The 72,089-nt window shown below is 40.9% G+C and overlaps 1 protein-coding gene across 1 annotated transcript; it reads right to left on the bottom strand.

The window, feature by feature from the left end:
• Window positions 1-26,169: 26,169 nt before the first annotated feature.
• Window positions 26,170-47,468, bottom strand: TXNRD3 (thioredoxin reductase 3). Its single transcript, XM_075714691.1, has 16 exons — window positions 47,346-47,468; window positions 40,502-40,562; window positions 38,814-38,923; window positions 38,527-38,640; window positions 36,578-36,650; window positions 35,569-35,688; window positions 34,437-34,579; window positions 32,911-33,026; window positions 32,577-32,802; window positions 32,256-32,348; window positions 31,743-31,819; window positions 30,700-30,856; window positions 30,390-30,497; window positions 29,387-29,482; window positions 27,746-27,880; window positions 26,170-27,455 (listed from the first exon to the last, which is right to left on the bottom strand). Exons 1-16 carry the CDS (start codon window positions 47,466-47,468, stop codon window positions 27,393-27,395), a joined length of 1,815 nt encoding a protein of 604 aa, XP_075570806.1. The 3' UTR covers window positions 26,170-27,392.
• Window positions 47,469-72,089: the final 24,621 nt, after the last annotated feature.

Raw genomic sequence — 72,089 nt, 5'->3', positions numbered from 1 at the left:
CAATTTTGTGTTTCCTGGCTTGGTGGCTGGATCATTTATAATGAAAGTAAAAACTAGGAATCATTAAGATTGGAAAGGATCTCTGAGATCATCAACATCAGTGATAATACTAGAGATTATTCAAATCCCACATTGACCGGCATTGGACCTAATTTGGCAAAAAAGACAAAATATCTGAACAATTCTTAAAACTGGAAACCATGCTCCACGGAGACTCCTTTGTAGCTTATTTCATGTAAGTTGTATCTAGATGGATGGAAAAAAATGCATTAGCGTACAAGGAATTACCACTGCCAATATTGGTGAGGAAATAATGAAAAGACGATTGGCATAAATCATTCAGAAATCTTATTACACAGTCTTGATCCATATATTAGATTGACTGGCATTCCAGAGCTGAGTACTAAGATCAGACTTACTCTGGAGCTCTGTATTTCTTTTCACATTGTATTGTAAACAGAAAGTGGAATTCTCATCCCACGGGAAATTCCAACACTTTGACATTTATTTTCAGTGCAAATAAAAAACATACTGAGTTGGAATCACTGAAACTCTTATATGCAATAGTATAGGAATAGCAAAATAATGTAAATATCATAGAAGTTGAAATGAAAGGAGTAAAATGCCAATATAAAATATTTCAACATTACCAGAAAGAAATAAGGTAAAATTATTCATTTTGATATTTTCCCATCAAATTTAATCTGAATCAATGTATTCGCTTAAGACGATTCATTTTTGATGAAATTGCATTGTCTGAATAGAAAATTGTATTTTTTTTTTTTTCAGCTGGCTCTCATTATTAAAGATTGATCAGATTGTAAAAGTGTTGGGGAAAAAAACATTAAGCATTCAGCTTTTGCGAACTTATCATATTGAGAGTAATTTTGATTAAAGTTTCACAGTCCACAAGAAGGAAAAGCAAATAGTCACAGTAATTGTCAATCATATTCAAAGGACTTACAGGTGGCTCTAAAGTGACTTCATAAAAAGACAACTAACTGAATTGCTAACATGAATATGACCATTTGAACACAAGATCTGTCTTATTCCTTTGCAGGTCCTGTGGTTATACACCCTTAGTAGCAGCCCTGGCTTTGGCTGCTTCCCCATTGTAATCCTGCATATGATGATTTAGTCCCTCTCTTTGATATCAGCTTGCCAGTGTCCAATTTACTGTCCTGTCAAGGAGCAGATATGTTTGTGTGCCCAACTTTCCATTTTCTACCATTTCAAATTTAGCTCCTGCACCTTGTTTCTATGGCCTTATGTATCAGCTTGCTTTTTCCCTTCTGTTCTCACTGTGATCCCTTCATTCACTTTTTTTCATTGCCACTCACCTCCTTCTCAAGCTTTTCTGCTTTCTTATGAAATACTCTACAGAATTTGTGTTGTCACAGGCCAAAAAAGTTATTCCCTCTCCCCAGGAATAATCTCTTAACTCATTGACCTGTCTCGCATCCTACATTAAGCTTAAACACTTCAAGACTCTTTGGGAAAAAGCCCCCCCTCATTTATATAAATGGTATAACTTCAACAGTATTCAGAAAACAAAGAAAAAACGAGCAGAAACTTTTTTTTCCGCAGGGAACGCAACTTAATTCTATGCCAAGCTAATTAAGGGAACTCATGAAGATAAGGAATGCCTTCTGTTCAGATGCTGCTGTATTTTTTTTCTACAGCCTCTACTGCTTCTGTACATACACTGTAAATGCACTCACCAGGTGCAAATGGAGATGAAACCTGAAGCGTTTCAATGTCCTTAGGTGATTTATTATAATGGTTCTATCACTAATCCAGCAAAACGATGGTAAAATCAGTTTGAAACAACAGATTATCCTGGAATTGCTAATAAAGCAATAAGGACAACAAAAGAAGAAATTAGTGTAATGTACTTGCTTGTTAACAAACTTTTGATACTGTTGTGCATGGAGAAAATCCAGCTTGGAAACACAGTTGGGCCTATTCATACATATTGAACCTTTCCCCATCTCATGCATTACTAAACTTCTTGCAGATGCTTAAGCGACTTACGCGAAGTACTACAAAGAGCAAAAACATCAATGAAAAGTGGCCTGCATTTCCAGTTAGAAGCACTAAATTTGGACCTTGGATGCAGTGGCTCTATGAATGACTTGGTATACTTTCCATAGTAGAATTAGTAAATTTAATCTGTCACAGGCTTATACAAAAGTATTTCTTCCTATATAGTCAGTATTCAAATGTGTCAGTTTCAAAAGTTCTCTCTCAAGCAAGTTTTCTCCTCTCCTTAAAGTCCATCTCATTACTCCTAGGCAGCCCTGCCTTGTTCCACCCTAAATAATTCCTGTTGGTATTTATATACTATAATTGTGGCCATTTATCACTGGCAGTTCTCTAGGCAGTCTTGTGACTTGGATAGCAGAATGTAAGTGGTGTTTAGCATTTGCTTGGCTTTGTACATTTCCAGAGTGTTAACAACCATTCATTACCTGCATTTGGCAGCTGCCCAAAAAACTTTAGCTTTTCAAGCCCTTGTGAGGATGGGAACACTATTGAAGTAGTATTCTCAGAATCCTGGATGTACATTTACTCCTGCTGCAGTTGAAGTATTTCTGAATATTTTCAAACAGCTAAGAGGTGTAATTCCTTCTTCTTCGTACCAGGTATGTTGCAGTGTTGCATGTCACCAGCCCTTTTGTGGACAAGTTGAAGGAGCCAGATAGCTAAGGTCAGCATGGATTTGAATCCAAATGAAGAAAGTGGGCTTAGAGGGTACAGGTATCAGCTTAGGCTCCTGGATGCCTTCACATGACTATGTGGTTCCAATTACAGCGACCTCAAATCTGCCTAGGAAATATTAAGCAGGAACATCCATTGCTTACTTCATCCAAACATGCAGTCATGAACTTAGGAACCCTTGCAGCACTGCTGCTGATCATCTGCTAAACCAGAAATGTTCAACAAAACCTTCAGAAGAATCCTTTAGGTAATTGGTCAGTTTTAGAGGACAAGGTTACCTAACAACTTAAGACTTCCCATTTTGCAGAAGCCATGTAATCCAAGTGTATTTTCCGTTGTTATTTTTGAGTGAAATAGTTGAATGCCTTCTCAGGGAAAAGCTATTCTCCTGTTTTAGTCATTAGAGAATGCTACAGTCTCTGTACATTTCCAGAGATGCAAGACAAATCACAAATGGAGGGAGTGCAATGATCTATTAGGTTAGGTATTTTTCCCCATAAAAATCACCACCCAGTCTACTGGGTCCTGTATTGGGGTAGGAATGGACTTGGCAGACAAACTGCAAGTCCTGGCACACTCAGTGCTTAAAACCAAACCAAGCAGGTAAACAAAAACAACACGATACACAAGAAAGCACAGAATAACAATAGAGGGCTGGGTAAATAAACGCTGAAACACTTCTTGGCTTGATGTGTTGTTCTGGTTTCACACTGCTGTCTTCTCATGCCTTAAGTGAAGCGTTGTTGTGTATTATTACCATTAATAACAGCATATAACAACATTGCCATGATCAGCACACCAGAGAGAGGAAAGAAAATTCTAACAGACAATCTTCTCACAAGAACAAATAAGTCTAATAAATTGGCCATGACTAAATTTAGCCTTAATTATAGATGATTTTTAGCCATCAAAGCATAGGTATTTTTCTCCTAGTACAAGCAGCATGGGCAATTCAACTCTTTCATTTATGTATTTAAAGGAGTGGAAGTTGTTTACAAAAAGGATCTGTGAAAAAGGGAGGATTTTACCCTATTAACCTAATGACTCCAAAGATATTTGTATGTCCCTTTAAAAAGCAAAGCTGATGAGGCCAGCGCTTGGAGACAGTGAAAAGCCAAGATTCCCAACTATTTGTGATGAGGGAAACTCAAGATTCAAGCACCCAGTCTGAATGAGGAAAAGCAAAAATGTTAACTTGCACTTCACACATCCTAGATGAAACCTTGACCACTGGAACAGATTCTTTCTGAGGACAAAGTAATAAGAAAAATCCATCTTGGACTTTAGGATTTTTCCTGACAAATTTCAACATAGCTGGTACACTCCTAGGAAACACTTAAGTTTTGTTAAGTCCACTTCTCTTACTGCTAATTTAGTTGAAAAAAAGTGCATCTTGCTTTAGTTAAAATCTCCTTAGTTCCACCTCAGTGTTTTAATTTTATGCTCCACCACAAACTTCAGTATGAATTTTGGGCAGGCACTTAATTTCCTGCATACCCATGCTCTTCCTATGATGCTGTGATTTTCTCTCCCCATAAACTTTTCAGGGAAATGAAGTGTCAATTGTGACTATAACTCATATCTTCACATCTTGGATTGCTACTACAATAAAGCTCAGGAGTACTCAGTACAAGAAAGCAAATATTTCCTGATGCCTGGAGAGATAGCCCTGTTCGGTCTGAGTTCTTGGTTTGAATATTATAAAGTTTTTCATATGCAACAATCATACAGATTGCACAATGTGACTCACAGTACCTTCAGGATCCCAGTAGGGTCACACCCATTCATCCAGAGCCATGTCAGCAGAGTAATAATGTTCCCAACATACATCTCATCATGAAGATGTAGTAAACTTACATGAACTTCACCTGTGCACATAGCCAAGCATGTGAGAAAAACACACAATGCGTGCATGTCTGTTCACCTACTGAATCATAACGAACTGTTGGTTTTCAATAGCTACACGGTGCTGCAAAATTACTGCATTATTCATTCAAAGCTATGGTGCAACTTCCTTTATTGATTCTGGATTTAATACTGACTCCAGCAGGGGGAAGGGTCAGATAATTATTTGGGGCTCCACAGAGACCCCACAAAGCTACGTTAGATAACGCAATGAGTCATTCAATACACTTGATCCTTAATCTCTGCCTGGGGCCACCGCTAGTCTCCCACTAGCCCTAGCAACTAAATAGGGATTATTAGACCTCTGAGTGTATGAGTGCACGTGTATATGAGTACATGTGTATAAGAAGGAAGAATGATTCTGTTTTTTTCCTATTGCTACATAGGTAGTTCTCTCACCATTTTCTGGGAGAAAATATTTAAATCAATGGTGTGTCTGAAGAAGAAATTCACAGGCAGAGGCTTGTGCAGTACATTTTAAAATAAACCACTACTAAAAAGAAATGACAAACAATGAAATATATCTGCCCTGTACTTGCAATCCACTTCTACACACTCATTTTAGTGAAAACAGATGACTTAATAAACTTTTCATATAAACAGCATTACAGCTCTTACAGAATCCAGTTTGTATTTTGTAATTTCTCACGTCCCATCAATACAATTTTTAAGCAGTTTTCAGATGCAGGGATAAACTCCATTGCCCTCTAATACACCTTTGCATACCCTCTGAGACTTCTGGTGCTACAGAGTTATTACTGAGGGCAGAGAATGAATTGCAGTGAGAACTACCGTGATAAGAGTACAGCATGGAATTTGTCTAGCAGGATTTTCACTTCATGCCCAATGCACTGTAACCTATACTGGCCAGATTTAACAATCCATGACTGAATCTGCGTGGCTGATTTTTTAATTAATAAATCTAGCACATATAGTAGTTACTGAGAACTAAACCCAGATCTCTCTAATTGTGCATCATAATAGAGCTACACTTTAGTAATACTTTGTTCTTAATTTACTGAAGTTAGAACAGCAAAGCAGCCTCTAAAATCCTACTCTAAAGCAGCTTTCACTTACTTTCTGCCACTTTACTCCTAAGGCAAAGCTACCAGTATTCACCTTGGATTTCTTCTGAGTGCTGCACTATTTCTCTCCTCCTTATCTTTCCCCAGATTCACATTAGATTTTAATTTCTTGACCACGAAAGAATAGTAGCATACTAAAATTCAGTAAAGACACATAGGCCATCAAAACTCTTTATGACTCACCTTTTCCTGCCTATCTTTCATTAAAATGTTAGTCAAGAACTCCATAGGATCTGGGGCAGCCACCTAAGCAGGCTTCAATACTGTATGTGACTTGAAACAAGACACTTGCATTTTGGGTTTTTTTTCAGCTTTTTAAATACAAGTGAAAAGACTAACATTACAAAGCTACATAAGAGAAGAATAATGGAGTCAGGCTTCCCAATTTCTAATGTCTAGCCTAAAACCTGTCTTATTCTCCCAGAGGACAATGTAAGTATTCTACAACAAAGCAGAAAATAGAAATAATTCTACCTGGAAAGACTTAGAGAAATCCACAGCCTACATTACTGTAAAATGCAGTGATGAGGGTTTTTTCTGCAAGTTCCTGATTCCAATCTCTGCTCTGAATCTGTGGAAAAGGGATTTGACTCTGATTCTACTGCCCACAGATCCATATCGGAACCATGAGAACAGAACTATCAGAACCAGAGAGAGCAGACCAACCTGCTCCGGTTTGCTTTGGCAACTTAGCCTCTGGGAAGGAGATAGAGGCTTCTTTACCTCTGATGGCTAATTAAAAGAAGTTTGTGCACCTGTGGTGCCTTTGCTTCTTTGGGAATGAAAGATGCAGTTGGACATGTCAGATACTCCATAACACATTAGCTGCTTCTCCACCTGCTCCATGGCACTCCTGAATGAGCCTTGCCAAAGGATCAGACTAACAGCTTTTTGAAATGAAAACTGGACTTTGAAAGACAGCCTGTTGCTCAGTGCTTCAGATCTTGATCTATAAGTTTGATACTGTAAACAAAGTGGAGGCACCATGCATAGATGCAGGCACAAGCAACAGAGTAGGTCACCTTACCATCCTCTGTGCAAGGCTTCTGATCACCAGAGACAAACACCAATGGAGTGCTAATCCAAAATAATTCTTGGTATTATAGAATAATGGCATCTATTAACTGTTTCACTGATGCTTCAACTGAAATTTTGCAACTCATTGAGCACACCAGTAGAAGTAATGTTTCCCTGGCCAGAATTACAGCAGTAAGGTAGTAAGCTTTTCTGTTGAAAAGGGAGATGAGAACTTATTAAGACAGAAGAGAGAGCAGAAATAGTAGTCCATACTGTGAGTGCTGTAATGATTTGGTCTACCTTTTGTGTCTTAAATGTGGCCCTTCTTTGTGTTTTTTCTCTCTGAGATACAAATGAGATAATGGAATTGCTGCTCTGTATCAGTTGGTGATTCCCTAGAAACACATTAGAATAGCCTTTGGTAATCGACTCCACTGCAAAGCAAATGAAAGTGTCCTAGAGTCACTATTATATTACACAGGAACCACAGTTTAAGAAGATTGGAATTATTTTATTAGACAGTAAAACATAGTGTATCTGGAAATGCTACCTGTTTTAAAATTCAGTCATTATCTGAAATGGTATTTGCTTTGTTACTTAGGAGAGACAATATTTTAAAGGGTCTGAAGAGAAATAAGTATTGCTTTTTCTTTTTTATAGTGAAACTCAAGCCATCTGATTTTCTTTCTTATGACTCGATTGTGGGAGAAATTACAAATTTAGTCCTGAAATAAAATGAAAATAGAACTAATAAGTGTTTGCTTGAGTACCTGCACCAGATAAGTCTACTGGATGCCCATGACTACAGCTCATGCAGATAGAGCTCTCTATGATTAGTAGTATTCCCACAGATATTTTTTGTTTTTCTTCATTTAATGCATCTTCACGTAACCTTAAACAAACTCTTTTTACAACACAGAGGGCCTCTGAACTTTCAGTGACACTTCTAAATCCCACAGCAATCTATGTAAATAAACAATTACACACTCAATCCTCTTTGCATACCCAAATCAGCTATCAGGGTGCTACCTGACAGATGGGGTACTTCAGGAGACAAACCACGTATGCTTCCACTGAAAATACAACTCTATTTGTAATATGAGCTTTGTAAGTGTTGGATTTAAACTTGAAGCATATTCAGAACACAACTAAAATCCCATTAAAATGGAAATGAATTTTCTGACTCCTATTCTTTTATCAAAACTTTCTTCTTTTCAGTTTCCCTCATCTTCAGCAAAGTTACAATTTAGTATTTGTAGCTTCTTCTTTAGTCCACCAGAATAAGCAGTATTAGCAAGGTGACAGCTTATATTAACACATAAAAGCCTGGGTATTTTTAATAGTATTAGGAAGGGAAACATAAGGCTACAACAGCACAGCTTCCTTTATAGCCAAGTCATGGCTTTTACAGAATAACTACTATAATGTGAGGTTCATAAAAAAGGGATGCTAAAATATTTGGTTAATTTGAGACTCTCAACACTCCATTTGCCATAAACCAGGTAAAAAGGGCTTACAGAGAAAGCAATCAGTAGCACCATAGAACCAGGAACTCTCACTTTCCTATTCAAGCACTCATTCACCCTCTTTGTCTTTATATTTATGCTTACCTGTCCCAGGCAAGGTGGAGACGTTCTTGCATGTCTACTCTATGCTTTACAGGCTATCACCAAATAGCCTGGAAATTCCAATGTTTTCTCCTATTCTGTCACATGCTGCTTCTATGCCTTCAAACTTCTCACTTAGAAACTTTTCCTAACCTCTTTCTCACAATACATGCATAAATAAAACCAATAACAGAAGCAGGGGCTTTTCAAGGCTAACAATAGACCAAGCAAAATCATTTTCAGGATAGTTGTGCCTACCTTAAATGAAGAAGATGCACTAAATGAACTTCAGAAGTCTCTTTCTGTTTTCTGTGGCTTCTCTAGGTTTGGGGTTTGGTTTTGTGGTTTTTGTTTTTGTTTGGGATGTGGTGTTGGTTTTTTTTTTCTATAGAAGGAAGAGGACCAATATTGACATTGCAACCAGAAGTCACTGAAATCTGTCAGGCACTAATACAGATATATCTTGTTATCTACATTCATATATGCACACACCCACACCATCATCTAATCTGGTTTCAGCTAGAAATCAATATTTCTAGTTTTTCCTCTGTCAAGAAAGTAACAAAAAGAGACAGGTGAACAGGACACATCAAAAACTAAGGGCAGAAGTTGGAACAAGCAGAGTTTTGAACAAGGTGCAGTGTGAAGGAGCAAAAGCAAAACTGGTACTTTGCTGTGTAGGTTCTGATGTCCCACAGTACCTGAAGTGAATTGTTCTACTAGGGTAACTGTACAGAAGGTTGCTGGTGGACTGGAGCAAGGACACAGACAGAGCTATCTCATCTTGTCTGGGTGCAGAGGGAATGCTTAATCTCAGCCATGAAAAAAGGGACTAAAAAAATAGCAAGGGAAAATTATAATGTAAAGCTGAATTTTCATTAAAGGAAAAGGATTACCTAAATCTATGCTAGCAAGCTTCCATTCAACTAGTCCTGTACTGAAGAATGGGCCTTGTTATTTTCAACTGAAGTCATACAGTTCCACTGCATGCTAAAAGCTTGCCCCAACTGACACATTTAATGGGTAGCAGCATACACTTTACACATTTTTAAGTACTGGAAAGTATTGGAAACTTTCAAACATTGATAAAAATGTTGCAGATGGTGCAAGACCAAGTCTAGTTGAAGGTGGCCAGTTCCAACTTTGTTGGAAGTCATGCTTCTTCCTATAAGCACTAAGAGTTTACTTTGTTGGTTGGGACCTTTCCCAGGCATTTCATTTCTTTGACAAATCTACTACTCATCCAAAGCTTCTGAGCTTTACCGAACCGCACCTGTGTTAGGCTCCTTTCTGGAACAGGATGTTTCAGTGTTTTGCAATTCCCATTAAGTCCACAAACCTGTTGTCAGCTCCCAGCGCTACTACTCTGCTGGATTTTCCACCTGCATTGTGTGGACTGGATTACTGACAAACCCAGAACTGGATAAAACCATTCAAACACTTGGATGCTGCAATGAGAACAACAGCACAGCAGTTTCTCCTTTGTCAGGCATCAGTATTCTTTTGCTGCATAGGGCTGGAACACAGACACAGCAAAGATCATGAAATAACTGTCAAAGGTAGCTAACATCAATTACAATAGACTGCAGGTTAAATTGCACATGACACTTTTTCAAAGCAAATCACCTTCTCCTATAAAGAAGTTCTTGTGTAATTTTTAAATTCTAATAATTTGCTGAGAACTCAAGATCAGGAAAAAAAAACCCAAACCCCAATTATTTGCCACAGTTGGCCATTGGAATCAGAGGCAGCTGTGGTATAGATGGGGCAATTACAGTGATACAGCTTTTTTCCCTCCTGTTAGTAGAGATTATACAGCATTAAATGATATTAAAAGGGTGGAGAGAACTAGAACACTCTTAAGACAGTGATGTATTGTAGAGCTGGATGAGCTAATTTTAGACCATTTAAGCTCAGAAACAGGCAGCAGTTTTTCTGAGAGCTCAGTTAAGACTAATTTACCTTGAATCGTGTACTGAACTCATCCTGCAGATCACAAAAACGTAAAGCTATCATACACTTAGAGGATAAAAAAAATACTGTGCTAGTTCCTGCAGGTTACATAAAAATGCTTTTAGAAGCAGTAATGCCAAGAGGACATGACTTGCATTTTTAGACTTATGAATGCTCTTCCACAGTAATTAAAAATGACATATCCTATTAAATCACTTAGTACATACCTTAAAGCATATGATGCAGAGGTTTCTTGAAAAAAAGCCAATTACACAGTATAGCTCTGTACAAGGCCAACACTTCAAAGCAATTTTCAGATTTTATGAGTTATACATGCTTCAGAAAGGGAGAAGCTTTTTTTTTCACTTTTTTTTTTTATTACACTGCAAATAAGACACAAGCCTCTCTACTTGATTTTTTTTTTGTTGCTGTAAATTGAAAGTCTGTTGCATATCTTAGCTTCAACACAAATACAAATTATTAGGGAGGTCTTTTAATGGGAGGAGGCCATCTCTATACTGCACTTTTGTGTAAGTAAAGCAGCAGTAATGATTAAATGACAGATAGGATGCAGTTTTGGTATTGCTTGCCTATTCTCACCAAAGAACATTACTGATAGAATTAATGGGTAGGAGAAGCCTCAAGTTTTTGCCATGTAGCTAGATACTGTATTAATCTTACAAGACTGCAGATTCTAACTGTATGTATCACATGAAACATTTAGGTTTCTTTCCATTATCTCTGTTTAGCCATACACTGTCTTGTTCTGCTGACACCTAAGAAAACCAGCCCTAGAATAAGTCTTTCTTCAATAAAGAAATGTTTTTTCTTTCCCAAATTTGAAAGAGTAGTAGTTTTAGAAAATTAGTACACTGAAAACTCCTGTTTTATCTGGACAAGGTAGGTTTTTTCCATCTGTTCCAGAAATGAAAGATACTAACTGTCAGACCAGAGGATACTGTCAACACAAGCCCTAAAAGTTAACCTTTACAGTGTTAGGAGAAATGATGAAGTATAGTAAGATTCTTCTTGAAAGGCAGTAGACCTTGCTGGCAGTATGATACCAAACACTTAGTGGGGTCAGAGTCTAGTAAAAACCCACATGCAAATTAAAAGCAGAAATAGCGCCAAGATGATCATCTTGTGAACTGCGGAGGATCGAGTAGAGGCATCAGACCTCTCTGATTGCCATAACTGAAACTTGGTGGGACGAATCCCACAACTGGATTGTGGCTATCAATGGCTACAGGCTGTTCAGAAGGGACAGGTGAGGAAGGAGGGGCAGAGGTGTTGCCCTCTACATAAAGAAATCAATACAGTGTGAAGAGCTGTCCCTGAAGAATAGCCATGAGCAGGTCGAAAGCTTATGGGTAAGAATCAGAGACAGAGGCGACAAAGGGAACCTTATGGCTGGTGTCTACTACAGGCTGCCTGAAGGGGAGCCTGCTGACGAAGCCTTCTTCCTCCAGCTCTGGGAGGCTTCACAGCTGCAGACTCTCGTCCTGCTGGGGGACTTCAACCACCCTGACATTTGCTGGAAAAGCAACACAGCAAGCTGTAGGCAATCCAGGAGATTCCTGGAATGCATTGAGGATAACTTCCTAAGCAAGGTAATAGACACCCCTACCCGAGGGGACGTGATACTGGACCTGATGGTCACCAATGCAAGTGAGCTCATCAGTGATGACAAGACTGGAGGCAGCCTGGGCTGCAGTGATCACGCATTGGTGGAGTTCACGCTCCTGAGGGACACGGGAAAAAGCAAGGAGTACAGTCAGGACCCTAAATTTTAGAAAAGCAAACTTCCAGCTCTTCAAGGAGTTAGTCAGAAGGACCCCCTGGGAGATGGTCCTCAGGGACAGGGGAACAGAACAGACCTGGCAGATCTTTAAGGACACCTTCCATAGAGCACAAGGGCTATCAGTTCCCAAGTGTAAGAAATCAGGCAAGGAAGGGGAGAGACCAGCATGGCTGAGTCGAGACCTGCTGGTCAAACTAAAGAGTAAGAGGGAACTGCACAGGCAGTGGAAGCAGGGACAGGTATCCTGGGAGGAGTACAGGGAAACTGCCCAGTTGTGTAGGGAGGGGGTCAGGAAGGCCAAGGCGCAGCTGGAGCTGAATTTGGCAAGGGATGTAAAGAATGACAAGAAGGGCTTTCTACAGGTATGTCAACCAGAAAAGGAAGGTTAAAGAAAGCATACCCAACCCCCCCCAATAAACAAGAATGGCGACCTTGTATCAATGGACGAGGAGAAGGCTGAGGTACTCAACAACTTCTTTGCCTCAGTCTTCACTGGCAACCTCGCTCCTCACCCCTCCTGAATCGATGAACCAAAAGATGGGGACCAGGGGGGTAAAGCCCCTCCCACTGTAAGGGAAGATCAGGTTCGAGACCACCTGAAGAACCTCAATGTACACAAGTCTACGGGACCTGATGAGATGCACCCCAGAGTCCTGAGGGAATTGGCTGATGTAGTTGCCAAGCCACTCTCCATGATACTTGAAAACTCATGGCAGTCAGGTGAAGTCCGTGCTGACTGGAAAAAGGGGAATGTTGTGCCCATTTTTAAAAAGGGAAGAAAGGAGGACCCTGGGAACTACCGACCTGTCAGCCTCACCTCTGTGCCTGGGAAGATCATGGAACAGATCCTCCTAGAAGATATGCTCAAGCACATGGAGGACAGGGAGGTGATTCGAGACAGCCAACATGGCTTCACCAAGGGCAAGTGCTGCCTGACCAACCTAGTGGCTTTCTATGAAGGAGTGACTGCATCAGAGGACAAGGGAAAAGCAATGGATGTCATCTACTTGGATTTCTGTAAAGCGATCGACACAGTCCCCCACAACATCCTTCTCTCTAAATTGGAGAGATATGGGTTTGATGGGTGGACTGTTTGGTGGATAAGGAATTAGCTGGATGGTCGCATCCAGAGGGTCGTGGTCAATAGCTCGATGTCCACACAGAGACCGGTGACAAGTGGAGTCCCTCAGGGGTCCGTACTGGGCCCGGTGCTATTTAACATCTTCATCAATGACATAGACAGTGGGATCAAGTGCACCCTCAGCAAGTTTGCAGACAACAACAAGCTGTGGAGCAGTTGGCATGCCGGGAGGATGAGATGTCATCCAAAGGGACCTGAACAAGCTGGAGAGGTGGGCCTATGTGAACCCCATGAGGTTCAACAAGGCCAAGTGCAAGGTCCTGCACCTGGGACAGGGCAACCCCTGATATCAATACAGGCTGGGGGATGAAGGGATTGAGAGCAGCCCTGCAGAAAAGGACTTGGGGGTACTGGTAGATGAAAAGCTGGACATGAGCCAACAATGTGCACTTGCAGCCCAGAAAGCCAACCGTATCCTGGGCTGCATCAAAAGAAGCATAGCCAGCAGGTCGAGGGAGGTGATTCTGCCTCTCTACTCTGGTGAGACCTCACCTGGAGTACTGCGTCCCACTCTGGAGCCCTCAGCACAAGGAGGACATGGACCTGTTGGAGCGGGTCCAGACGAGGGCCACAAAAATGATCTGAGGGCTGGAGCACCTCTCCTATGAGGCCAGGCTGAGAGAGTTGGGGTTGTTCAGCCTGGAGAAGAGAAGGCTGCAGGGAGACCTTATTGTGGCCTTCCAGTACTTAAAGGGGGCCTACAGGAAGGATGGGGAGAATCTTTTTAGCAAGGCCTGTTGTGACAGGAACAAGGAATAATGGATTTAAACTAAAGAAGAATAGATTTAGACTAGACATAAGAAAGAAATTTTTTACAATGAGGGTGGTCACTGGAACAGGTTGCCCAGAGAGGTAGTGGAGGCCCCATCCCTGGAAACATTCGAAGTCAGGTTGGACAGGGCTCTGAGCAACCTGATCTGGTTAAAGCTGTCCCTGCTCACTGCAGGGGGGTTGGGTCCCTTCCAACCCAAAGCATTCTATGATTTTATCTCCCAACTTCAGCACCAAATCTAACTGTAGGAGTTGAAAAGCAGACCTTGTGTAAGCATTTTTAAACTCTTACTGAGCAGGGAGTGCACAGCACCTCAGAAAAATCCTCCTTTAACACTGAAATTCACAAGTTCATTATATATTTTCCCTTAAAGAATTGCCTCCTGTCCCTTGAAATTCAACCAAATATTTCATCTCCTCACCAATACCTGTAAAACATCTGCATTGTGTCCTTTGATGTAATCTCACTGCCTCATCCAAGCATTCAAAGATAAACAAAAATGAAGTATTTTGGTGGAAAAGGAGATGTGTGACAGGCCTAGGTATATCCATGGCACATGCAAACAGCCCTTTTTATTTCAGGATTTTATTGTTTTTAATAAAAATAATATCAAATCACACAAGATTAAATCCCAAGGAAGATAAAGAATACTTCCATCCAATTATTTTCCTGAGAACACCATTAGAAAACAGACAAATCACAGGATAAAGGAAAAATTAATTTTTGTAATGACAAAAAAATTAGAAACTGAAGTCGGTTCTTAGCCAGAAGGCTTTTCAAAGCTCTAAAGAAGTTTTCAAAATGCACAAGACACTTTTCCTGCTAAAGATCACAACAAAACCACAGAATCTTGACATTTTTCTGATGTTTAGCATTGGTTTTGACAGTAACAACCAGATGTTCCTGCTTATTGGCAAATGTAAAGTCTGGGCCAGCTTAAGAGTAAGTTTATCAGGAACACTTCCCCTCAGACATCTAAGATGCAAGTTCATGGCAGAGATTCTCGGGAGATGACAAGCAATTAAGAACATTGACATCTTATAGTAAGTAGTTGAGAAGATAATTGAAAAATACAAACATATCTGAGTTAGGGCATACTAAGTTCAATTTGTTGAGCAGCCAAATGCCTTCACTGCCTAAGCTTAGTAACTTGCTGTTGTCCCAGAAGATGAATCCTGGATGTCCTTTTGTAACAGCACTTTTGCAAAGTCAAATGTTAACATACAAAGGAGAAGAATCTGACTTGCTTAGCAGCTGGAGCTGAAGGAGGGGTTCTAGCAACATCCATATTCATAAGAAGTCAACATCATACATCATTTTGGTTTCAGGTATTTATAGACTCACAGGAGCTTTATTTCTGAAAACTGAGGAAAGAAAAATGGACTGAGGATCATTGATTCTAATACCTTCCCCTCTGCCCAGACCCCCTTCAAAAGCTGACTACAGCTGAAGTGGTCATCTGGCATATGATAGCAGACACTGCTACAGTTACATTTACAATTAAAGCAGATCAATCTAAAAGAACGGTAGCTCAGTAAATAGTGTCACTGTTACCTCAAAAATGTGAGGTGGATGAGAAAGTGCAACCCGTGGACTCTAGCACATAACTTTTTCATTTCAGGGTCCTTGGAAGAAGAACGGAGTATGATGAATAGGCATAGAAAAGGATGGTATTCTGATGGGCAGAAACAAGCTGAAATAGTGCATTCCCTGTGCTTTCATAGCAGATGTGACATTCATAAAAACCAGTAAGTTTCAATACGCTGACAGTAAGCTATGCTCATACACCAGCTGTTCATGTGTTGAAATTGTGTTTATTTAAAAATAACCTTGGTATCAGATCTGTGCAAACTACAGTGGAATATGGAAAAGCACAGTTTAAAATGCTTTATTGATACCCTTTTGCGATGGCAATAGAACTTGCTGTCTCCATCAATAATTTATCCCATCTTCCCAAATTCCAGCAAAGGACTCAGAGTACATTGTTACATGCTGAAATCATCACATGAAAAATAGCTGTAGTGCACAAAAGTGTCTGAATTATTACTTGGTCTTTGAAACCAAATACCCTAATTATCAAGAGTCCAATCCACAACTCTCTGAAAGCTATAAAACTATTTTGAACACTCATTCTGTGCTTCAGATAGTAACATCTCAGGAATTTCCAAGGCAAGTCCTCAAATTCCCTGAATATTTGGAAGCATTCACTTTCCAAAGACATAAAACTAATTTGGTCGTATTTTAATAGATTTTAAACCTGGTCATTTCTATGTACCAAAAAAGATAGCTTTGGTCCAGTATTGAGTATTGTCTGTTTAATGCATTTTTTGAGACTATATCACCACACTATGGGATAGATAAGGACTAGTATCCCATGTCTGGTTGATCTGAAATGAGAACTGGTTTACGGCTTTTAGGAAAGCCAGATAAAAGCAGGGAAGATTTATGAAAACACAGTCTCCCACCCTTTTATTGATTTTCAGCTCTCCCAAATTCTGCATAAACAGCCCAAGATATTTGTCTTAAGATGCAAGATACCATCTTACCTTTATGCCTCTAACTTGTTGTAATGAGATAATCTTTAACTAGATTGAATACAATAAGCATCAATACAAGTGATCATGATTTTGTGTAAGCAGATCTCTTCATACTCCATATAACATACCTTATTAAACTAAAATCTATGCCCACAAACTATGCCAAAAATTAGAAAAAGGGTGGGTGGATAAGGACCTGAATCCAGTGAAGCATTTAACTCATGATGAGAGAGCTGCTGAAGTAGGAACATGTTTCTGTAAAGATGTATTTCCAAAAAGACTTGCTACAACCCTTACTAGAAGCTCGTCTTTATGAGCAGACAAATTTGTATTTAAGAAATACTTTTAAAGCCACCACCTCCCACCAAGAGTTCAGAATAGGCAAATATTTCTAACAGGTTGTTTCCTATTTGCACTGTTACAGTAGCAATTGTATTTAATTGCCACAATGAAACTTTAGAGTTGTTTGAGTTGTTTTCACCCCACGATCATACAAAGACAATAATATGTGAATCCTAAACATATACAGTAGATCAGTTGACATTCACAGATAAGCACACCATGCACAGCAGTACAGAAAATTTCATCATGATTCTCACACACTTTTACTGCTTGCTTTGCCTTCAGACTGTGGACAAGAAAACCAGCCCCTTTCTTCACCTCTTATGGTTCCATTATTTTTTTAATACAATAAACTAAGTAAGTTTAAAGAACTATGTTGTGAGAAACCTTAGATGAATCAGCTCACAAAACATTAACATTACTTTTTACCAAAACAGATGTAATCCAAGTTTCTCCATCTTTCTTCACTTTGTTGGCCTCTGCTTTGGCACAAATGCAAATATGCAAGGCCTTTAGGATAAAACAGGAAACAGAACAGACAGCAGCAAGACCAGTTAATAGTATGTGTCTCCAAACAGCTATTATTAGTTCTAAAAAAGCCCAAGAGGAGGCTTTCATCAGAAGGGCTGCAGCTATTTTGCATCGTTTTCCTGGTGCACAAAGGCTGGATGCTACAGTCACATATACAGGATTCATGGGCTTTCCCTCCATCTATAAATTAATCTTCAGAGCACACAATTCAGAACAGGAGCCACCCCCCACCTTGTTGCCAATCCTAGGTAACTGTAAGAGATTTTACTTCAAGCAAATTATCTTGTTGAAAAATATACATCCTATTTTTCTGAGGTTTATGTGTCTCATGATGTTGATTTGGTACTTGTTGAAAACCATTTCCTTTTTACCTAAGAAATCAAAAGATCAAAATTCACAAGTTAACCCATTTCAAGTAAGTTTGTGTTCTTTCTGAGCACAAAAGATTATATAATCATTTTACCTACTATTTTCCTAATTATAAAAAATAGCCTATGTATCCTTTGCTTTAAGAAAAACTTGTCTTGTTTTATGGCAATTCATTCACAAAGCAGTAAAATATCAAGAATTTGCCCCACTTTTGTTTTAATTAAGGAGACTGGAGTTTTCCCATTGTGGTACCTTCAGGAAGATAACATATGTCTGACAGGTTATAGAAACCTTCACAGAAACAATGGAGAAATAGACAAAGTTATTCTTTTTGCAGGAGAAATCTAATTCTGTAGACCAGGAATTTTCAGTCCTTTCCCTGACCCTGTCTGGGACTATGGCATTTGTAAATCCAAACTTGTTACTGCTCTAATAGCTGCCATGGAAAAATACCTTCATAAGTTTGCTTATGCATTTTGCTCTTGTACAGAAGATTCATTTCAGTATGTGCAAGCATACAGTTTGGCAAGGCATGGTTTTGAAAATGGGAAGATGGTAAACACCTCTGTTTTGCTTTAAGTGAGACTAAAATCCCGCAAAATCAGCACCTTATGATACAATCTAGCAATCAAGTTAGACTACTTCATGCAGTCTGCTTTTTACTAAGATGCCCTATGGCTTCATAAATCAGAAGCATCGATTACTTATTCTACACAGCTTTAAACATGAGCGCTATGGACTGAATGAGAGCAGAACATTCCTTCAGGATGTGTTCTGCAGTTCAGAGATACAAACTGTAGACTTTTCAAACAGACTAATTCTGCCCTCTGCATTGACTGCTGAATCTCTGAAGAGAAACAGCTTGGGAGGAAAGCAAATTTTTAATGGCTACTTGAGCTCACTTAAGAAAACAAGAAAAGCAGAGCAACAACTGAGGCTGAAGGGGGGTTCCATATAATATTTAATCCTTGCTTAGCCCAACAGCATCCTGATTTTAGCGTAACACAAATCAACAATAAAGAGTATTAGACTATCACTTAGTTTCTTTCCTGGTAGGAAAGAACTCCTCAAATTAAAGGTTATAATCTTTCATGTTGTAATAATTAATGAATACATTTAAAGTATCATCACTCTAATAAAGGATGACTTAGGAAACCACAAGAATAAAAAACCAATTTAGTGTAAGAACTACCTTGACATTTTTATATTTCACTTCGAAAAATCATTACATTTTAAACTGTATGTTACTATTTTTAGGGCTAGCTGGAAAAACGATTTTGATCTTCACGGTATTAATCACCTACTTACAGTACAGAAGCAATGAAAAAGCAGCAAGGTGAGCAGCCCATAGCTTAGCCCACCAGTGATGGGCAATTCCACAGTGCTGCCTCCACTAAGACTGTGAGAAAGGCCACAATGCTGACTAAGGAGATGAACATGGGCCCCTCTCTACTGCACATTGTATTGCTCACTTCCTGACACAAATTAAAAGGCTTTGGAGGACAGCTGCATTTAAATCAATTCTTTGCCTTATGCTTTCCCCCCCTGCTTCCATTTCCTTCAGTTATTAAATCTCAAAAAAATAAAAAAGAGAGACTACAATGAAACAATATAACAGATATTTATAAGGGTATGCACAAGCATGAGCAACTAATCCAGTTTATGTTTAGAGAGGACAAATTTTTTTTTCATCTCATATTTCGTTATACATGAAAGTCACTAAAAAAATATTAATGGTAATAAGAAGTGTGCAGAAACTCTTTTTTTTTTTCAGAACTGAACAAACAGGTAAGGGAAGTATGCCCAAACTCTACTCGGGAACTCATTTTATCTTTAGAACTTTTTGAATTTTGGTATGTATTGATTTCTCCATGTCTGACAAATACAGCTGTCTTTCCTACCGTACTGGAAGTATCTCAAGGCTCAACAACGTTCTGCAATTTTTAGGAGCAATCTATGCTTGCTATCATATGCCACTAGGATGAATTGCAAAGGTAGTTTAATCCCTGATTACAAGTACAGACTCTTGAAATACTGGAGCAATGCACAGATGGTGTGATACTAAACGTAACAGCTCTGCCCTACTAATACTATTTTGTGGACAGTCGCAGGACCACAGGAAAAGTGCCAAACCATAAAATCCCAGCTCAAAAGCATTAACTACTTATTTGTACTTGATATTAGAAAAGGGATTGGAGACAAAAGTGTAAACCTAAGTGTCTGTGGGAAGGACCTACATTGGAGAAGTTTGTGAAGGACTGTAGCCCCTGGGAGGGACCCCACGCTGAAGCAGAACAGCATGAGGAAGGAGCAGTGGAGATGAAGTGTCACGACCTGACCACAACCCCCCCATTCCCCATCCCCCTGCACCACTAGGGAGGGCATAGAAGAGTTGGGAGTGAAGTCAAGCCAGGGAAGATGGTGTTTTTTGTTTTGTTTTTATTTCTCACTATCTTACTCTGGTATTAATGGGCAATAAGTTAAATTCGTTTTCCCCAAGTTGAGTCTGTTTTGCCTGTGACAGCAACCGGCAATTGGTCTCCCTGTCCTTATCCTGACTCATGAGCTTTTTCATTGTATTTTCTTCCCCTGTCCTGCTGAGGAGGTAGAGTGAAAGAGCAGCTTGGTGGGCACATGGTGGCCAGCCAAGGTTAACCCACCTCACCTTGTTTATAAGAATTTGAATAGGGAAGCCTGGGAATTCAGTTTCTCACAGGGCCCCTAACAAGACCTAACACAACTGCTGGCAGTCAGCCAGAAACAGATCTGCATCAAACAGATCCTGTCAGTGACATTGCTCTTAACACATCTCATTTTATAAGTTTAAAATGCTGTGCAAACAGCAACTAATCCTCTCACTCACGCTATATGCTTATCCTCAGAGATGTTAAGTAACCAACACAGTCACACCACAGATGCAAGACAAAGTGAAGTTCTAACCTTTACTGTCACTGCTCAGATAAGCAAACCCAAGTACAAGACACAAACACATTTCAGAAGTGTGCATTTCCTGCTGACTGAGGTCAGGAACAGTGAGGTGAGCTTAAGCACCTGCAGAGTGTGAACTACATTAAATGTAAGCATCTCAACAGCAGAATCTTAGGCTTCCTCATTCAGAAGCTCAAGTCCTTTACTAAAGGGGAGAGACAAATCAGAGCCTGAAGGGAAGGGGCTGTTTAATGATGCTTCATCCAACATGGGAGGCAGTTGGCCTGTTTCCCAAGCTTTTTCTCTCCACCTCCATGGCCCAGCAGAGACCTTGAATGTTATGGAGATGCCAATCTGGCAATCAAGGAGCACCTTTAATCACCCTGAAGAGGAATAAACCTTCTAAAGCTTGTCCCTCAGCTGGGAAGGGATTGTCAAAGGTCAATAAAATTAACATTCAAGAGCAACAGAAATGCAATGGGGAGATGACAGCTGTAATTGAAAGCCTGGAAAGTGACAGACAAAGGGCAAGAGAATTAGGGCAGTTTTGTAGAGGCATTTGCTCCAGGGGAAGTATGGGGCCTCTTACTTTGGGAAGAGATACTAGGAACATCTCATATCCCACAGGGTAGGCAATAATCTTTGTCAAGGGGGACAGGTAGGTAGAACAGAGTGAATCAGGCCAAGGGAAATTCTGCCTGCAAAGGGAGAGAACAGTACATAGTAAAATCTTTGCTTCAGAGTCCACTGAATTGCTACCTACACCCAGAAAAGATGGGATGGAAGGAGCAGACATCACCTGGCAACAAACCTGGCTGACACAGCCCCAGCACAGGGTTTTAACCACAAGGTGGTAAAACTGCTACCATGATTTTTATTCCTGCTTGAGGCAAGGGAGAAAAGGAAGAATGATAAGTGAAAAATCCCAGATGAAGCCAGTCCTTCCCACCCCCACCAATTCCCTCCTCTTGTGTCCAACCTTTGCCAGCATGGGCTCCCTCCCCTGCAAATGCACAATGCCAGCCCATGACTTCCACTCAATCACCATCTGCAATAGTTCAGACCCCATCAGTGCTCTAAATTGCCCTCCATCCACAAGCTACACAAGCCCCAAGTCAGAGCAAGTCAAAGGGAAGATTACGTAAGGAAGTCAGTGCCAGGTTTCCAAGAGTCACATTTTCACAAGGCAAGAAGGTGGTGAACCATGCCAGCATCTAACCACAACTATCAGCCTGTTAAAAGCAAACAGCAACAACAGGGTAAGTACTAAAAGGGAGTTTCTTGCCCAGACACTCTTAGGCTCACAAAACCTTGGTTCTCAGTCCATTTAGGTACAACTTACATGTACCTACAGTTAGCAGGCATGCTACTCAGAGCAGCAGAAGCAGACAAGTCACATCAATCACAGCTGGGGACTCTGCTGGCAGGGTGTAGTGGGAAAGGAAGACAAAGTGATTTCTTTCAAGACAGAATTCCTGCTAGGACATTGTACATACAGAAACCCCCTTATTTCAGAAAAAAAACCTAGGAGACTGCAATAAATATTTTTTAAACCAAGTTAACTATAGAAATAGCACTTTTGTCCTTTCAGTGGACAAAACAAAGCTGCTAAACTGATTACAAACCTTGTTTATTACAAATTAAATCTTCCAAAAATTCCTTTTGTCAACTTTCTCTGTTTAGAAGTCAAAGGTAAACTTTTTAGATTTTTACCACCATAATATTTGGACTGCAAGCATCATAAGAGTGGCAAGTTATTTAAAGAAAAGCTAGCAGAAAATAGTAGCTAGTAGAAAATACTATAGCTCAAAACCCACTCCAAACTCTGCCATCTCTGCTTGAATCTCTAGATAAGACATCCATTCTTTTCTTCCCTACCCAGATACATCTGCTGCAGACACATAAACAGCTGGTTTTGCTAATTTCTCCCCTTACAGAACAAGCACCACAATGCACACACAAACATGACTTAGTCATATTTGCTGTTCCAAAAGGAAGTACAAGTAACCAGCAGACCAGTGACATTGGCTCTGCAAAATAAACAAATAGTATTTTCTATCCTGCCTTCCAGTTAACAAGCAGTTGGTGCTGCTTCCCAAACCTCTTGTCATTACAACACTTTCGAGCACAAGACTGCTCGTGTTTTTGCCATGCAAAGAAGTTATCTTGAAGGATGGTTGCTATTTTTAGAGGCAGCACTGGAAACTAGGCAACTCAGCTCCAAATTGTGAGCTCATATACCTTAATGGAGGTGAAGATGTTCAATCACACACTTGCATAACACACACTCGCTGTGTACTGTCAATTAAAAAAAAGTCATTTAAGGACATCTTAACCTGTCTCTTCATTTACTTGAATTACAACCTTGAGAACAGACTATATACTACAGCAAACCCACAAAAAAGTGGTTTGCTTCATTAGATCTACTGTTTTAGTTAAAACACTTGACCTTTCCTTCTTCTGCTGTTCCCACCTCTTCTAAGGTACATCCAGGAATTTTTCCCTTGCCAATATTCAGGGGAGGCTTGGCAAGCACAAGATTTAAACATAGAGGAATTCCAGTTTAGAGCTAAAAAAAATATTTTTCAGTTTTCTTCCAGTATTTCAGATGTGCTGAAGAAAGGTAAACACTCCACATCTTCTTCAAAAGCCACTCCAAGGGGAATAGTGAGAATACGAAGCTTTAAATAGTGCAGTTATACAGGAAAAGTCTTTCATGTATTCTTCTGGCATTTCAAGGCTTATTACAGAATATTCAGCTCCCCCTTTTGTCTCTGACTTGCCCCCACAGTTCTTGCACAGGCCAACTAGCTGCTCATGTTACTCAAGACAAATTACAGTGCTCAAAATATAATTAAACTCATGCTATTTGGAAAGCCATCTACTAATTTGATGATTAAGTGTCTTCCATGTTTACAATAACTATAATCATAACCACTCCTAGACCTGGAAAGGATAAATTTCACCAATAAGTTAAAAAGCCACACAGCTTTGTTGTTTATCCACTGTTTCAAGAGCTACAGTCCAGATACAGAGTGCCATAATTATCAGTGATCTAGACAAAACACTGCTTCAGCTAAGAGCAGATTCAGTAAGCATCTGAGTATTTTCAACTGCAGCCTATAAAAGGTTCCTGGTATGACAGCATGACTAAATATGAGAGTATTTTAAGGACACAGGACACCCCTTCAGAATTTGGTGAACAACATTTATGACAACAGAAATGTCAACACACCGTTTTGCCTTTAATGCTACTGCTCGAGTGTCTGTACTACCCAAACTCACTTCAAATTTGGAGCAAATGGAGTTTCAGGACAAGGCACCTGTTCCTCATCAGCTAAAGGGGAGATTGTTTTACAGCATTCTAAACCCAGTTAGACCTGCACTAGCTGAGTTTCCATCAAAGCAAGTTTGCAAACTGAAGACAAACATAAGCAGATATTCATTTAAATACTACTTATGTAGCTTAACTATCAAAAGCTCTCCCTGTAGTTTTAAGTGTCTGCTCTTGGCACTCAAGCAAACAAATACATACAGAAAAAGTGCTAGTGCTTACTACCTGCAGTTACTTGGCCTATAGAGAATCATTTAATCAGCTTGTGTAAGCTGATGTCTGTTTCTCACAGTTCTTTTATCAAGCTAACAGCCCAGCTGTTACACCTCACTGCACCGGAAGGTACATCAGTCCCCCTAAGTTTCCTGCCAGAGGGCAGACCAGCAGAAACTGTAGAAATTGCAACATAATGAAACGGGCAAAAGTCATCTCAAAGCCTTTTCAGAATTACATCAGGAAATTCTCCCCACACTTGGCCACTATACTAGGTTAATTTTTTTTAAACTTATTTTCAGTTTTATAAATAATGCATGACTAAGATGCAACAAGCTTGAAAGGTGCTGGGCAAAAGAGGGCTCTGAGAATGAGAGACAATATGGCCCCAATACTTGGGAGAACTGACCACTTGAGTGTTTAGGGTCACATAACACCTGGACTCCAGGCATAGAATACTTAAGCAAAGATACTTTAGAAAAGACTGAAGCAGGAAGCCATTCTACTTTTAACTCAGTCACAGACCAAACAAAAAAGATTGGAAAAAACAATGTCAGACTTTACATTCTTGGGTATTCAGTTGGCTGTTACAGGTTTTTACTTCTCAGATTCTACCTTTTTCTCTGACACCTACTGTCAAGCTTAAAATTTTGGCTTTTAACTATGTCTTGTTGTCATGGAACCTTTCACTTTAATTGTGAGCCTACTAACACACAAGCAACATTCACTTAAAATACTGCTCTTGCTATTAGCTGCTTATTGCATATTTTAACCGGAAAGTTTAAAGCTTTAAAGACTAAATGTATACAGAGTGCTCAATGCTTGTGAAGTATCATTTAGAAAGAGCCGACAGCCTGGGCTGTTTGACATAAGGAACATCAGCAATTAGTACACTGTTACAGACACACAAGTGGTAATTATTGATCAATTAACTTGAACCTGCAAATCAAATCTGAATTTGAAATAAAACTCAATTAGTGCTTACTAATAGTAAATTCAGGGAGTTACCATTCATTGACTTGATGTGTTTCCTCCTTCACTTCCTCTATAGCACAGCTACACAAGGTAGACTTTGCCATTACCAGTCAGTTTCTCATGATATAAAGCCTTCTGTATGCTTTATTGTTTACCAAGTTTCATTTCAGCTCTTTAGATTGTGCAAAGTCTGTAACATATTACCTGCTACTAGGTGTCCACCCTAATCTCCTCTGACTTTTTAAAACAGCTCAGGTGAGTCTCTGGTTCATCCACTTCAACTTAAGAGATTAAGGTCACTTCTACACTACTATTATGCCTAATTTACTTCAAACTGTAACATCTGCCCTATTAGGAGGCAAACTTTCAGGCATGCAAGGTTTTGGTAGTGCCACTCCTAAGGTCACTGGTGCAGAAGTGATAGCAAGCAGGTGGCTTTATTGAATCTGAGACCAGAACAAGTAACTCCCCAGAGTTCTGCAGCAAAACACCAGAAACTCAGCAAGTGTCCCCCCAATCAAGCGAAAATATTTTGCAGTACTACTAGGCACACACAGCAAAACCGCAGTCTCCAAGAGTTAAATTCGACCACCAGCAGGATTTGTTGCTAACACTCCAGCTAGATTCTACTGAGCATCTTTCAGCTATGTTGTAGTTAAACACTACAACATATGTATCTAGAATCTTCTAGAGTATACCAAAGTGGTATAAAATTGTTCACTCAGTTTGAACAGAGAGAATTCTGCATACTGAAATAGAAGCACATTAGATTTCCTGACCAAGGCCCCAGATACAGTGAGAAAAGTTGTTTCTCCATTTGAAAGATTACAGCATGCACAAGTCTACAGAGGTTTTAGTATTGCATGTGATGAACAATATAATTGAAGCACAATAAAGTCTCAAGTATGTGATAACAAACCATGAGGTCAGACACCACGAAGTGTTGTATGCGTTGTTTATTGAACTTCAAATTCCATCGTACATCATAGATTAAATACTTAAAAACTGTTTACTATCATACAACCTTCAGGACAGTCTTTCAAAACATCTCTTTGGACAAAACTAAGAGCTAGATTCAAGCACAATTCCCCCAGAGCAGAATGCTAGGGGTGGAAGGAAGCTTCAGAGTACTGACTGTACACAACACTAAACAAAGCATGATAGCACACCAAGTCGTCGTTCTCTGCTGCGACACATGCTTCAAAAAGAAATTCTGTACAACGCTTATTACCATCATGGACAGACACCTACTATAGCAGTGGGACAGGCCACTCTCAGACCCTGCTCCTCCAAGACTTCAATACTTCACGTAAGAGTACAGACTTACAGTTCCGGGTCCTGTGATATTTTACATTAGAGCTGAAACCAGATTTGAGGTTATTAGCACTAAATATAGTCATAAACAGCAAGAGCAAACTGACAAGGTCTTGTACTTATGCTCTTCAACCCTGACACACAAGATGCCTACAACTGAAATTTTCATCTTAAAGACATGATGGTCACTTAAGGTCAAACAACTATGAATGAACAACAGCAACGTCCTAGATTACTTTGAAATTTTAGACTGGTTGAGGTGGGAGACTAGTGCTTGAACTGCACTGCTCAACATTGCATCCTATTTGTGCCATCTTGCCTCAAATGAATATACAATTAAGTAAAACAAAATGCATCAGAAAAGATAAATCAGTCAACTGTAAACTGTTGGCAAGAATCATTCAATTATATATTTGTCCTCTATCTCAGGCATTTGTACAAGACACTGGAGCCTAGAAGTGTTAGCTTTAATTTGTGCAACTTAAGAATTTCCTTCAGGAGGAGTTCAGTCATCTGACCGGATGAAGAGATCTCCCAGCCTTGCATGGCAGCCATCAGTCGTAGCTCACCTCACAATAAGGTTCCGAGCCAGAACGTCAAAAAAGCACAGTAGTGCTGATTCCAAGCAAAGTCAGGATTTATAGTTCAAGATTTCCCTGCTGTATTACTGTTTCCATGTGCAACGCTATTTACTGAGGAAGCCTCACAAAGGCATCACTCCCAGCTGCAGTACATATAGTAGTACTGATGCAAATGTTTATTTTGCTGCAAAACAGTAAGATATATTAGGGCTTCCACAGAACCAAGCATGCACAACATGAAAACATGTAAAACAGCAGGTTTAACCTCAGCAGCCCCTTTGAGTGATGTCTTGTCCTGAAGATTTTGTAATATCCATTGTAGTGAACACCTGTAAGACACCAAAAGAACAGCTTATTTACTGTTGCTCTGTATCATCCACATGGCTATTGGTCTCCTCTTGTAAAGTAACAATACTAGATTTCTTTGAACTGTTAACAATGGAAAAGAAGTTGCAGTGCACAATTAACACATTTTCTATAACATGTCAATACCTTATGGTTAGAAGTTAAGCAAATACTAAATAAATCTCAAAATACAGTGTAGTATTTTTTCCTTACATCTAGGTCACCATCTTCAACAGCAGGTTTTAAATCAAGCTGTGCCCTCCCCCTCCCTTACCTCTCCACAAGTTGGATGGATACCAATTGTTTCATCAAGTAATTCTTTGGTGAGACCACATTTTATTGCAGCAGCAAAACCTTGGGTAACTTCACCAGCATTAGGTCCAAGAACATGAAATCCAATCACACGATTCTTTAAGACAGGTGAGAACAAAACAGGAGTTAATACTAGGTAAAGTTTAACAAAAGCTCTAGTATGTAACTCCCAGTACGCTAAAAATTATGTTATACAAGCAGGTCAACAGCAGAGTCTTTAACAAAAAATTAACTACTCCGAAGAAAGTAGTTCTGCAGTTCTTTTCAGTCCATTATAGCAGAATGAAACAAGTTTTAAAATCTCACTAATCACACTAATTCACATATACTGCCTAAACCAAAACAGATCCTAGTTTTGCCAGCTGTTTTTATGATTTTATAGATACACACTGTGTTTAGTACATTCAAATTTAAAATTATTTTTCTATACTGAAATTAGGTCAGATAGAGGACCTGTTTATTCTGTTTGTTAAAAATCTGATACTGAAGAACTTCACTGGCTGTTCCCTTCCTCCCCAAGCAGTTAACAAGGAAAATGAAAACATTATGGGCTTGAATTTTGAGCAATCTGTCTCCATAGCAAGATCCAGAATGATGGCAGTAGGCTACAAAAACAAGTCAAAAATGGGTGTGGTTTGTTTCAATTCGTTTCATTAATTGGTTTATCAAGAGGGATACAAACAATGTTTTAAAACATTTTCCCAGGATGTTCCCATACCTTTAGAGATGTCCTAGCCCAGGTCTGGCCATGCTTTGCAAGATAAGATACAAATTCCTTGTAATATATTTAAATACACTATTTACCTTACATTCTCCTCCAGCATCCTTGGAAAAAAACTTTCACATAGAAATCTAAATAAAGTCCCTCCTTCCATTGTATTCTTTTCATTTGGATTATTTCCAATGAGCCTCCAATAAAAGCAGAACTTTGGCCCTTTCTGCAGTCTTTCAGAAAGGGTTAGGTGGGCTAATAAGGAAAAGAGTAAGCTTATTTCTTCTTAGCTTAAAAGCCATGGTGTTTCATCATACCATTCCTTCTCTCCAAAAATCTTCCTTTGTTTGTCTGTTCTCCCAGATAGTTTTGGGGAAAAATACCAGACAGCATTGGCACTTCTTTTTTGCAAGAACAAGAACCTACTGATCACTAGAAATTTACATTATATTCTCATTACCGAGTTTTCTAGGACCAACCCACATGTTTTCCAAGTCTCTACTAAACATACAAAACTCTGCACTTTGCAAAGGGCAAAACCCACAGAAACCTAAAGCAAGGCACCAGATAGTATAGTTACTCAAAACCCACTTGGAAGAAAAACCTTGGCAAATTTCTTCAGAAATCTATCCTTAAATTGGAACTCGGGATGAAGTTTCATAACATATACAGCTACCACTTGCTCAAACAGCTGTTATACCAAAAAAACCCAAACCAAAACAATCATCTCTCTCCAAATTGATTAGACCTCTTAAAACGCACACTTATGTTAACAGAATGGGTAGAGCTGACCTCAGGCAGGCCAAATAAAAGATACTACTGGTCTTTTGGCTGGTCTAAAAAGACATTTCAAGAATACACTCAGCATATCCATTCCAGTTTGCTACTTACATTGTCATGTTTACTGCAGATAATCTTTGCATAACAAGTATTGTTATCTCTGCCTGGTACTGTCCATTCAAGTGGCCAGAACAAACTGTGATAAACCTGGGAGGATGACACAAAAAAGAGCATTAGAATTTGATGAATTAATTCAGTTGCACATAATTCTAATTTTTAATGTCTTTACAAATAGGTGCTTTGACATTTAACCCATTAGATTTTCAGAACATATACTAGACAAGACAGCTATTTTTGTTCCCCCCAGCGCAAGCTGTCCATCCTCTGAAAGTCAGTAGAGGAAAACGACTCAAACCATGCACCCAATTTAAATACTCGATTATAACAGCAACAGCTATAAGACACAGCATTTTAAAATCATACTTTCAGAAACAGAAGTGCTTTAGTAGTACAAAATTAGTATCTAGTTACTGCAAGTTTAAACCTATTTTGCAAAACAGTTAACAGCAGAAGCTAAATAATGCCAAGTGTATTTGAAAGATGTAAAGAGTTAAACATAAAGCATACAAACAGCTTTAATGAAACTCTTCAGAGAAGTGCAGAAGCCAGAAATTGCCATGAAACAGGGAAGTTATGCCTGATACTCCTATAGCTGTAAGAAAAGGTCAGGAAGAAATAATTCCTAATTCAAGTACAGTGAATAAGCAGAAAGTAGACATTCGTCCCAGTAGTTTGGTATACTTCAGCAATAAGTCTTTAATTTACAACAACAACAAAACAACACCTACAGTTTTGCAACCTGAGTTTGGCCTCCTGAAGTCAAGCACTTCTCAGCAGCATGCAAAGAGCTATACACAGTTCTAGTGTTATCAAGTCCAGTCGTGGATTTCTGGGAGTCCAATAACTTGTTAGCCAGATGACAACATTTCCAGTCAAAGACCTATCTAGCTAACCTTCTAATCTTGTTTTAACACTGTGTCTTGAGTGTAAAGCAAGCAAGAGCAAGGAAAAACATTCTCAAGCTACAAGTTAAACAAGTCTTGAGTGCTCTCACCTCCAAGTTTTGCTTTCCATACTCTTCTATGGCTCTTTCTTCAGCTAACCCACAGCTGCCATACTCTAAAGGAGTAAACACTGTCGTTGGTACATTGATGTAGTCACACTAAAAATAAAAGACAAAATTTGTATTTAGACTACGCAAGTTCTATACAGTGCATAACAGGAAAAGTTGTACTAGCACTTTTTTTTTTTTGTACAAAACACTTGCAGTGCCCACAGTCAAGTGGACAAATCAACTTGTGTTATTGCAATTGTAAGGCAAAAAAGCATAGAAATAAGTTGAAGTGGTATTCTTATATCTTTACCTTTGTGGAACTACCACCATAAAGCCTGCGGGCTAGCAGTTTCCCTGCTTGAATGGCAACTGGAGTAAGCTCAAGCTTTCCATCCAATATATCTCCAATAGCATAAACATAAGGCACATTGGTTTGCTCTTCATCATTTACAGGTACTTTCCCATTCCTTTAAAACAAACACAAAAGAGTTCAGTATCATAACCCTTCTCAGAGCTCAGCAAAACACAGAGGGGAAAAGTTCTGCTACAAAGATGTTATTCTAACTACTACTAAGCACATTTTGTTAAATATGCTTATGGCTTTTTCACTTCAACTGCAAGCTCTTCAGAGCATCAATTACCTCCAACTCTGACACATGGCTGAAGTCAGTATTCAGTGGGCCAGTTTTGACCTGAGCAACAGCACGTGTCTGATGACAATGAAGTTACTCAGACATCTTTGGATTTAGGATCTTTTACTCAATTATCATGCAGCTTGCAATGTATATTTTCCCCCATGGGGAAAAAGAGCTGCAATATCACTCACATGTTTAAGTAAGTTGGCTTAGTAAATTGTTAGCTGCTGCAACCTGATCTTAATTTTTCTTTCTCCTGAACAACATAATCCTGCCTCTTCCTTTGCACCAGTTTTGCACTGACACCAGGGAGAAACAAGGAAAAAAGTTAAATCTGTAGGAAGCAAGCAGCTTGCTGCCTCTTTAAATCCCTAGATTAACTTGCCACATGAGCTGAATAAACCATTTAATTTAACAGAATATTAAACTGTAGCTTCTAAGTAAATTAAGCAAATATATTAAATCTATTCCTTAAGCACAGTGGCCAACAAGTAGGTATTAACTCATTCAGAATAGTTCTTCTATGAAATATAATTAAAGAAATGAAGTTAATGGACAACTGTACTCAAATCCAGGAGAGAAAAGGTTTTAAAGGTTCACATAATTGCCAGGTATAAGAGTGAGGATTTAAAAAAGCATCAGTATCATTACGTATTGTTAAAGAGGTAAAAAAAAAATCATTACATTCAGTGGTTTAAGGGAGTCGAGCAATACTTACTTCTCATTGATTTTGACACCAATTGTCTCTAAACCAATATTTCTGGTACATGCATCACGACCAACGGCTATCAAAACCTAAAAAACCAGAAGTTAAACACAATTTTATGCAAGAAAAGCATAATCAGCATAACACTTCCTTTGGTCTTTCTGAAAAAACTGAAGCATATAATTGAAGTGACTTTTCCAAAAGTCTTTTGAAAGAGCCACCAACACTTCAGGCTCCTTCATGTGCAATTTGTTTCAGAGATGCAATAAACAGCAAAACATTAATATCAGAACAAAAACAGAAGCAATAACACTGTTCATATGAACTAAAATCCAGGCATGCAAAGTTTCACCTATTCTGCTGACAGGGTTCAATTGAAGATGTATATTGAATTTTCATGTATTTTTTCTGCCAGTAATTTATGCGAACAATTCTTCAAGCAAGATTTCCCTTTATTTTTTTCCTGAATAACTTTTAAAGTATTTTAATTCATTTTCATGTGCTGCTATATTCAGAAACACTTACAGTGTTATACTCTTCTAAGAAGATTTCTGGTCCCTCAGTAGACTGTGCTGTCACTTTCAGTCTTCCAGGCATGCCTTCCTCCAGCTGTTCAACCTGTATAAATATTTGTAAGCTTAGAATGACCTTAAGCAACAGAGCTCACTTACATCATCACTTCAAACCTTGACCTACTAATCTATCATTCAGCAGTAAAAAAAGCTTAATCTCATAAAACACTTATTCCTGTATAGAAGCAAAGCCTTCCCAGACAGCACATGCATTCTACGTGTGCTGTCTAAAATAATTTTGCATTGAGAGAAGAAACCTAAAGAAAGCACTTGCCTGAACAGGTACAAACTTCCTGATGAACTTCACGCCATGTGTTTCCATGTGAGCACCTACTTTTTCTGCCATTTCTTGGTCAAAGCCCCGAAGGAGTATGGAACGCACCATCACTGTGACATCTAGACCTAGACCAGCAAGAAATCCTGCACACTCTAGAGCCACATAGGAAGCACCCACAACTAGAGTTTTGCCAGGGCAGTAAGGCAGGGAGAAGAGGTCATCACTAAAAAGAAAAGAAGTGTAAGTTACAAGGTTCTTTCAACACAGGCTTGCTTGTCTTAGTAAAAACTAGAGCAGACAAAGTTCAGCCTATTACGCCTTTTCATCTCACCTTGTAATACAGTATTCCTTATCTCCAGGGATACCTAGATATCTAGGCCTTTCTCCTGTTGCCAAGACAAAAGTCTCTGCTGTGTGATAGGTTACTTGTCCTTTTCTATTAGTTGCCTGTTTATATAAACACAGTTAAGAAAGTCTTTATCATAGAAACACATTTCAAGATAAAATAAAAAAATTATGTAATCCTCCCCTCAGATATTGTGGATATGTTTAAGAATCAAGAACAAGCAGTTTCAAACAAGAACTAATGCATTTAGAGAAGCCATGCAGGTCACTGAAGAATAATAGGTTTAAATAACAAACTATCAGGCTTTTCTCACATTAGTTAGAGCACTTAAAATCATTTACTCTTTGAATCCTACCCATTTCAACTACTCATTTGGATTGAATTGTTCATAACAACTTTACTTTCAAGTTATAAAAAGCCACCTCAAATTAAGCCCCTCCCCCCACCTTCCAATAAAGGTCAACACAATGCTTGTGACAGAATAACATCAATTAGTTCTTAGGCTAATGTAGCAATAAGTTACATGATTTCAGAGGGCCTAAGACCCAACCTTAAATGAATTCAAACTCATTTGACCTCTAGAGGCCCTTGGTCTTGGGAAATTTCATCTTGCCAATGCATCTCAAAATATGACCTTCATTCTTGCTCTTTAGTTATTTTCCAACACAGATGAAGGGAAACTTCCTCCCCATCGAGTCACCAGGTAATTCAGGTTGGAAGGGATCTCAGGAGGTCACCTAGTCTAATCTCCTCCTGAAAGTCTTTCTGTTCTACTTCATTTATAGATTAAGGACACTTAAGCAGATGACCTGCATACCTGGACACTAGAACTGGTAGATGAAGTTGAGCATACTACTGTCTTTTCAGTGCTAGTCTCTTGCTTTGAAGCACATGTAGTTCAGCCTTCATAAACTTGTATTGAAACCAGACAATTACACCCACTGAACCCAACAGTTGTCTTCAATATGCAGTTCTTTCTAGGTTAACCTTGCTACAACATGATCACTTACAGCAAGGTTGCCAGCACATGTTTTGTCTTGCAAAACTGACAGTTTAATTCTTACGCTGATACAGCATAAGGTTCTAGCAGTGCTGTTATGCAAGTGCTTAATCTGAATTTAATTTCAATAGTTTTTATGCTTTAGTACGAAGATTTTCCAAGTGGCAAAATTGTACAGCTAAAGCTTTTTTTCCCTCCCCTCACATCACTCAGACTGCTGACCTCAGTCATGAAGTTAGCAACTGAGACCACCTTACTCTATTCATGCAGGACATAAGTTTACAGATATCCACATTACTCTTTCATAACTGTTACTAGGTTTGCAAACACCGTGGCATGTACTAAAGTACAATAATAATTTGAATCAATAACTTATTTCGCAAATGAGTTTAACTTTAGTTGACTTAAGTTGGCAATGTCAAGATGAAGAGTGTTCCTTGTTGGATTTTAAAAGGCAGTTTTAAAACACAAGTTTTCCCTCCCAGCTAGATGTTTTAAACACAGCACATACCTTGATTTTGTGTGGTTCAATGAATTCTCCGTAAGAATTCAGGTACGTCACAGACTTCTCTCTTAAGGACACTCGATAGCCCCAGTTTAAAGAACCAATGTAGTTTTGAATTGCTTCTACCATGATCTCCCAGTTGTGTTTAACTGAAACAAGACGTTAATTTTATATTTAAATAAATCAAAGTGCAATGAATGCTTAGAGATAAACTTAAGCCTTATTCATTGCACATCATGCTAAGAAAACATCATTATAATCAGTAATGAGGATACATATTAAAGTCTTGTTCTACTATGCTGTCGTGGTTTAGCCCCAGCCAGCAACTAAGCACCACACAGCCGCTCGCTCACTTCCCTTACCCCAATGGGATGGGGGAGAGAATTGGAGGAGTAAGAGTGAGAAACACTCCTGTGTTGAGATAAGAACAGTTTAATAATTGAAATAAAGTAAAATAGTAATGATAATAATAACAATATAATAATGATGATAATAATAATAATATACAAAGCAAGTGATGCACAATGCAACTGCTCACCACCCACCGACCAACACCCAGACAGTTCCCGAGCAGTGATCACTGCTGCCCAGCCACCCCCCCCCCCCCCCCAGTTTATATACTGAGCATGATGTCATATGGTATGGAAGAGTCCTTTGTTCAGTTTGGATCAACTATTCTGGCTGTGCCCCCTCCCAGTTTCTTGTGCACCTGGCAGAGCATGAGAAGCTGAAAACTGCTTGACTAGCATAAGCAGTACTTAGCAACAAGCAAAACATCAGTGTGTTATCAACATTCTTCTCATCCTAAATCCAGAACACAGCACTATGCCTGCTACTAGGAAGAAAGTTAACTCTATCCCAGCCGAAAGCAGGATATATGCTAATATTTACCTGACTTCTTACTATCTGAAATAAGCTCATTCTAGAAGTTCTTTCATTTAATTCAGACAATATAGGGAACCCAATTTGCTTTCAATCCTAGAGGTTTCTATGACTCAAGAAGAAAGATGCCTTCTGATTCACCCAAGAAAAACTACTGAACTCTGCCTCTAGTTTACCAAGTCCAAAGTACAAGAACAATCTTAAGCTCAGAGTCTCATTTGTACACTGCGTTGGTCTGTCCTGTGTTCTTACTAACCTTGTTCTTCATACTGCCACCCGTATTTCCTTGAATCTTGGAGTGCCTGACCCAGAAGTGCTGCTTGATGCATTAGCTTCTTAGGAATGCAACCTACATTCACACATGTGCCACCAAGTCCTAAGATGGAAAGAACCATCTTATTATGTGCGTGAATAGGATATTTATGCTTTTCCTATCATATGCTTTGTATAATCACCCATATATCAGTTGGTGACGTTTGTTATAGCCATACAAGTAACATGAAATTTCTGTTGTAAGAGATATTTTAAAATACAATGAACACACTAAGCTTACAAGCTTGTATCCAGTTTAAGAGGTTACTTGACTCATTGAACCAAGAAGGCTACAGTGTGTTGTCTTGAACATAAACCCAGGATACTTACTCCAGAGTGCTTCAGATTTTAGTCAGATTGGGCTTTTTGCTTTGCTTACTTGCCAGAGTTCAAAGAGTTCAGTATCACCTATTACATGGAATTTGAAATATGTATTTGTTTGAAATAGCTATGAAAGCACATTCAATACCTTGACTTAATAAAACTTGACCAAATTCCTTACTCATTCTCAACTGCCAATAGCATTAATAAGGTCAGACAGCAGCTGTCTTTAATTATGGAAAGGTGAGGCATGCATAGCCATATAGTCACACTGTTCTAGAAGTAGCCTAGATCAGTTCTCCATGAAATAGAACTAGATGAACTAAAAGACAAAAAGCCCTCACAAACATGAGAACGTGAACACATATGTACACATACACCATTGGGACACGATTTGGAAGTGAACAGAACTAGAACAACATTGACAAAGAACTGAGTGTTAGCAATGCACAAAACAGAAATAACTGTTCAAAAAAGCAAGCATGCCAAGAAAACAACTCCTTTGTTACCTGTGTTCCAGAATTACAGGAATTCAGCCACAATTTCCAAGAATACAAATCCATAATATCTAACAACTCCATATGTATCCCTGGCACTCAAACATCATAAAATACAAGTTAACAGAAGTTTACCCCATGAGGTTCCGAGAGGCGTTGGAACAACATAATCTAATACCATTACTTTCTTTCCCAAGGCAGCAGCTTCCTATGAAAGACAGAGACAAGTCAGCATTACTGCACTTCTGCCTGACCAAGAAAGCTTATCCGCTCATTTATGGTCACAATATACTTAGCACTAACAGAAGGCTCTTTTGCTAGTTAGTCTCTATCATATATGGCTTTTCTACCTCCTTCACTAGACAAAAATTCAAATCCCTCAAAAATTACTACTTTCTTCCAAACTTTGAATGGATGCTTACGTTCAATGCTGCATCTGTATCATCCTACACTGTCAAAAACCATGATCTGAAGAGGGTACAAGATGGGCTTATCAGCCTATGATCCTCTTCTACCTCACCCAAAGAACTATTTATGCTGTTAGCTCTCCTTTTCTCTCAGGAGGGCAGGACTGACTTGGCATGTTCATGAATGACAAAAAGTGACATTAATTATAAACTGGAGACAGTTCAATGGAGGACCGCCAAGATGCTCAGGGGGCTGGAGCACATGCCCTAAGAGAAAAGGAACTTGACACATTCAGCCTGGAGAAAAGGTGGATTTGGAGGGGACCCAACAGCAACTTTCCAATACCTATGAGGAGGTCATCAAGATGACTGCACCAGGCTCTTCACACTGGTGAGTAGTGGAGGGACAAAAGACAATGGCCATAAGTTGAAACAAGAGAGTTTCAGACCAGATATAAGGAACTTTCACACTGTGATGACACTCAAGCAGTGAAACAGGTTTCCCAGAAAGGCTGTGCCATCTCCACCCCTGGCTATTTTCAAGACCCAAATGGATGAGGTCCTGCATAAGCTTGTTTGACTTCACAGTTGAGCACGCTTGGAGCAGGAGCTTATACTAGACATCCTCCTAATGTCCATTCCAACCTGAATAATCCTGTAATATTCTGTCCAAGGAATTACCAGGCATTTGATTGAAGCTACCCATTGTTTGATCTTTCAAGGGCTTGGATCAAATCTTTAGGTACCTCAAATCTGTTTAAGAACTCTTGCACAGTTACTGCAGTCCTGGCTCAAACAAAGTTTAGAGCTACCCAGCTATCTTGTGTTCTATGAACACCTGACCTCTCCCACTCTGAACAATTTAGTAATTATCACCAAGTTTATAACCCATGTCCCAGAAGGCACTGTGAGGAAAGATCTGGAGCATTCTGAAAATGAAGAATTCAATTGTCACCTTCTCCTGCCTGCATTTTTCTAGTGAAACTTGCACACTTAACTGTATTGTTGTACAGCAATCGCCAAGGCTGTCAAGAATAACATCACCATGCCCAAACCATAAACTGATAGTTAGGATACCTGGCTGAGAGGTGGGAATTGTGTGTTTGAATTGCTCAGGTAGAAGAGAAAGCCAAATCGATACCTTGGGTTCTGAGGCACTCTGAACAACAGCTAGTTGTGTAAGAGGTACACAATCTCTATGACCATTTCTGAAAAAGCAGCTAGAAAGAAAACTAAAGAGTGAACCAGTTCCTTAAGAGAACAACTGAAAGCACTTCATTTTGGATGACTGGTGATCCAGAATCCTGAACAGTCAAAAGTACTTCAAGAGTAGCCTTTCAGTTTTCCAGATGATTGTTTGGAAGTGTTAAAGTGCCTGTGTACTACACATGAAGAGGGGATACTTAAAAAACCTTTTGGTCCCACCCTCAGCCAGGAACCTAAACCCTATTATTAGTATCACGACCTGAATATGCATTGGCTAGAAACTGGTCCACAGAGACCATGATCTCCTGAGTGAGCACATCACTAGACCACTACTGATTCATTAATTAACAAATTGAATGGTAATCATCATCAAAATATAGACTGGTTTATGCTATTTTGATTAATAGAGAGACTAACTTTTGAAGAAGTTTCATATACAACCTGTTCTTTAATGCAATTTTCCCCTCATACCTTGGAACATGCAAGTCCACCCGAGCCACCACCAATAATAATGAGGTCATAATCATAGGGCTCTGCATCTTTGCTGTCCCCAAGAAGTTTCTGCAGTGATCCATTGTGATAAGCCTGGAGGGGGAGGGGAAATCAAATTACCACACGCATTTTTGAACAAACAAGAACTGAATGACATTGCCTTCTGATGTAGATCACCCAGTCTAATATGTCACACAATTTAATTATGATCAAACAGCAAACTCACTCAGTCTTGTCTACTTTCAGCTGATTTTTAAAGAAGTTACCTGGTAAGTTGAATCACAGCCGCCTATGTGAGTTCCATTCACAAATACATTAGGCACTGTCCTCTGATTAGTTAGCTCTGCTAACACTTGCTGAATACTGGGTCCATCAGCTAAGAATAAAATAGAAGGGAGTTTTTAAAACAACCTGAAGTATTAAAGGTTTGGACTGCAATATACTGCAGGCCTGCCAAGAAAACAATTCTATTATAAGCATATTTGTAGACTTCCTGAACATAAGCCAGTTTTCAGAAACTACTTCTCAAAAGAGCATGCTTAAATACCAAGGATAAATTGGTGCTTCAAGCCATGATTCTACAGAATGGAGTAAAGTTGAAGTAATAGAGTTTAGTCCCTGTATGTCCTGGATTCTTGTGAGTCTCTTCCTGACAGTGTCACACTTGGTACTACACAAAAATTCTTTTCCAGATATCACAGGAGATCATACAGACAGCTTTTCTTTCATGAGAATTGTCTGGTTTTGGAGTACGTTCTGTGTAAGCACACATAGTTTTGCCCAGCAGCTTTGTATTATGAGAATACGGGGATGAGAAGAATGAACATGCTCTTCTACTTACCCTAAAGCTACCTTCAGACTTTTTCCACTGACCACACTGTCTTAAACCTTCCAGTTTTAACATTATCATTGCCTGACCTGTCATCTGAATCATCAGCACCTACACACAGTCTCAATTTGGATCTCTCAGCAGTTGTCCAGCAGTAAGTGTGGGAATGAGAATTTACTGTAATCACTTTGACTAACATCTTTCTACTCTAAGACCATACCTATTTAGTATCAGTAATCAGAGCAACTGCAAGGGAAATACATTATTAATTAGGAATAATTCCAGGAAAAAAAAATGACTGTGCATTGTACTTGTACTTTGCATATCTTGGGCTATAATTAGTTCACAATATCACAACTTTAATAAAAAGTGAAAATAAGTAAGAGATGCTATGTATCAACAAATAAGTACATTTCCCCCAAACACTGCTTAAGCACAAAGACTTCAAAAAAGCATTAGAACTTTAAAAAAGTATTGGAAACTAAGTTTTGTACAGAAAAAAATTGATGATAATACACATTCAACAGCTTACCAACAGTGCCATTAAGAGTTTACTAAGAATTATGTTAGAAACTCTTAAAAGAATAAGTTCTTAAAACTACATTAAAACTACATGCAGTATGGACATATATGCATAAGGCACTACACATGTACTAAAAACTAAAGCAGCCTGGGCTTTTAAAAAAACCCTTCAAACCAGCAACTGCCAAACCACTGGAATTTACCCTTCCTTCCAATGACTCAGCAACTTTCCCTATGAAGATCACCCATATACCAAGTCAAACATTAACAATTCATCTAAAGCCACAAAAGAACCTGAGGTAGGAGAAAAATACCACAGGCTTTTTCCCAAAAGACAGGGCTCCTCCAAGAAAAATCACCTCTCACATCCTCTATCAGTTGATGATTTGTACAGAAAAGAGCCACAGCCTTCAGTTATATTAAAAACACATCCTGTATTAAAATCTACATTGAAACCTAATTGATTTTCTCTCTGAACATATTAAGATTTATTTCAATTGTTTTATATATCTTCCAATTAGTTCAAGACAGCCTAGTCATGCACAGTCATGCATTTTTAGTTATAATAAGCAGCATGTGATAGATTTTCTTTCTTTTACTTACCAGTTACATCAAGTTCCAAAGCATAGTACTCCACACGCATAGAGCGGAAGAGTTCTTTCACCTACAACAGAAACAATGCCAGTGCAAAGCTTTCACAAGATCTGATACACAGCTCAGAGTAAAACCTGATTGTTGGACATATACAGGTAACTTAAGTCTCAGTTATTATGCTTTGAGGGCCTAGCTCTACATGCCTTTGGTAAAGTTTGGCACTACTTCTATGTTTTGCATGTTCCTCACTTAAAGCCAGGCTATTTAACAGCATTCAGATTAAGCATTCCACATCACAGCAGTTTTCCAATACCTTAGGAAAAAGTTTCTATATACAGTTTGCTTAGCTAGACTTCTCCATCCCTGACAAATACCAAAAGCCATGAGAATAACTGCCATATGGAAAAACATCAAGAAAAGAGATAAAGTAGCAGCCAGATTCCTTGATAGTGCTAAGAAAGAAAAAAAAGGCAGCAGGAGTAGAGGGTAACATGCAAAACCAAAACACTGTCAAGTAAATGCAAAAAAAAGTGCATTATAAAAAGCTGCAAAAAGGGTAATACTCTCCAAGTGTACTCAGCACTAGGACAGCTCATGCCTACCAGCCCTGCCTTCACTTTTGGGTTGCTGTACGTCAGAAGTTATAGAACAAGCAAAGAATAATTACTGTAAGGAGTCACTGCATTGGGTTTAACAAATTAAAAATGGGAAAGAAATAACTGTGTTTAAATAAATAATTGACTACCTCAAGGAAGAAGAGAAGTGGTGGTAGATGGAATAAAAACTAATGGTCTTGAACCGCATCAAGAGATTGAGATTAGACTTTAGGGAAAGCTTTTCAGCAAGACATTGGAACGTATTGCCTAGGTAGATGACAATCTTCATCAGTGAGCGGCTTCAAAGTACATTTCAAAAGTGTTTGAACTACCACTTCTCCTACCCTGAGCCAGAGGACAACACTAGATGATCTCTTGAGTTTTTTCCAGCTCTGATTTTTGGTTTGCTGTTTAAGAACATCTGCCTCAGCCTCCAGGATCAGGCAGGAGTGGTTCTAACTTGTTTGCCATTGTTGTACTAAATCAGTTGTATCTTGCTTGTGAAATACTGAGACAGTTAATACCAGAATGTAACGGTTCATTTTTTTTAACCCTTTAAAATTGCTGTTGTTCTCCATTAAGCAGGAGAAGCATTCTAAAGATGCTTGGTCATTAAAAGGCTGCTTTTCTCTTGCATTGCCATGAATAAATTCAGATACAGTATCACTGCAGCATGTCCTAAAAATACGGTTCATGTGTCCAGAAGTCAGCAATAAAGTAAAAAGGGTGGGGGGAGGAGGGGAGATAACTGCATATACAAACCTAGCCTTAAAAAAAAAAACAACACCAAACACATCCTAAAAGACAGCTTGTGGAGATTCTCCCCAGCCTGGACAGAGTTCTGGGTGTTTTTCTAACATCATTTCTGGATGGACAGAGTGTACCATTACCAGATTCAAATCAGGCAGCATTTTAGAACTGAGATTTTTTTTTTACGGTAACACCTACCTGTAAAACTGGTAGTACTGAAATTGTGAACTGTCGTTCCAGTTGGACAATGACATACCTCACGGCACAGGAGGTATCATTACATTTGGCAGTATTTACTCCTTTGAAATATAATTTGCAGACTTACTTGTGCAAATAGATATTGCAAGGCAATGGGTAAAATACCTGCTTTTAATCATAACTGTCTTGACATGAAAAAAGCTTTAGCAAGAAGCACTAAATGTCTGTGTGATGGATCCACTTGCCAGCACAGAGTCTGAACGATGAAGCACACTAAGTTGCTGCCAATTGAGAAGAAATCTTTTGCAACCAGCTTTCTGATGAACTTCAAATTTATTGACAGCACTTCACTAACAGTAAGCTGAGTCACATCTAATAAGCTTAAAACATGTCAAACACATGATGAATAAGATGGTTTTAATGTTGCTGTGATCCATGCTATTAATATGCCAAAGGCTGAGTTCCAGTGCTTTCTACTGGAGTTTCAGCTTTATGCAGACAAACATAAAGCTTTTGTATTCTGTACCAACTACATGGCACATTTCTTACCACATCATGTATCAACTGTAATATACAAAAATAAGCTCTGCTTATGTAACTGATGACATCAGTTCTACAGTTACAGAATAATATAAGTTGTAAGGGACCTTTGGAGGCCATCTGATCCAACTCCCTGCTCAAAGCAGGGCCAAATATAAGTTTGATCAAGTTGTTCAAGCAGTGTCCACTCCATTTCTGAATATCTACAAGGACGGAGATACCATAATCCCTTTGGGCTGTTCCAATGTTTGACCATCCGCACAGTAAAGAATTTCCATTTCACCTCACTGGAGTATCTCTTGTTGCAGCTTGTATTTATTGGCCCTCGTCCTTTCACTCTGCAACTCTGAGTCTGGTTGTCTTCCCACTTGGTAGATGAAGACAGCAACTAAAATCCCTCCTTAGCCAATGCTGAACAAACTGAGCTCCTTCACACACGCTATGTTCCAGTCCTCTAACCATCTAGCTGGCCCTAAAAACTTTTGTCCGAAACCCACCATTACCTTCAGGCTTGCTTACTGGAATGACTATGGCTATGGACTGAATGAAAGGGAAATGGCAGTGGAACTGCTCCAGACTGTCTGTGCTGCAACTGTTGTTACAAAGCCCAAGCTGAATGCCACAAAAGATCTAAAAAGCAAACCTTAAAGGGATTGCTACTATAAAGTGTTAAGCTAAGAATCTGGAGGGAAGTCACAAACTTAGCTACTTGGCTGCTGTTTCAGTTTGCAGCAAAGCAGCCAAGTTAACAGGCAAGGTTTCACTAGTGTTTTTTTTTTTTTAAAAAAAACTGCTAAAACATTGCAACAGCAACTGGCAGGGGGGAGGACAGGACAAAGAACATTAGTAGAACAAGAAAAGATTACACTGAAGAAAGGACAGATTTAAGACTATGCATTTAGGCAACCTCTCTTCTCCACTGAAGATATGGAGTAGAGAAAAAAAATCAGATGTCAGCATCCTAATTAGAAGTAGCTATTGCACTTCATACTTTTGAATAGATCATGCTTGTGTTGTGCTAATGAAACAAAGAAAGAAAAGTAACAAGTATATGATCAGAGTTACGAAATCTTCAATACAGGCAAGAGACAATAGATTATTTCAGTTTGGAAAAGAAAATTATTAGGAGGAGTAGAAAGATAACATACACTAATCATGAGTAATATCTAGATAAGGTGAACAGGAAATGATTTCTGAGAAATACTCATTGGAGCAAGCAGCAACAACTGCATTCACCAGAAAACAATTTTGAAATGAAAAGGAAGTAAACCTCCATAAAATACATAAATCAGAGAACTTACTGCCACCTGACATTGTACAGGGCAAAATTAAAAGGAGATCAAAAGAGCTATCAGACCAACTAATGAAAGAAAGATCCACTGAAAACTTTTAACAGAAACTCAGGTCAAGAAATTCCTGAGCCACGCAGTGCTGGAAGCTTCAGTGGCATACTGGGAAGTTTCCTTCCTTATGCCCCAATCCTAAAAAAAAAAAAAAGTAATTTCTCCAACAAGTGTCTGGGACAGGATACTAGGTTGCACAGTCACAGATAAAACCATTTACTTCCCTTCTGACCAATGCAATGGCCTCTTTTACCTACTAAACCCTTCCAGTTTTCACAAAAAGAGAAAGAGACTAGAAAAATTTCCAGGTATTACTGAACAGTAGATAATTTCTCTGAAACTGAGAAATTGGTCTAACACTTTAGAGAACTCTTTCTGGAGATGACTTCTGTCACTAATATAGCTAAGCAGGTTTGAAATAAGCTTCATACAGTAAAGTTCAGTAATAATGGTATGTCCTATACCTGCCATTTCACATATCAGCTAACATTCTATAATAGCTACAGCTGAATTGACCAGAAAACCCTATGGATACAGAACGTAATTGGTAATAGCATAACATATAACTAGAATAACCAGCAGCTTCTATGCAACCACAGTTGTTGCTCTTAAAGTAATTTCAATATAATCACAGTGTTCAGATTTGGAAATTTTTCATGCTAAAAACATTCTATTCTATTTCATGCTAAAAGCATTTCTATCTTACTTAATATTAATCTTTTCAGCATGGTAAGAAATTAAAGAACAGTCAAGTCAAGTTATGACAAGGAAGTCATTCTAACACCACCCTCTCTCCACTACTGCCTTGCTAAAGCAATTGAACAATAAATTGCATTTGCAGAAAAAGAACTGCACACTTGCCTGGTCATGCTGCTAGCTAAAGTGAACAGCATCAACTGCTTAATTCATTTAGAGAATTTATTTGCAGTGCTTTTCTGAAGGAAAGCACAATCCTAATTTTCTTCCAGCATGGTTATATCCACTTGAAATAAAGAATTCTTCCCACTCCCCAAATTACGCCCTTTTAGAGCATGAGTGTTCTCCGCACTCATGCTAAACATCATCAGTTTTTCAATTAATCCTACCAAAAGCACATTGCCAACAACCATCCACAGTAAAAGACAGACATGGTGCACACTATTCATATCCATCTGTCTTTAAGTACTCAAAACTATGTGATTGCAAGCTAAGTACCCAAGCTGTAACTACACTTTCAAATTATATCCACTTCATTAATTCTACAGACTAGATCAGCTAGCAAGAATGCTGCATTACCCATTGTTCCTTCATTCCCTTCACTATTTTCTAAGTCTCTGGTGGGAGGGGTTGTTATTACCCATACTGCTGCAGATATTTATCTGTTTTATCACTTGATGTCCCACATGTGGCTTCCTTCTCTCTCATAAGCTTTCTTCTTCTAATTGTTCCTCTGCAATATATACCTCTTCTACGTATTTTCTTCATTATATTACCTTTCTCTTCTGTTTCAAACAGGAAAGTAAGCCAAGGAAATCTGCCTACTAGAGCAATCAGCTCTTCCTCCCACCCCCCTCCCCCAAGTTTATCACCTGTTGCTTCACAAAGATTCATACAGGGTCTTTCAACTCTCCCTCCTAGAAAGGGCCATGAGAGAGAGCCCTCCTACTCACAACATTCATTCTTCCCCTTTCCAAGACAATAAAGGTAATATTCCTTGTATCTGATTGTTTCCCTGAAGCAAGTAATCCTGCCTAATGGAGAAGCTTGGAAGAAATGCAGGGAAGAATGTTAATCTGGAATTTAATTACTGGACTACAATCAAGCCTATTTTTCCCTTAAGCTCCTTGTGTTATTCTAGTCCCACTGCAATACCAGAAACAGATGAAGGAAAAGGTTGCAAGGTTTAAAAAGTTACTCTGCCATTGTATGATCCGAAAAACACTGGCCTGAGTGCCATGCATATCAACACTTGAGCAGTCACAATCACTAAAAGCACACATATCAATACAGACAGGCACAACTAAGTACCTCTCAATGCACAGCACTGAAGAAGATAATATTTTTGCCAACTGAACTAGACTTGAGCAAGACTCCAACCCTATCATTACTTCATTTGCTAAAACTTCCACTGAGTAAGTTGATAAAGAGGCAAATTTTAGAAGGATTTGAGCTGCCTACTATGCTATACTATCTTTCTGCCACAACATTCTTGGAAGGAAGGCACTGGTTTTGCCTATCCTCTCATACACAGAAGCCTCCTTTCCCAAAACCTCAATTAAGTTGCAAGTGAGATAGAACATCTTCATTTAAGTTTTCTACAACAGGGTCATAGTATCTCCTCCCTCACAAGAGCTACTGGAACTAAACCTAACCTACACATGGGAGTGCAGCTTCTGAGTGTTTTCCCAGTCACGAATTCCACTGAGGAACACTAGAACTTGATCCCACAGGTCCAATTATGTTTTTCCAGCATGGCCACATAAAATTTGGTATTATGAGGTTTAACTAACATTTCATAACATGCTCTTTGTAAACATCCAAGAATCACAACACCTACAGATGCCCAGATTCTGTGTGAGCTGTGACTATAGTGTGTTGGTATCATAAAATTCTAATGAAGATCCTGTTTTTCTTTAACGACTCTGGCTCACTAGTTACAGCTACCCTGTGATATTGATGCAAAACCAGGGCTAAATATTTTTCTGTAAACATCACAATCAATCAATAGTTTTTCATTGTATTTTTTTAAACACACATTATGGCTAGCATTCAGAACTTACACTCTTGCTACAGAGCCAACCTTCTCCCTGAAATTTCAAAAACAGAAGAAAACTTAACTTATCCCTCCCCAGGGATGTAACTTTGTCCAAGGTGAACACCAGTGTGGTGCTCAAACTTTCAGTAAGAAAGCAACACAACCAGCACCCTTGACCTTCAAGTAACAGATACAAAAGCTATTTAACTGAGGAACAAGCAGGACTTCCCACACACTCCCGTAGAAAGGAGAAAGAACTGCCAAGGACGCCAGTTAGGATCTTTGCCTCCCTTCAAGCCCGAGAAGGGGGTTTCCAAGGGGTTGCACCTGGTGCTTAACTTAAGTGGAACGGATACTAAGCTACTCTCGCACTGCCTAAATCCCAAGGGTGCCGCCAGAAGAAGCAGCATCCCCGCAATGTTTGCTTTCCAGCCCTCTTCCCCCCGCCCGGGCGGGCCGCCAGCCGCGCGAGCGGGCGCCCTCAGGGCAGATATCTCTCGCCTCGCACGGAGGCCGCGCCAGGCCTGCCTCCTCCTCGCGGCGAGACGAGCCGGCGAGAACCCTCCCGCCCGGCACTCGCCATGACGGCGAGAGGAGGGAAGCGGCTCCGAGAGGCCCCGCACCGGCAGCTGCAGGCCGGAGGAGGGGGCCGGCGGGGGAGCGCGCCGAAGCGACTCCCGCCGCCGCCTCACCTTATTGCAGTAGGGGCAATAGCTCTTGCTGAAGATCATGACGCGGTGGGAGGCGATGAGGGTCCGCACGCGGAGCTTCAGGCCGTCCCAGTCCGGGAGCTGGGTCTGGCCCGGCGGCGGCATGGCGGGGCCGGCGGCGGAGGCCAGGAGCCGCGAGCGCCCAGCGCGCGTGCCGCTCACCCAACAGCAGCGGCGCGCGCCCAACGCCCGCAACTCACCCTGGCCTCACCCCGCCCCTTCCGGAGCCGGACCGACCTATCCACGGGGGGGGGGGGGCAAAACGCCAAACAACGCTTGCTGCCCCGTCTTTCAGCCGCACCGCAGTATGACTCATTGTAAAGTAATAAAAAAGTACCTTTACATCACGAGTGGAAGGGTTACGTAAAGGTGATATATAGAGGGATAAACTTGCAGGTTTTTTAAGCCACCCCTCCCCTCTGAGAGGAGGTGTGGAATAACCCTAGAGGAGGGAGAGGAGAGGGCGCATGCGCAGGGGGCGTGGCACTGGCCGGGCGGTGGCCGGGCGCGGGGCCACCGTGTGGGCGCCCGCTCGTCCAGCGGCGCCTTCAGAGGCTCGGAGGGCACATAGTTCCGGCGGGGAGCGACTGGAGGGGGCAGGCGGGAGCTGGCTCAGGGGTTGTTGGCCTTTCCCCCGCCTCCTGTCCTCACCTCACGGACCGTCCGGTCCCGAGATGGCGTCGTTCGCCCTGTGTGCAGGCGTGGAACAAATACCCGCAGCGGGGCCTGGGGGCGCTGGGCTTTTTTGGGTTTTGTTGGGTTTTTTTTTTTTTTTTGTGTGTATGTGTGTCCGTCCCCTCGGTGTCCTATAAAGCAGGGCGAAGTCTGGGGGGGAAGCTGCCTTCTGCAGGGGGAGGGCAGCTTTCCCCCATCTGCCTTCACCTGCTGCTTGGGTCTTTTAGGCAGAAGGAGGAGAATAGGGGTATAGGTGGAGCTTCTAAAATAAAATGGATTATGGCTTGGGAACATGTTAGCCAAGACAGCAGAAGGAAACTCCCTTTTCTTTTTTTCATAATTTCACATTATGGGGTTAAAGGAAGGTGATGCTGAAGCAGCTGGTGCTGCTTATTACACACATCTGTGATTAGACTGATTATTCTCTTCCCCAGTATTACAGTAATTGTCAGGACTGAAAGGTGGAGAGGGATATCCTGGCCTAACAGTGGAAAGAACCTGGACCAGGGCACAGAGCAGGAGGAATCCTATCTGGTTGTTCCCCTGCTTTGGTGGGTTTGTGGCTGGGGAATGGCAGGCTGTGTGCTGAGGTCCCAAGAACCTGGTCATCTCCCTGCAGAGCAAGCCAGTGTTTACCAATGGCAGCAACAGCTTTCTGTAAACAATCATAAGGGGTTGCCCTGGTTTAATATCTAAGAACTTCACTAATGTCACTAAGTCAAACCCTGCAAGCCTCTGAGTGACAGGAATTATTTTCCATATGTGAGGAAAGCAGAGACAGAGCGATTCAGTAAGGTTCAATAGGAAGTTTGTATCAAAGCAGGTAATGAAGTCCAGCGCTCCCTCCCACACCTGCCACAGACTAGCCCTACTGCTACTATTTACTAATGCTAAAAATAATCACATATAAAAGCTGTCATGCCACCAGTGATGAAAATGGGCATGGTGGTAGACAACTGAATTAACTTGTTTAATTCCTTTTTGATCGCATGCATCTGTGGGATTTACTGGCCAGTAAGCTTGAAGAAATGTATATCACATTTATTTGAATGTTGGCAATGAAAGAGTTCTAGACTAAGAGTGTTTCTACACTCCCCACAGAGAAAAACAAATCTTAAGTTTTGCAGCCTCTTATTTCAGCATCAGCATGTAGGAAAGCAGATACGGTACCTGCAGCTACTAAGGTTTGACATAACATGCAGGGCCAGAAGTATCCACTGTACTTTGTCCATAGTCCAATCAAAACTGCTTGTTGGTTCGTAGCTTTGGCTAATTGTTCTCCCTCCTTCTCAGACTCCTTTTACCTGATAAGAAACATCGTTACCCTTAGTATTCTTACAGGAATTAATATCTCAAGCTCAAGGGTTTGTGTCACTGTCTGAAGGTTGCTGGGTTTTCATAGTGAACTTGGCATCCATCAGCTCCAGAAAGGTCAGAGAATGTAATAAACATTCAAAATACCTTTTTCTGTTAAAACATTCAACACTGATGGCAATGTGCCAAGTCCCATGAGGAACAAATGTCCAAGGCAAATTAGGTCACTTGAGAGTTTTTTTCCTCTTCTGTGCTCTCTCTGCTGTTGGTTATTATCACTGTTACCTTAGATAAAGAATGGAGTAATGGTTTTAAACTAAAGGAGGGTAGATTCAGACTAGGTATAAGGAAGAAATTTTTTACAATGAGGGTGGTGAAACACTGGAACAGGTTGCCCAGAGATGTGGTAGATGCCCCATCCCTGGAAACATTCAAGGTCAGATTGGATGAGGCTCTGAGCAACCTGATCTAGATGTCCCTGATCGTTGCAGGGGGGGTTGGACAAGAAGACCTTTAAAGGTCCCTTCCAACCCAAACCATTCTATGATTCTATGAAGAATGGATGAGGGGGACAATGTTAACTCGGAACACAAATGGGTGATTTGGAAGCTCTATAATGGCAGTATCTTGCTTAGCTTTGTTTTCCTCAAAGCTGGAGTGGAGGAGAGAGCAGGGAGGTAAGGTCTTGCCATATTGGCAGTCGCTGTTTATGGTTGAGAGAAAAGGAAAGGATTGAACTCTGGAGAAAGAAGAGGGAAGACAACTGCTCAGTTCTAGAGAGGAAGGGACTGTCACATTAGTGTTCTGCCTGTGCACCTCAATGGCTTATAGTAGCTCTGATTATTATTAACAGTATAGGCCCTGAATCTGTCTTCTCTTCTGTGCATTTTTTTCTCCCTCAGAATACCAGATCATGTTTAGCTCTCCAGATCTTACTCTTCAGGTGTGCTGGGGGTAGATCTAAGGGGTTGACTAGAGCTCTTTGGGCAACCATTCCACTCACTAGGAGACTATGTCAAAATGTTTGAAACAGTGGAAGTAGTGTAAATATTTCTGAATGAAGTGGTTTGCAAGAAGAGATTTTGAGGAAGGGGCAAGTGGCTTGTGGAAAGAACCAGGGAACTGTTTTAAACATAGGAGTGTGAAAGACTTGTTTAATAAAGGTTTAAGCATGCTTAAGCTGTGGCTCCCTGCAGGCCAGGCAGCAGCTATACAAAGAGCTTATAGGATGATAGTAAACTTCCCCACCTTCCACATGAAAGGCCTTGGTCTGCTTTCTCTAATACAAACAGGTAGAATAGAAGCAACTGGTCTCATTAAGACAGTCCTCTCCTATGCATTACTCACCTTAGTGTGAGGATTAGTAAAAACCAAACCACGTAAACCAGTTCTTAATTATGTAGCATAATTTGCCATGGGAAGGCATTGAGGTAGAAACTGGTAGGGGAGGTTTATGAAAAGAGAAGAGAAGAGAAGAGAAGAGAAGAGAAGAGAAGAGAAGGAGAAGAGAAGGAAAAGAAAAGAAAAGAAAAGAAAAGAAAAGAAAAGAAAAGAAAAGAAAAGAAAAGAAAAGAAAAGAAAAGAAAAGAAAAGAAAAGAAAAGAAAAGAAAAGAAAAGAAAAGAAAAGAAAAGAAAAGCATCATTTCCACAGCTCTTGCACATGACTAGAGGGCTCTTGGCATTGTAAAGGTCTGATCCCATATTTAAAAGTGTAAAGCTACACACCATTCTGAAAAACATGGAGTAAGACAGTCTCTGCCATAAAAAAGGCTCCAAAAGACAAATTGATGCAGACAGCAGATGTTGGAAGCATTTCTAAATTAAGTTGTTTGCAAGAAGATATTTGGAGCAAATGGTTGGTAGGAAAGAACCAGGGAACTGTTTTAAACATAATGATGTGAAAGTCTTTAGCCATCTTTTTGTCTAAAATCAAATTCATGTGTCATAAGCCAGGAGCCAGCCAAAATCCTTAGCCATGAGCATGGTTACACCATTTGTCAACACTAACAATGGAGAGTTAATGGTGACTGAGCCATGCTGGAAGCTGTTGAAAACCTGATTTGATAGCCGGTCATTTTGGGTGACATGCAGATGGCCTGCAGCTCAGAGTTTATGGATTAGTGTTCATGGCAAATGATGTCAAAAGCCTTCTGGCACATTCACAATTTTTGGCACTGTTAAGTATATTGCCATCAGCTTATTGGAGTGCTGATGGTGCACATAATACAGAGCGTGTAATAACCCTGTGCTCCAGGTCTCAGATTGGGAGAGTCTTTCAGATCATAAGAGACTTTGCCCAGGGAGGAGGAGGAAGAGCTTAGGGAGGAATGATTATTCTTCCTTCACTGAAGAAAGAGGAAAATAATCTCTTCAGCTGAATAGCAGCAGTCTCCAGGAAGGGCTGGGCATAGCAATGACTTCTGTTAGCAGTGGTAGTGCTAAAATAACAGTGAGCATACACACAGCAGAGGGCAATCACATCTTCATTGTTGTAAAGATTCAACATCCCACCCGGAAAAGCTTGTCTGGACAGTGGCGGAGCATTGAAATGAGGCCTCAATGCTAGCTGCTACTGAGAAGTCAATGGGGGGAGCTCAAGACCCACCAGGAATGATTTTGTTTCAAGATCTTGCATAAATAGTGAGAAGCGGTTGTGCTCCTTTTAAAGGGTGTCAGAAACAAGGCAGTTAAAAAGAAATAATCAAAGTGGAAGAGTTAGGACCTGCATCTGTTAATGATGTACACATGTATTTTTTCCATGCAAAACTCATGCTTGTGAAGTCGTAAATGACAGAGTGGGTGCTTTAAGTTCGTTTTCCTGGTTTTGCAAACCATCTGCTAGCTGTGCCTGCAAATGAGAGATGGCTGTATATCTGCTTTTCTGTGGACATGATGTTGGTGGTCCTCTGTTTCAAAATGTGTCCCTGGGAGTCTGCTGAACGTGTCTCATCTAATCTTACCCATCACACTTTCAGTCTAAAGTGTGTGGTTAGTGTCCCTTGAACAGTGTTTAATATCATTACTGTAACGTGCTAAGGTGAGCATGAGGTTTTCTGAAAGCATCATAATTAGATTGCCAGCATTTAGACCCAGGCAATGTCTCCTCCCAGGTGTAGGGCACAAGGTTTGTTGATAATGTTGTATGTATTTTACAATAAACAGTACAGAGAGTGCCAGGTCTTCTTCCTTAGGTGGCTGCAGTGAGAGGCAAAGCAAGGAAGCTGTCAGGCTCCAAGTATTCATGCAGACCATGGTCTCCCTTTGCCCAGGTGAAGCTTTAATGAAGTCAGAGAGCCTCAGGCTGGAGAATAATGGCCTCCACGGTTCAATTGTGTTAAGTGCTGCAAGCCAGAAGCTTTTCTAGAGCTGACAGAAAGTGTTGGTGCTAAGCTACTTTACAGGATGAGCTCTTCATTTGTCTGCTTTAACGAACAGCATGGTGCCTGTCTCCCGCTCACCAAAGTCACCTTTCCATGCTAAGTTTCTTACCAGGCCTTTTTAAAAGAAAAAAGAAAAGAAAAGAAATGTAAAGATGAAGGATAAAAAAGTCTTTAATCTTTTAGAAATATGGGAACTTGGCTGTATTTCTAAGCAAAACCAGTTCCTTTAAGTAGTCATATGCTGCACATTTCCCAGGAGAGTATTTTAATGAAGGTTGGGGTTTTTTTAATTCTAGTCAGCTTTAGGAAGACAACTTTTTTGCACTTGTAATGCAGGGGTCTTGGCCTCAGGTCTACTCCCCTTTGCATTCCTCACTTCCAGTGAAATTCCTAGTGTCTTGATCTGTCCACTGTGACTGTGCTGTTCTCCACTTGACAGAGAGACGGTCAGAAGCATCACAGGTTAATATTTCAGAACAGGGAATATTCAAATGTTTCCTACAGTTTCTGTAGCTAGACCAATTTATTTTATCCTGGAGCTGCACAGGAATGCTCAGCAGGGAGGTCAGATAATAAATTCAAAAGCACAGATTTCTACATTGCCTTTTGTCATAGATTTATTATCAAGTGTGTCTCTTAAAGTCTATTTACATGGTTTTTCCTTTAGGTAATTAAATACTGTGCTGAACAGAGCAGGGATTCTCCCAGTTTTTCACCCTCAGGGTAGCTGCATCAGAGAAAGATCTTTCTGTGCATCCAGATTCCCACCCAGTTTGTAGTTGCCCTCTCAGATTTTTCTTCCATTCTGCAGACAAGCAGTCTGGGCATCTTTGAATCCTTGGAGTTGAGAGCTCTGCCCTTTGTGCTTTATGGTTCACACATACTGTGCTCTCTGCTGATCAGAATAGTGTTGCTAACTGCATATGTCAAAAGAAGCCATCCTTTTAGGATTTTCACTGCTTCAGTGGAGCGAGTTGATTCTTAATAGTGGCTGATGCTGACGAGGATAAGCTGTTGGCTGAATTTCTGGATCCATTCAAGGTTTCGCATCTGCTAAGTAGGGTGGTTCCTTCAGTAAAAACAGGCCCGCCCAAGAGGCTCATAATATTTCCTGCTCCTGGGTGGTGATCTCAAGGAGCAATCTTTCTTGCGGTTTTTGGTGCTTCCAGACCTGGCTGGGACCCAGGAAGATGCAGGAAGCACAAGAGAAGGTATTGTGGAAAGGAGAAGACATAACAGACCTGTCATTTCTAAAGGTTTAGAGGTGGATGAAGCTCAAATTTCAGGGAAGATCAAATAAACGCATATTTGTGCTGGTATAGATTTCATGGCCTTGCTAGGAAACATAACCCAGACACAAACCCAGACTACTGTCAAAACTCGGCATTTCAAGACATGTCTCTCAATTTTTGTGTTTTGCTTAAAACAGTGATGGAGAGAGAAACTCTACCTTCTTTTTCAGTTTCTGTTGCAAACAATGTCTTGGAAATGTGGGTCTGACAATCTCAAATATCAGGCTGACTGTGCAAAGAACTAAACATTTCTTAATGGCACAATTTTAGAGACAATCTGATGATTTTTGTACACTTTGGTGGTAACGTTGAACAGCTGGCTCTTTAGAAATTGTCATCTGATTGACTCTTGACTCAGTTTGCAGGTGGTCCCTATTCTTCTAGCAGGTTAACCCAGAAACCCAAATGAAACATTCCCAAACCCTGGTGTTTGATCGGGTCTGAACACAGTCTTTTGGAGTATCTGAAAAGTGTGTGTTCTGCAGCCACAGCACCAGCAGGGTGCTGCTTTAAAATCCTAATGCCTGTGAACTCCCTGAAGTCCCTGCGTTCAGAGGTACCTTACATTGCCAAGACAATATTCACAGTATGTCTAGCTAATTTTAAATTATTGACTTTATCATTGGTGAGTCTGTGAAGGAAAGCCTTAGTACTGTTCAGTGAAGGCCTAAAATCCAGACCAAAGCAAATGCATTTATTGATTTTAATTAACTGAGCCCAAAGTGATAGTAGCTCAAAGTAAGAATTGCTGAAGTGCTGCTGTTGGCCTTGAAGTTTCCCAAGACTGCCTTGTGTTTGTCCTTCTCTTCTGCAGTAATCCGCAAAGATCCCTGTCCCCTGGAATGTCAACACCTAGCACTGCAGTCAAAATGAAGAGCAGGATGACAGAAATTACTTCTTCCCAGCCCGTTGTTCTCTCCTGAGGTGGTGCTGCTTGCAGCCAGCTCCATTTGATGCAGATTACATGGCATCTGTGTAGATGTACATCTCTGCAGATAGCATGGTCTTTGGTCTTGCCAGTCTTGCATGTCCTTGGGTTTGTTCACGTAGTTCTTGTAAGCATTTTGTCACAGGAGGATGTGGTGGATAGGGGTGAGGGTGGTGGGAGGGACAAAGCAATGAGACTATAGCAACTAGTTATTTAACTTAAATAATTGGGTTTGGAGCTCTGCTTGGAGGGGAGGGACAGCCAGGCTAAGGCATGGAGCTGCTAGCACTTCTGCACTCCCTACTTGATTTTTCAATTACTTTTGCTCTCCCTCGTATGGAATCCATTTTGTTATTTTGACTTCTCTCCATCTAAAGTGTTTTATGTAGTACCTTGGATGTTACTGAGTCATTGATAAGTACTAACAAACCATCTGCTTATCTCAATTTGAGCCAGAGGATAGGCTGCAAAGCACGGCAGGGTTTGGTTTTTTTTTCCTTCTCCTTTTAAATGTCAGAGAAAAATGCAGCAGAGGGCACTGTGTTGTTAGGTTTCAGGGGAACATTTACTGAATTGCACTGGGTGGCTGGGAGTAGCCTCCTTCTGAATGCCTGTACAACTAAATAACAGAATATTAAAAGCACTTCCTCTGAACATGAACATTTTAGGGTTTGGAAAGCAGTCTTTTTTATGCTGTAAGGACTTGGCTGTTTTAATTTTTAGAGTACCTGGGAAGTGCTAGCATCAGGATCTTTTTCTATTATGTATAGGATCTGAAAGACAGCGTCATTAAAGGAGCAGCGTAGAACACAGATGACATCGAGGAGGCAGGCTACCTATAATAATGTCATGTTTTGTCATTTATAATAGATACTTCTTCCAAACCTTTGGGATTCCCACAGCACTTGGCAAATTAAATATTTGAATGTTGTTAAAGGGAAGCTTGTTCAAGGAGACCAGGCAGCTGTGAACTGAGACATGTATGCCATTGCAGGAAGAGGTGGGGTGCTGAAATTTCGTTTGAGGAGAGTCCCCATTCACACAAAGTGTGTCATGGGACATTTTTAAGTGTCTCTCCAATAAATATGGCCTTGTTTAAGGTGTGATTGGAGAGAGCTGGATACAGTAAATAGAATGCAGTGTTTTCATAGCACTGAGCTCTGCCGCATGGCTCATCACACAGCAAGCTGTGTGCAACCCCCTTTACCTTCGACTGATGGCTGAAGGTGAATGTGATGCATCTGGAAATGGATGGTTTTAAGAGGCCCTGTTTATTCAGATTGGAGGCTGGCAGCGCAAAGCCATGTCCCCATGCCAGCCTTTGCTGTTAAGATAATGTTGAAGATAATGTTAAGACAATTAATTCTAGAATATTCAGGTCAGTGGTGAATGTTTCTCTGGTGGATAGGGACTCTGCTGGGCTAAATACTGTACTCCCCTGAGCTTCCTCTGGAGCAGGGTCTTGGTCTCACAGACTACACATACACAGAATGAAGCATAAACCCACAAAAGAGGCTCATGAGGTCTACTAGATTGTTCTTGTGCTTGAAGCTAAGCATGTGCTTAGGTACATGATAATAGGTTATATTTTATTTAATTTGTAAAGCTAGATTACTGGAAGAGGGAAAGAGACCCAAGGAAGAGGATGGACTTCTCTGACACTGTCCTGTCAAGGGACTGCCAACATGGCAGGACATGCTAAGGCTGAGGAGCAGGTTGAGCCCTGGAGAATGCAGCTTGATTTCATGGGAGCAAGGAGTTTATTCTGCCCTGTTTTGGGCCACAAGCAGGATGTCCCATTTCATTGTAAGTTCATGACCTTTCCTATGGGTTATCAAGGGAAATGGGAAGTAGAGAAGCAGCTATAAAAATGAACAGCATTAAAATCTCCAAAAATTAGAAGAGGAGTAAAAGGAAGAAGTGGAAAGCCTTCCCCTCTCCCTGTCACATAAATGATGTTCGTATCCTAGTAATGGTGACAGGAGGTGGTCAGATGGCATTATTTAGCTGAATGGCCCATGTCTCCATGTGTGCTCAGATAAAGTTCAAAATGACCTTTAAAAAAATCCATTTTTAAAGATTCTTTTTACTTCAGAAAGGTCCAACTTTAGTAGCTTAAATTTCATTTTGTTCTTGAGGGAACTGGCTGTGGGGAGGGAAGGCAGCACTAGAGATGCTCACAGTAAACTAATAGCAGGTAAAATGTCATTTAAAAAAAGTGAATGGAAAGCATGTGTCATTGAAAAGAGGAAATTAATGAATTCTCTTCCCCTAATTCCTTTTCTCAGGTTTGATTTCTGATGTCTTTTCTTCTGACTGCCACTGCCACTGCCTCTGCTTATGTTAACACAAACTTATTAGCTGGCTCATTGGTTAGACTGAACCCAAGGTCACAAGAACAGGGACACCGTAGCGGTCAGCTGCACACACTTACAGGCATAGTCTCCAGCTCTAGAAACACACAGCTCTCAGGACAATCCCCATGGCTCCTTGGTAAGCACAGACTGTGGGTTTTTTCCTGTAAATCTCCAGCAACAGAAGGTTAAATTGACTGCAAGCACTTCACAGCTGTACCCCATAAGGAACAACAGTCACATATAAGCACCAGCAGACATGTTGTACAAGGCCAGGGACTTCATCACTTCTTAAGAAGCAGTAGTTGCTCTCCTTAGTTCCCATGCTAAGGAAATTGGTCTTCAGGTTAGTCGTGATGCAGGGTGAAGGAGGCATTGCAGGGAAACCCTTGCTGGGACTGACTGGATGAGGCATTCTGGCACTGGCCTGTTGCACAGGACTGGAGCTGTTTGACCCTGAGCTGGTCTTTGCTTTCATGGAAATTTGATTTTGAGCTCTTTTCAGTGGTTGTTGCTCTTATGTAGAACACAGGTAACAGTCATGCCAGTTTGCCCCAGTAAGAATTATAAAATGCATCATTGTGGCAGCTGGTAAGCAACCAAATGTCTGTTGCAACCAACAGAAGAAAAAGGCAATCTAAGTCATTGGGGTGAGCAAAAAAATCCCCTGGAGTTTTCATTACTGTCCATAGAAAAACATCCTCTCTTCATCTCATGCTTCCTCTTGCTGCTTGGAGGATCCTGGCTGGAGGCCGGGGACAGCTCAACAACTTCATTCTCTGAAACTGGGATTTCTCATAAAATTTATCCGCTGGACGGTATCACACCAAGCCTCCTTTCCCCACAACACATGGACGTCCTGGTCTGAGTATCTCTAATGTCAACCAGAGACTGGTTGCTGAGCCTCACAAGGACACTTATTTTCTCGCACTTGAAGTATCCATCTGCTTGGTGAAGTGAAGCTGGTATTAGCTGCATTGGCAGCTTTGGTTTGGCTTGTCCTTTGGTTAAGCTGCTGACAAGCTAATTCACACCACTTTGTTTTCCCTGGAGAGCCTCTCCTGGGCTTGTTGGGAAGAATAAAAGAGATCGGGCTGGGGATGAACAGCCAAAGCTACCCATGTGTAAGAACAAAATGGACAGGCCAATATAGGAGGGTCCTGCAGGTTTGGCTGGGTCTTCTGCTGCCCTGGGATGGAGGTATGAGCAGCTCACTGTGGACTGATGGCTACATGGTGCTTTGGATTAATTTTTGCACATAGCCTCCTCTCTGTCTGGGTCTCACTGCAGGATGATGCCTCATGGCTTGGCTGTATTGGCAAGGTAGCAGCCTGGCCCCTTCTCTCAGCCCTGGTGTGTCTCAGAGATAATGTCCAACAGGAGATCCAATTAGAAGCTTGACTGGCTAACCAGAAACAGCAACTGGAGGCTGAAGTTGGTGTGCCTGCTGTGGATAAAATAGAAAAGTGTACCTGCAAAGCCATCTAAAGACTGCTATTGGAAATTATTGTATCTTGCTTCAAGGAATAGCCTATCTGCTTCTAGGCCTCTGATGCAATGAGTCACTCACAGGAGTCCTGTAACTCTTCATTTTTTCTCTTCCTGCCACCAAACACAGTAGATCTCCCTCTAACAGCAGTTTTTGTTGGAGCTAATTTTCTGCTGAGCCACTATTATGGCAAACAAGGAATTCAAATATAATCCCGTTGGCCTCTCTCTGCAGGAAGAACTTGGACCTCGACGTGCTGCCTTCCTGGGAACATCTGCAAGCTCAACTTTTTTTTGTATTATGTAGCTGAGAGTCTGGGCTGTCTGAATGACCCCAGGCAGATAGTCAAAGATGACTTTAAGGCTGGATAATGTATTTCACAACTGTATAATCCTGCAGTAGCCTGGGGGTTTAGAGTTGTTTTGTACTGGTTTTGATGTAGGGCTTATTTTAGGTTTTATGAAGAGATGTTGCTTTCTTAACTAACACTGCAGTAGCTTACGAACTGTTCTGCAGAGGACCCATTTGCTTTAGGCTCTCTGCATACAAACCAGTACTTTTGGGGGGGCTGTGTTCAGACATGCACACGGGTGGAGGCATGCTGGCCTATGGATGTAAATACACCCCTGCACATACATGCAGTTACTATACTGAAACTGCCACGTGAAGAAAGATCTATATCTTCTAATGTCAGATTTATGTATATGTGGAAACTTGTGCTCACACATGCAGAGAACTGCCTGTCCTTAGACACATACACAGAGGCATGTGTCTATACAGAGATGTGCAGAAACAAAGTCATAAGTGCACTTCAATTAAGAGGCATCTTTTTATAGTATTTGTTCATGTAATGGTTGTACATGTGTTATTGCCTGCATCCTGACTCTACGCAGACCCCTCTCAAGTGACAGTTTCAGCTTAGCCTCAGAATACATGAACTAGTGATGAAATCTAGAGAAAAAACATGGGGCCATAACATAAGAGAACATTGTAGGAGTCCATTTTGAGCTATTTTCCTCTCCCTTTTCACCCAAACCCTTCTAGTCTAGTTATAAAAGGTGCTCCTCCTGTTTTTTTCCTCCAACAACTTTCCTTAAAACTTTAATAAGTAATCAGATGTAATCAATGCCAGCTACTACTCTCCTGCTCCTCTGCTTACTGTTCTAGTACAGAGCGATTCTGTAAAAACGACCTCCTGGGGATCCTGCATTGATTTATTCTCAGCTGATCTGAAACTTCAGCCTTTTTCCTTCTCACATTGTGCCTGGTAAAGCCTATTCTGGAAACTGAAGGATGCTGCGAAGGTAATGGCTGATGTGTGAACTGGATCTGAAGCCTGAGACAGCCTTTCTGGTGACATGGGTGCAGCAGGGCAGACACGGCTCAGGTGCAGGCAGGGAACAGAGAGGGAGACTCAAAGAGGGCACTTAAATGTTCTCTTTTCTGCATCTATTTGCAAGCCATGAGTAAAAAGGCACCATACGTTTTCCTGCCATTGAAGCTCACAAGGGAAGTGGTATGAAATAAGGAGTGAGTAAGGAAAGTAAAGCTCTCCACCCATCCTCAGTAAGCACAGGAGTTTCACCAGTTCAATATGAGAGACAGAGCACAAGTGTGGCTGGACGAGGTTGTATCAAATAACTGTTCAACCCAGGTCTCTGGTATTGGCCAGTAATGGGGGGGGTCTGGAAAGAGAATAAAGAAGAGGTCAGATGGATAGAATGGCCCTCTTCTGCTGCTTCTCCCCAGCAGCTGACAAGTTGCAGTTCAAGGGACAATCTTGGAGCTAGCATATGTGCTAATGGAGGAATTTTGCAAACAAGCTGGGTTTGCTGTCCCAGTGTGAAGCTAGAACAAAACAAAGAGAGCTCAGGGCAGAGGCACACGGCAGCCCTAAGGAGGCCAAAGCAGGAGTTCAGACTATAATCCTCCCTGTGCTGCAAATGCAGATGCAAATAGCATGCGGTTGAAGTATGTCAGTCTCTCGAACAGGATGCTCAGGAGAAATTAGCCCAGCTGCACTGTCCTTGCTCTTTTCCCCATTTAGAGGAATGAAACTCGGGGACAGTAGACCTATGCTCATGGTGCCAGTGTTGACCCTCTCTTCTTTCTAGCTGAGACAGATGCAAGAAAGGAGGGTTTGGATGCGATGAAAAAGCACCTGAACTCTGGCAACTCTGACAACAGTGACAACTCTCCCCCTGCCAAATCAAAGGGGTTTGGGTTAAAGTCTTGACATCAGGGCTCTGTAAGATACATAGGATCATGAGGTATGTAAGGTTAACAGAAGGTTAAGGCCCCAAGGATCAGAATGCCTGTGTTTTCCGCATGCCCATGTTTTCGGCACATCTGTGTTTTCAGTTTGGATTAAGTGCTATGGCACCCATTGATACAGGAGTCACTTTACAGCCTGCCTGTAGCTGTAACCAGCAGAGGCTTCTTCCCTTTGCTCCCTCTCTGTTCCCTTTTGTACACAGCCCATTGCATCACTGGAGTAGGATGAGGATAGGGAAACCTTCCGACCCCAGTGTTCAGCTTTCCTGCATCTGGGAGAATAAAATCTGCTTCTCCCCTCAAGCAATTATAAGCGATAGCTATTTTGCTATTCAAGGATCGTGATTTCAACACTCAAGGGGTTAATGCACCAGGGAGGCAGCTGATGCTTTCATGCCGGTATGCTGTATCAAACAGCACAGTTTCCAGGAAGATGAATATCCGTAACCAAGTAGCACAGCAGAGCCCAAAGCCTGTTCAAAAGAATTCTTTTTGATGATCTGGTTTTATTACTTTCAATGAACTGGAGTCTCCAAGGTACCAGTGAATAAGGGATGCTGTAAAGCGGCATCTTGTATACATGTTTCAAGCTGCGTCTGCTGGTGCTAAAAAGGATGAAAGAGAAACTGCTTAGCAATGACCCTGGGGCCTAAACCCAGCTCAAGCTTCCATGGGGCATTTGCTGAGACAAAAAGAAGATCTTAACCATTTGCACTGGGACATGACAACCGGGATGCAGCCTACATCATTCACTTTCCCCACTGGGAAAACAAATCCATTTCCAGGACAGAACATGTGGCATGTGTTATATGTTTCATAAAAGCTCTTTGCCAACTGGAAAAAAAAAAAAAATGTCAAATGAAGAACAGGTAGATGTGAATTATGGGGCTCTGTGCTATCTGGAGAATCTAGGTGATTTAATAATACACTATGTGAGACACTACACTGCTCAGAAACCCTCTTCAGAAATATAGTGCTTAAATTCACTGTTCTTGTTTTGTGTCTACATAATATATGGATTTGAGTGTAAAACACAGCTTGGACCATGGGTACATGCACCCACCTGGGAATGTGGTTCAACATGACCCCCACCAGACATGTGAAGGGAGTCAAAAAAGACTGAAGCCTGATCAAAATCAGCAGAAGGAGCACCGAGTCATGGTTTCTTCTTTAGGCACCATCTTGCCATTTCTTTAACAGTACTAAGGAGAAACTTTATAGCTTTAGATTGGAACTTGACTTCTAAATGGACAGATGCTGAACTGTACAGAAGACCAGACTGTTTGGAAGTTCTCTTATCATTAAAGGATGTCAGCTAGCGCCCTTTCTTCCCAAGCTCTGCATATACCATTATATCAATATTAGCCTGTGCATTGCCTCTCAGTGCTTTTGCTTTGGAATTCAAATCATGTGTGTGTTTTATAAAAGGCTCTCTAGTGTGAGCCTCAGAAATACATATGCACTCTCCAACTGTGTGGGTTTTCTCTTTCCTGCCTAGTGCACAAATTACTCATTGTAACATGATAAATGAATGGGACTGTGTAACCCTCTTTATAGTTTACAGTTTTTATAGTGCTTTGCCACCATATGTTATAAATTCATGAAGCAGTTGTAGTGTGTAACAGGTTTTTCTGTTTGTTTATTTAGTTATTTGCTAATTCTTACAGCTGTATATACATATATGGATGTGTGTGTAAATATATATAGATATTTGTCTGGTGGACTGAAGCCTAGGAGAAAAGATCAGCTGCATCTGGAGAGCACTTGAGGGCAGAAAACAAGAAGGATAAAAATATTGCCTTGATATCTGGTGAGAAGTGAGGAGATTGAATAGAAAGTCACTTCACAGGGAAAATTCACATTTCATGGTCTGCAACTTTTTGGGTCAATTTCTGCTAAAATCAACTATATTGTACAGTCAAGGAAATACAGAATATGAAATTGAATTGTTAAAAGCCTGGGGAATCTTCATGTAATCCTGTAGCTTGCAGAGAGGGAACAGAAGTTGTGAGCCAAGGAATGAGGAAAAACACAGCTTTTAATAAACTTCTGGCATTTCTGATAAGCATTGTCATGGGATCCTATATGTTGTTCCTCCTGAAGAGTGGAAGTCATGGGGGAAGCAGCTAAAAGGAGTGGCTGATGCCACCTGGATTCTCAGGTATAGATGTGAAGACATCTGCTTCAACCTGCAGTGTAATAGATTACCTTAAAACACTCTTACAGCTCGATAAACTTCTGTGTGGTGCAATTACAGGAGGAGCAAACCTAGCTGGCCCTTCAGGGGGAGGGGGGCATGTGGGGAAGGGGCTATTTGTGAACTGGCCTTTCTTCTTGCCTATTATCTGTTCCTCTTCCTTCTCTCTTGTGACTTCTCTGCAAGTACTGTTTGGTTAGGTCTATCTGTTTGATTCATCAATTGTGAATAGGGAATTATATTCACCGAGTACCCAGACAGGTTGATTTAATTTCCCTACGTTTCCTGGTGGGAAATCAAGCTGGTGTTTTAGTGGAAATCCCTAGACATTAAGCCTACTTGCAGTCAAGGCCTGACAGAAGGAATACATATAACTGCCTATATATCTGTATCTGTGTAAGAATGCATTTTTTTCATATATACAAACATGGCTACATGCATAGGTGTATCTATGTGTGACCATGTGTATTTATTCTGTGCCTGACCAGTTTCAGTATCTTTCTTAGCAATTCCATTAGCATTCCCATGTGTCTCACTGTTTAACAGAGTTGGACAGGACGTGTTTACACTTTATTTAAGAAACACTGTAAAAACAAGAGGATCTTAATCATCACTAACCATGGTAGCTGCAAATTAAATATCTGAGCTCTTGGAAGCTCATTCATCATAAATATCCTACGAGTCTCTAAGAGGGGGACTTAAGGAATCATTGCTAGTTCTACCTGGGGGAGATTATTAGGAGGACATATAGCGTAAGTGAACTGGAATAATGTCTATAATGATGGAGCTGGTCCTTCTAATAAGAATAGTTCCTAGTATTTGTATGTCTTATTTTACTTATATCATATATATTTCCCATTTAGAAAACAACTTTAAGACAGGACCCACTCTTTAAAGCCGTAAGTCGAACTGAGGAGGGCAGGAGGGAATTGGCAAGAATATACAGAAAAGGGTCAAACAGTATAGAGGATAGAGGCTGTCATAAAATAACAGCAATAATTTGCAATATCCTTTCTCTGGCCACACCAGATCAAACATGGGACCCTTTTGTCTGGTAGCAATTACAACATAGCTGAGGATTCAAAGAAAGAAGACTAGCTTAATTAGTAGTTTCATTAAGCCAATTTTCTAATGGCTCAGACCGAAGGAAAATTCTTTCTTTGTTCTCCTAGAAGGGTAAATTATGATGAGTATTTTCCCATCAGGCTGTTTTATTTACCTACTGATGTTATGTTTGTGTGTATATTTTGGAAGAAAGCTAAACCTAAACTCTGCATCCAATACTACTGAATTTTGGCAGATGGAAGATTTATACCCTGTCTTGGAGTGCAAACTTGGCTTCACTGTTGCGCTCACAGGCTGAAGGGACCTCTCCATAGGTCTAATAAGAACCATACTTCACCTGAAGAGTATGATTTTCAGCCCTTGATTTTACATCACGTGCCAGGTACTCAGCCCCTCCTGAAAGACAGATCACTTCATTAGGCCCCTAAGCAAGGCTTTAGAGGGCTTGCTTCAGCCTTCCGCTTTTGAAATACAGAAATGCAGATTTTCTTATTTGCCTGCATAAGGATTTAATTGAAAAAAATCTTCACAGTAAGCTGCAGACATACAAGCTGTGGATATTAGCTTCATAAAGACAATGCAGGCCAGTAACACCTTGTTCACAGTAGATGGTCCTATAAGTGTGCATAAACTACACTCAACATACAGCTAAACTGCATCTCCAGAGAGGCTGAGGCTTACATGCTGTGCTGCAGTGGGGAGTTAGGAAACGGACAGCAACAGTTAGGAACTTTTAAAAAGAAACATGCAAGACTGCTTTAGCCACCTGGAGAAGCAACCTTTCTTCATATTATGCAAATATTTTGCAAGTTTGGGGGTTTTTTTTTGGTAGGCAGTTGGAGAAGATATGGAGGAACTCTAGTTCATAAAGTTAATATAGCAGCTCATTGGCTTGCACTTTACCCAAAATAAAAGGAAATTACTTGTTTGCTGTATAAAGGGTCACCGTCTCCCAGGTATTTTTGTTCAGAGATGTTATCCACCAGCAGCAATACGGCACCCAGTCTGTACCAGGGAAAGCTGGCATTGAGGTCCTGGGTGAGTGTGTGCATGTGAATGCATGTGAGTGCTGGAAGAGGGGAGAGAGGAAGGAACTCGCTCTTAAAGAAGCTTAGAGAAAAAGGCGATAAAAAGTAAATCAACTGTCTCATTCCTTTCTCTATGAATCGATTGAGAAAGATTAAACAATTTATTGAATCATTGCCAATCCAACGAAGCATTTACCAGCACAGCCCAAAGAGATCCTTAGAATAACAATGGAGATTCCTCAGCTCTGGCAGGACTTGAAAGGGTCAGGGCTATTCTGAAAAGTGGTCTTGAACGCAAGATCTGAGTTGTGCTTTTGCCTGAGGAGTGGTGATGGGCGCACCTTGTCCTTCTTCACTAGTAAGATGAGTGTTTGCAGTGCTGCAGGATTTCACAACTGCCTTCAGCTTGGGATGTAATCTGATGGTGAGACCCAGGGGGACACAGTTGTTCTGTGATCAGTGAGGTAACCATTTGGTTATATGATGTTGGTGTGTTGCAGAGGCTCGTCTGGAATCAGTCCCACTGGTGGTTGTGTTGGGTCTCTGAGCTGTGCTAAGGAATTTAGCTGGGCAGAGTCTCTCTGCACAGGTATCCCTAGTCTTATTTAATCCCAGGCTTCATGGGGCCATCTTATCACCCTGCTTGGCTCTGTCCATTTATTCACTGAACGAAGGTAGGACTTAGCCATTGGTCATCTGTTCCAAAGACATTCACATCCCCTGTCTCTAGACAGCCCTTCTGCTAAAGACAACACCTGGGAGTGCTCCTCCTCTTTTCTTTATTCCTCATTTTACTTCAGCCAGATCAGGATTTCAAGGTAATGTCTTGGAAGCAAGAACGAAATAGAAATGGATATGACTTGTGATATTTGCAGATCTTAGATGTAGGTGCGCCAATTGTAATTAATCTAGCCTAAGGTCCTGTTTGAACCAGAGAATTTCACTCAGTAATTCCTGAAGAATTCCTTTGATTGCTTTGATGTTATTTGACTTCCCCTTTGGCAAGTCATGGTCTCTTGTAAGATTCAATCTCACAATTACCTGAACTCCCACTGTTAAGTACGAAATAGTCCTAACTCCCATGGAGTCTGTTGAAATCAGCTCTGGGCAAGATCAAGCCACGAGTCTGTTCTCCCTTATTCCCTCCTCCTCCCCTTCTCCTCCCCTGCACATCCAGTTTTGTTGTTGTGAAGTCCTGCCTTTAAAAGTCACTGGGTACCACATTCATACTGCTGTCTACCCGCCTCCAACACCTCTGAGGTGAGCCTGTGTTCAAATGGCAGATTGTAAAATGTCATAAGCCAAGGACACCAAATGCCATCATCAGATGAAATGAAGCTGACATTGGTAGTACATGCAAATTCAGCCAGAGACCCACATCCCAAACTGCCATGTAAATCCACGCTGACATCTGCAGGCACATGCCCTTGGTTCAGGATCTTAAATACGTCAGAGAAGGTGGCTGCCAGGCATTGACTTCTGGATCTGATTTACAAGGAAAATTTGCACTGCAATGGCATAACCTTTTCATTGCCTTTGCTCTGAGCAGAGAAATGGATTGTTTTAGACAACTTAGGACATGTTTCTGGGAGTGCAAGTGATAAACTGAGACACAACTGGCTATCAGCAGAACCACAGTTTCTGCCTGTGCACCTGCTCTTAAACCCTCTCCAACGGCAAAAGAAAATGTTGTTGCTTCAGCTCTCACATTTGTGGAGTCAACAGAAAGAATCAGGTTGGGCTAGAAGAGTGATGTGGGACTTAAGAAATCTTGGCTTCCCATCAAGGCTGCTCAAGTGATTCAGTGTATGGCTATGGGCACTTGCAGCTCAATAATCAAACTGCTACAAAACATGTGGACGTCGAGTCTGGTGGGGCATGGCCATGAGGTAGGTTTATTGTGCTCTTCCTTTCTGCTGCAAGGGGACATGGTCAGGGTCTGGCCACATTCATCCCTGTGGCCGTGTGTCCATATGAAGGTTTCTCAAGATTTCTGCCTCTTTCTCTGTGCCAGGGTGGAGCAGCTCCTATCATAATAAAGATTAGGAAGGCAAACAGCCTCATGCTGTACCAGGCAGCATCAGTGGCAGGTGGGTTCAGACCTTCTTCCTACCCCTGGGGAGATCTGTGCTATTTATCTCATTCTGAATCTCTGTCTTAATATCCGCAGCTTCTTGTTTCAAATGATTAGTGATCTGATGACTGGCATTAACAGTGATTAACAGAAGTTCTGCAGAGGAAGAAGCACTGACTCTGTATATACTATCTGAACTGGGCCAGTCAGTAAGTAGACTCAAGAGATTTATTCTGCATCACTCCCAGCCCTAGAAGAATGATGCTAAACTCTATTCCTGCTTTATGAAGCCTCTTATGGCACCCCACTGCTAGATTCAACAAACCATTTTGCATATATTTACTGTCTTCCTAGCCCATAAAAGCTGGCTTTCCTTTATTAACTACAGTTTACTGCCACTCTCAGCAGAAGCAAATAATAATGGAAATGAAACTGTACTCATTTTGAAGACCCCAGTATATTTCCAGATGTTGTTCATGTTGGCAGTGTCTTGTCAAACTGTAATTGCATGCATTGTGATTACAAAATGGTTAATCATAGAATGGTTTGTGTTGGAAGGGACCTTAAAGATCATCTAGTTCCAACCCCCCTGCCATGGGCAGGGACACCTTCCACTAGACCAGGTTGCTCAAAGTGCCATCCAACCTGGCCTTGAATGCTTCCAGGGATGGGGCATCCACAACTTCTCTGGGCAACCTGTTCCAGTGGCTCACCACCCTCATAGTGAAGAATTTCTTCTTATAGCTAATGTAAATCTATGGCCTTTCAGTTTAACACTGTTACCCCTTGTCCTATCCCTACCTGCCCTTGTAAAAAGTCCCTCTCCAGCTTTCTTGTAGGCCCCCTTCAGGTACTGGAAGGCTGCTATAAGGTCTCCCTGGAGCCTTTTCTTCTCCAGGCTGAACAACCCCAACTCTCTCAGCCTGTCTTCCTATGAAGGTGCTCCAGCCCTCTGATCATCCATAAATGATAAATAATAATAAAGTGTCCTCCAGATGTTATCACTTCCTCCACCTTGTATTACCATTGCAATCCATGAATCCTTCAGAGGCTCTGTGGTGGTTTAACCCCGGCTGGATGCCAAGTGCCCACCAAAGCCACTCTATCACTCCCCTTCTCAACTGGACAGGGGACAGAAAATATAACGAAAAAGCACTCCAGCTGCAGTGTGTCCTGTGCATTTTTTTTTGTTTCCCCTTCTTAAATATGTTATCCCAGAGGTGCTACCACTGTCGCTGATGGGCTCGGCCTTGGCCAGCGGCAGGTCCATCTTGGGGCCGGCTGGCATTGGCTCTATCAGACATAGGAGAAGATCCTAGCAGCTTCTCTCAGAAGCCACCCCTGCAGCCCCCCCACTACCAAAACCTTGCCACACAAACCCAATACAGGTTTCTGTTATTTCTATATCCCTGACTCTTGTGAAGCCTCAGTGCCAGGAAGTGCTGAGCACCCAACACTGGTCCTCCCCTCCCTGCAGGAGCTAAGATTATCTTGAGGAGGAGATGGGAATAGTTTGTAGGAGTCTGGCCATAGTAGAGGAGAAGGAGTGAACATCAGAGCAGCCTTGTCATGTCAATGTCATGACTGTCACTGTGGCTGTTCACCTTACTCTGTTCACCTTGGACTGAAGCAGGCTGGGCTATAATACACTTTCCTCATGTTAAAGTGCTCCCACTGAAGTATTTTCAGGCTTTCCCTTTCCATAGATCCAAATATTAATTCAGGTCATAAGAATGTGCATCATGGGCAACTGACTGTAGGAAGAATGCCAGGAAGATGGTTTGCTTAATGCTTTGGTGGCCACTTGACCTCATACATACTCTTCCTATTATTTGGGGGTGGTAGATCAGGGCTACAAACATTTGTGACTGCACCTTTCAATAGCAGTCAAAATTATTTTGGAGGGCTAATATTCAGGATGCAATCTGAAGACTTGCAAGTGGCATGTTCACTTCATGAAAGAGGGTCCTCATGAAAGATCATGGCTGGGAGGTAGAACAGAGCCAGCCTACCAAGAATCCCTTTACAAGATAAAATGGCCTCACTGAGCTCTTCCATTATGGATCAGAGTAAGGACTAAGTTCAGTCCCCTGTGCTGAATAAAACAACAATATTCAGTGCCACTTAATATAGTTGTGATGGATCATGGGAGGTGGCTTTCAGTGGGCTCATTGCCCCAAAGAACTACCAAGGAGTCTTCTGTTTCCTTGAGCAGCCTTCTAAGTTTGAAGAAGTTTGCTGGTTGCTCTTTTGCCAAACAGCCTTGAGGGCACAAATATGGGTCATGCCTGTCCCTTTGGTTGGAAGGGTGTGTGTGTTGCTCTGCTTGAGAGCACAGCACACAGTCGTTGGCAGCACTTTGAGTAACTCCAACTGCACTGTTTAATTATAATCTCTGTGCCTATGGCACCTTCCATCCAAGAATCACAGAGCTCTTTACAGGCATTAATTCATTCTCAAAGGTAATCTGGTGAGGTAGCTAAAAATCTTACCCATTTTCTAAATGTGTGTAGGGAGACGGGGGTGGAAAAGGAAGTGAAGATATGGGGATAAAAGGTACAAGTTTCATTCATGCACATGCACATTTATGACTCCAAATATTATAGCTAAATTGCACACTGCAACCCAGGTTTAGGTTTGATAGGGATCCCCCACCTCACTATGCTCCACCATTGCAATTTTTTGGCTGAGTTGGGAATCCAGTTGTGTGGGCATTTTCACACATGAAACTGTACAATTGGAAAAATCATGACCCAGACAGCCTGACACAGTTGTGAAAAGTTGTTAGCAGAGCTGGGACCAGAATCTGTGTATCTCACCTCTTACCAGCCTGCCTTTGCACCTCTCCTTCCCATTCTGAAAGAAGGCTCCTGAAGATGGTCCTGTCATGCTGTTCCAGGACCTGTCTTGGTGCCAATGGCTCCAAGGCATGTTTGAAGCTAGTTTGGCACCTCAGAGGAGAAAATCAAAGCAGATCTTTGCACTGCATCTACTGTACCATGTGTGTGGTCACTGTGGTGATGAGTTCTGACAGCAAAATCTTATTAAAGTTCATTCCTGACAAACAATATAGATATGGGTATAGGGGAAAAATCATGTACTGTTAGCAGTGACAGGGTAACCTTTATCAGGGTACAATCCTATTAATTGCTGCAAAATTCCTACTTTAGAGAGGTTCACTGGGCTCGCAGTTGGCTCTGCCTCCACTTGCTTTTGTTCCAGTTTAACTTTGACATTGTAATTAATTTGCTCTTCTTGCCTTCCCTTAAGGCCATTGCCTCTGTCAGTCCACAAAGCATCTTGCAGCAATATTTCAGGAGCAGCTCATAGGCCAGACAAACTTATCTAGCTCTAGGTTCCAAAATTTGGGCCTTTTTCCTCTCCTCCTGTGTTCTTGGCCTCAAGAAACAAAATGGTTTTTTATGATTTAGTGTCTGATTTCTGTGCTGAGGATAGAATGATGCAATCACTACCATTTGTTTTTGTGGCAGCATCATTTGTACAAATGCATCCCTGATGATTCATAGGCAATTGCAGTTGGTAGGTACCAGGATGTGTACACTGAATGGTTTTTTAGTAATGTATTCACTAGAAATTAAGCTGAAACTTAGCAGCTCATTTTCCAGATGCCACCGATGCAACCGTCAGACAGTGCCTGCTTGCCTGAGCCAGAATTGAACTGGAGATTTGCAAGTAAAAAGCTTTGGCTTACATTTTCAATCACCAGTAGTGATTTTTTGGCATTCAGCTTTACCAAAAGTGCTGAGAATCCACTCTCTAAATCAGGGCACCTTAACTTTTCTCAGGTTGGATACCTATATGTAGAGACACTAAAAACCACCAGCAGGTTGAGAAAATATCAGCTTTTGTTTCCAGCTACGAAACAATGAGGCTTCCATACCTCCTACTTTTATGTATACAGTGAAACTTTGTGGTGGTTTAACCCTGGCTGGATGCCAAGTGCCCACCAAAGCCACTCTATCACTCCCCTTCTCAACTGGACAGGAGACAGAAAATATAACGAAAAAGCTCATGGGTCAAGATAAGGACAGGGAGGTCACTCAGCAATTACCATCATGGGCAAAACAGACTCAACTTGGGGAAAATCAGTTTAATTTATTACCAATGAAAACTGAGTAGGAGAGAGGAGTGAGAACATGTGTAGGGTAATGAGAAATAAAACCAAATCTTAGAACACTTTCCCCCCCATCCCTCCCTTCTTCCCTGGCTCAACTTCACTCCCAATTTTCTCTACCTCCTCCCCGTGAGCAGTGCAGGAGGACGGGGAATGGGGGATGTGGTCAGTTCATCGCACGTTGCCTCTGCCGCTCCTTCCTCCTCAGGGGAGGACTCCTCACACTCTTCCCCTGCTCTAGCATGGGGTTTCTCCCACAGGAGACAGTCCTCCATGAATTTCTCCAACGTGGGTCCTTCCCATGGGCTACAGTTCTTCACAAACTGCTCCAGTGTGGGTCCCTTCCACGGGGTGCAGCCCTTCAGGAGCAGACTGCTCCAGCGTGGGTCCCCCACAGGGTCACAAGTCCTGCCAACAAACCTGCTCCAGCATGGGCTCCTCTCTCTCCACGGGTCCACTGTTCCTGCCAGGAGCCTGCTCCAGTGCAGGCTTCCCATGGGGTCACAGCCTCCTTTGGGTG

This window comes from Pelecanus crispus, chromosome 7, assembly GCF_030463565.1.
Source record: "Pelecanus crispus isolate bPelCri1 chromosome 7, bPelCri1.pri, whole genome shotgun sequence".
NCBI classification, from domain to species: Eukaryota; Metazoa; Chordata; class Aves; order Pelecaniformes; family Pelecanidae; genus Pelecanus; species Pelecanus crispus.
The sequence above is the reverse complement of the archived record's forward strand: the minus strand, read 5'-3'. Positions and strand labels throughout refer to the sequence as shown.

What these genes read in the sequence shown, in the direction of transcription:
- TXNRD3 (XM_075714691.1), bottom strand. Translation starts at nt 47,468, where the DNA reads ATGCCGCCGCCGGGCCAGACCCAGCTCCCGGACTGGGACGGCCTGAAG. An exon ending in ATTGCCCCTACTGCAATAAG is followed by an intron (nt 40,563 to 47,345) that starts GTGAGGCGGCGG and finishes TTTCTGTTGTAG; the next exon opens with GTGAAAGAACTCTTCCGCTC. An exon ending in GGAAGTTTGTACCTGTTCAG is followed by an intron (nt 32,349 to 32,576) that starts GCAAGTGCTTTC and finishes ATATTTATACAG; the next exon opens with GTTGAACAGCTGGAGGAAGG.